The sequence below is a fragment of the Marmota marmota genome, unplaced genomic scaffold (genome assembly GCF_001458135.2).
Source record: "Marmota marmota marmota unplaced genomic scaffold, marMar, whole genome shotgun sequence".
NCBI lineage: Eukaryota > Metazoa > Chordata > Mammalia > Rodentia > Sciuridae > Marmota > Marmota marmota.
This window is the reverse complement of record NW_026000205.1, coordinates 11,358,406-11,417,925: the sequence shown is the minus strand read 5'-3', so window position 1 is coordinate 11,417,925 and position 59,520 is coordinate 11,358,406. Positions and strand designations below refer to the sequence as shown.

At 48.4% G+C, this 59,520-nt stretch overlaps 4 protein-coding genes across 5 annotated transcripts; 3 read left to right on the top strand and 1 right to left on the bottom strand.

The window, feature by feature from the left end:
• The first annotated feature begins 4,141 nt into the window (after window positions 1-4,141).
• Window positions 4,142-13,485, top strand: Gapdhs (glyceraldehyde-3-phosphate dehydrogenase, spermatogenic). The gene is made up of 11 exons (XM_015497259.2): window positions 4,142-4,208; window positions 6,294-6,471; window positions 7,710-7,806; window positions 7,970-8,076; window positions 10,820-10,910; window positions 10,989-11,107; window positions 11,515-11,596; window positions 11,888-12,039; window positions 12,209-12,371; window positions 13,213-13,310; window positions 13,413-13,485. The coding sequence occupies exons 1-11, from the start codon at window positions 4,142-4,144 to the stop codon at window positions 13,483-13,485; spliced, it is 1,227 nt and encodes a 408-aa protein (XP_015352745.1).
• Window positions 13,486-13,840: 355 nt separating this feature from the next.
• On the top strand, window positions 13,841-15,744 carry Tmem147 (transmembrane protein 147). Of its 2 annotated transcripts, XM_015497224.2 has the most exons (7): window positions 13,841-14,073; window positions 14,146-14,215; window positions 14,749-14,808; window positions 14,893-15,029; window positions 15,169-15,253; window positions 15,350-15,471; window positions 15,555-15,744. In XM_015497224.2, exons 1-7 carry the CDS (start codon window positions 13,997-13,999, stop codon window positions 15,676-15,678), a joined length of 675 nt encoding a protein of 224 aa, XP_015352710.1. In that variant the 5' UTR covers window positions 13,841-13,996; the 3' UTR covers window positions 15,679-15,744. The 2 variants fall into 2 exon arrangements, with proteins under 2 accessions (XP_015352710.1, XP_015352711.1); XM_015497225.2 differs by lacking the exon at window positions 14,146-14,215 and having other exon boundaries at window positions 13,854-14,073.
• Window positions 15,745-18,692: 2,948 nt separating this feature from the next.
• On the bottom strand, window positions 18,693-31,386 carry Atp4a (ATPase H+/K+ transporting subunit alpha). The gene is made up of 22 exons (XM_015497121.2): window positions 31,375-31,386; window positions 31,147-31,287; window positions 30,973-31,032; window positions 30,462-30,665; window positions 29,295-29,408; window positions 28,817-29,069; window positions 28,277-28,545; window positions 27,490-27,688; window positions 27,091-27,200; window positions 26,876-27,010; window positions 26,196-26,388; window positions 24,864-25,039; window positions 23,743-23,879; window positions 23,521-23,671; window positions 23,258-23,426; window positions 23,015-23,169; window positions 21,798-21,921; window positions 21,306-21,451; window positions 19,932-20,065; window positions 19,446-19,547; window positions 19,270-19,361; window positions 18,693-19,080 (listed from the first exon to the last, which is right to left on the bottom strand). Exons 1-22 carry the CDS (start codon window positions 31,384-31,386, stop codon window positions 19,052-19,054), a joined length of 3,105 nt encoding a protein of 1,034 aa, XP_015352607.1. The 3' UTR covers window positions 18,693-19,051.
• Window positions 31,387-51,655: 20,269 nt separating this feature from the next.
• On the top strand, window positions 51,656-52,122 carry Pmis2 (PMIS2 transmembrane protein). The gene is made up of 2 exons (XM_048791263.1): window positions 51,656-51,817; window positions 51,949-52,122. The coding sequence occupies exons 1-2, from the start codon at window positions 51,656-51,658 to the stop codon at window positions 52,120-52,122; spliced, it is 336 nt and encodes a 111-aa protein (XP_048647220.1).
• The last annotated feature ends 7,398 nt before the right edge of the window (window positions 52,123-59,520 follow it).

Below are 59,520 nucleotides of genomic sequence, written 5' to 3'. Positions count from 1 at the left end.
TAAGCACCTGGCTTAGTGAGAGTCTGGAAAGGTGGAGTTTGCAATTGGGGGCGGTGGGGTCAGGGAGAACTCCAGGACAGTTGAAGCTGTCCCTGCTCCTACTCTCAGCTACTCCTCTGCAGCCACAAGGGCCTTGTCCCAAACACACCACTGTCCTGAGGCCCCTCTTCTTTGCACTTGATCTTTTCTCTGCGTAGAACTCAGAACCCAGAGCCTCGGGTGGCCAACTCCTCCTCATTCTGTACTTGGCTCAAATGTCACCTTCCTGACCATCCCTGCCCACTCCTGAGAGTAACATGAGGTTACAATTACACCCTGTAAAATCACCCTTGTGTTCCTAAAGGACTTGGCACCATCTGAAATCACCTTTATTTTTTATCAAGTGACCCACCTACCAGATTGTAAACTTCCAGAAAAGAGGGTCCTCGTCTGTGTTGGGCATCACTATATCCCTGTCTTCTAGGACAGTGTCTGGGGTTCAGTAAATATTTATAGATAGAACACACAGGTGGGTTTGAAAAAGCCCAGGGAAGAGAATCCAAGCCTGAGCCTGAGTCTCACAGGGGGCTGGAAGGATGGGTGTCTGCCTGGGTCCCCAGGACAACATAGGGTCCCCTGGGGAGGGTTGTGCATTTGAAGCCAGGATGACATTCTCATCATGGAACCCAGGCCAATCACCTCCCAGCCCTTAGGCCAGGGCAGGGGTCTGATTGCCATGAGCTGAGCTAGGACAGGACGCAGTGTCTCCTGAAAAGCCGGTTGAGGCAGCCATGGGGAGGGGCTGAAGACCTTGGGCAGCAGGAGCTGTCAGCCAGAAAGTCGGCTGGGGGCCAGGAGTTCTTCCTCCCTGCCCTCCTCCCCTGGGGCCTCTGAAGCCCTGACCCAAAGCCCTGAGTGTTGACATATGGACTCGGGTTGGAGAGGGAGAGAGCTGGGAGTTGGGCTGAGGGCTGAAGAGGAACACTGGAAGCCAGATCAGGCAGAGGCTGGTGGGTCTGCGGCAGCCTATCTACCCCGGAGCTAGTTTGAGGGGAGTGCTCTCGAGAGCCAGTGGGTGGGTACAGTTGGGTGCAGGGGCGTAAGATATTTGGGTTTTGATGCCAAGGATGACACTGAGGAGGGGGGATTGCTAGTGGGAAGGCCAGGCACACAGGAATGTGTAGGGCGTGAGCAGGTGCGGGTGGCAGAATATGTGTGTGGGTGCCCAGGTGTGGTGAGAATCCACACGTGTTTTCGAGCTTTGTTCAAATCAGGGCACAAGGCCCACTCCCCTCAGAGGACCTAGGGTTCCACCCCAGATCCTGGACCTTGACTCCACCCAGAGCCAGCCATCCCAGACCAGAGACTCGGAAGTTTCTGCCCTTTTCCAGGCTCTGCCAACAGAGGCGATTAACCCAGCCACCTGTACAAACCTGAGCTTCTGTTTCCTAGTTTCATGCTGCAGGGACAAAGGCAAATCCCCGGGAAACCTCAGGTGTGGATTATCACCCTCGTCTAGTCTCTGTGAGGGAACGTCCCACGCACTGCTAGTGCCCTACCCAGACCCTCTCCACACAGGGGCTGCCACTGGGCTGCCCAGCACTACTCAGGCTCTGCAACAGTTAGTACAGAATGACAAATGTTTGTTCCCTCAGGTTTAGGTAGAACTGCTCAAAAATTTTCTGGATCTTCTTCAGACTTTGAGAAGATATATGTTATTGGCCTAGTTGGATTTGCCATCTCCTCTTCCACCAGTTTTGATCCTTTATATTTTCTAAGAAAAATTTCAATTGCACCTACATTTTCAAATCTACTACTACGACGTTGTACAAAAAAAATCAGTCCCGTTTCAGCCTTGGTTCTGTTTGTGTTGGGTTGTTCCCCCTCCTGGATGGTGCATGTTAAAAGTTTGACCCTCTTTGTTTGATTAGCCAACTGCATTTTGGCCTTCACTCATTCAAACTGCCTCATCTTTTCTCCAATTTATTTTGAGTTCCACTTCTCCTAGGTCATCCAAGCAAGAGAGCTTCACCAGTTCCTGACACATGGAGGTCACTCTGGCAACCTGAGTTCCTGTGGACATTGAGGAAGAAGATTATGTCATTCGGTGACTTTTTGCTCCCACTTCTTTCTCTGGGATGGTGACTCCTAACTGACACAAACCCTCACACCCCTTAAATCTTGATCACAGCTGCATGTCAACTGGGCCTGCAGGTGAAGGTGTCTGCCTATGAGTCACTGATGTGCAAGCAAGCCCCCACCCCTGGGGCTTTGGGGAAGAAGCCATTTGTCTACCTGTTCTTCTCCAAAACATTCATTGAAAGCCTGCTTTGTTCCAGGCACTGTTCTAGGTGCTGAAGCACAATGGTGAACAAAACAGATCAGAATACATTCCCCACGGGGAGCTTAGAGCCAATGGGGGAGATATGGAACCAGTACCCCATGAGGAACTACAAGAAAACCTACAAGGAAAAGCCTGGATGCTATGAGAAGATATGACTCGGAGGCTGCTTTAAGACTGGGAATCAGAAGCAACCTGAAGGCCACATTTGTTTATTCATTCAAGTGCAGGCCTACATTGTTTTATTTGTTCTTAACTTTATTGTACTTTGGAGATATTACATGTTTACAAATCAAAGGTTTGTGGTGAACCTGCATGGAGCAAGCCTAACAGTGCTACTTTCCAACAAATTAGCATTTTTTTTTTTTGTATACCAGGAATTGAGCCCAGGAGCACTTAACCTCAGAGCCACATCCTCAGCCTTATTTATTTATTTATTTGACACAGGGTCTTGTTAAGTTACTAAGGCTGGCTTTGAACTTGCGATCTTCCTGCTTCAGCCTCTGGAACTGTTGGGACTACAGGTGTGTGCCACTGTGCCCGGCAGCGTTTTTTAATAATAATATATTTTAAAGTTAAGATATGCAGGGCTGGGAGTATAGATCCATCCTAACAGCATATGCTTGGCATGTGTGAGAACCTGGGTTCAATTCCCAGCACCTCAAAAATTAGGATATATACATTGTTTTGTTCAGACATCATACTCTTGCACACTAATTGAAAACAGTAACAGAATTTTTTATTTTTGATTTTTAGACAGACACAATGCCTTTATTTTATTTATTTTTATGTGGTGCTGAGGATGGAACCCACACAGGTGAGGCAGGTGCTGTACTGCTGAGCCTCAACCCCAGCCCCACAGAAGTTTTATACACACTGGGAAACCAAAAAATCTATGACTCACTTTATTGCTATATTTGCTTTATTGCAGTGGTCTGGAACTGAACCTACAATATCACCAAGGTAGGCCTAAATTATGCTGAGCAAACACCTTTCAAGTGCCCAACACTCTTGTAGTCAATAAGCTGTAGAAGTGACAAAGATGACAAGGCCCTTGCCCTTCTAGAGTTTAGAGTCTAGTGGCAGAGAAAATTGGCATGGAAATAAATGAATAAAAAGATGATATTTAGCCATATGCCATGAGGGAAATAAAATTATAGAAAGCACAGCTCTAAAGTACTTAGGGCTTTTTGTATGCTGCCAGGCTGGTCTGGACTCTGGGCTCCAGCGAGTCTCCCACCTCAGCTTCTCAGGCTGCTCCACGGTAGTTTTGCATATTAGAGCATCGGAGCTGGGATGGGGAGTCACACGCAGGGATTCCTGGAAGATGGGCAGAGACTGTGGCGGGTCGGGTGGGGACGGATAGTCACTGGGAAAAGAGGGCATTTTAGATGGGGAGTCCCAAAGGGCCTGGGGCATGCCAGAAAAAACGGCATCTGAGGGAGGCCATAGAACAGCCACGAAAGGACCTGGGTGGGGCTCTCCAGGCATCTCCAGGCTTAAGGAAACCGCTAGGGAACTCTCCAAAGGTCGGGGAGAGGGGGCCACCAGGTCAAGGGAGAAAAGAGCTATGAGTGCCCGTGTGAAAAGGTGGGTTCCAGTCCAGATCCCACGGGTGCCCTTGGAATGGTGGCGCACAGGGAGGTCGTCCCGCAGCTCCATGCGGGTGGGGCGGCGGTAGGCCCAAGTGCTGCGGCCTGCGCACTGCCTCCTCTGTGACGTCACTGGGCACCGTGACATCTTGCTTAGAAGCTCTAGACCCGGTGCCCCGCAGCTCAGTAACATCACCGCAGGTCCCGGGGCGGCTAGGCCTAGGACACCATGTCGAAACGCGACATCGTCCTCACCAATGTCACCGTTGTCCAGCTGCTGCGACAGCCGTGCCAGGGTGAGAGAAGCTGCGGGGAGATCCCCGTACGCCCCGTTACCCGGCGCTCGCGGCCCATCCTCCTGGGGTCGGCGAGGGGGGGGGCCGCCACGCATCCGCGAGTCCCCCTCCTCCAGGAGCCGCTTTCCTCCCGGCCTGCGGTGACCGCAGAGGGGAAGGGTTCTTTGCCCGCTGAGTTGGCAGAATTTTGCGCCACGAGCAGTGGGTGGGAAGGGCAGGGACAGGGACAAAGGTGATGAAAAGAGGGTAGGTGTATGAGGGGCAGTTGAGGGAAGGACCGGGCGGGTGGGCTTCTGACAGTACACTGATGCTCCCTTGCATCAACCAGCCAGAAAGGGGCCGTTGCAAGCGCTGGTGGATTTGTTCTCCTTGTCCTGCACAAAGGACCGACATTTCAACCCTCTGGGGCCGCAGGAATCACTTTACAGGCACACCTTCACCCAGACCAGTGTGCTCACCGTCCTCATTTCAGAAGGACAACCAGAGGTTAAGAGAGGGCAAACCATTTCCCAATCTCTAACCAAGAGGCAGAGATGTTGGTATTGCACCCAGAGCCTGGGGACTCCAGACTCCTGCTACCAGCCACCAGGCAGTCCTGCCTCACCCAGCCAGAGGTGTGTGCACACATGAGTGCATTCACACACACACACACACACTCTCAAGCCAGATAACCCCATTCCCTCCCCTTCCTCACTTCCCCCAGGTGGAGGCTAAGGGAAGCCAGGGCATGGTCGGGTAGATGGGCTGGGGCAGCCAAGTTTCCCCAGGGCTCCAGGATCCGGGAGCCCCAGTGAGACACAGCACCAGGGGGCAGTTTTCTTCTGAAAGTTTGCTGGTTGGGCACAGACGACCACTTTTAAACCAGGACACATCTCCCCTTTGATGACAGCCGAAGAACCTCCAGGAGTGCAAACATCCCCAGTGAGCAGAGGACCCCTGCTCCCCATAAGCACTGACTAGTTCCTTATGAACCCGCACTGTTGCTGGAAACACCCAGAGTGCAGCCTCAGGCCACAGGTCTGAGGCAGCAGGGAGAGGTCAGGGGGACAAGTAAGCCCACTGGCCCCCAGCTCCGGTCCCACCACTGCCTGGGGTACTTTTGATTCCAGTTGCCCAAAGCAGCTCCCACCAACACCCTCCACCCCTTTCCGGCCTCCTCTCTTTCCCTTCACAAATCCTCACAGAGTCTGACTTCCCGCCCTCCTCTATTAAAGTCAGTGCTACTCTGCTCTTGATCTCACTGAACTCTCCCAGCAGCCTGCAGAGGGTGGGACATGACACCCAGGAAATATTAACTTGCCCAAGACCACACAGCGGTGTGACTGAGCCAGAGCTGGCATCCAGGTCTGATTTCCAGCTTGAAACCCTCTACCATCCAGGTCCCCTGAATGCACCTTAATTCTTCCTCCTTCTTCTTACCTGTAGCTCAGGTGGATGCTCATCTCCAGGCACAGGTGTTTAAGCTCAGTCTAGGAGTGGGAGTGAGGAGGTAGGAGCCAATAAGAGTTTCCACTTGGTTTGTATAATACAGTTTATCTCCTACACTTCCACGACGGTAATATCCACCTTGAGTTCTTGTTAAAAATGGGATTCCTGGGCCTCAGTACAGACCCTCTGAATTAAGATTTTTGTAGGAAGAGGCCTCTCCCAGTAAGTTTTATCATCAGAACAGTTTGGGGACAAGTGGACTAGATCAATTACAAGTTTAGGAAACAATCTTTGAAATACTAACATGTGGAATGTTTTCTAGGCTGTCTCCTCAACACTACACATATTACCTCATTTAATCTTCACAGTGATGGCTGAAAGAAAGTATTATTTTATCTTCATTTCACAGAAATACATCTCCAACCAACTGCTAAAAATACAGAATCTCCAGAGAAGGGGCCCTGCCGTTGATATTTTAAAACCACCACACCTCTTGCTCATTTTCGTGGGTCAAATGGGTCAGGAAACATGGGCTACATAAGTGGCCACCAGGGGCCAGGAGCCAGCAACCAGTTCTGGGTGACAAAGAAGGTTCATTCTCTTTTACAAGGTGCGAAGCTCATGACCTTCCCCCCCTACTGTCCCCCTTCCCCACAGTGCCCAGACCACCACCACCCGCATGTGAGCCAGAACCAGAGCCTGAACCTGAGCCTAAACCACTGCCTACAGTGAAGGAAGAGGGAAAGCCACCCCCCCCGCCTCCGCCTCCACCGCCACCACCGCCACCGCCCCCCAAGAACCCTCCACCTCAGGAGTTGAAAGTAGCCATCAATGGGTGAGTCCACCCTGGCACCTGAGTTATTGCAGAAGTCACAGGCCTGGGAATCTCCCCATTTCTCACCACCATGGCTCATTCTGCCAGCCCAGAAAAACAGCAGGGAGTAGAGGAGACAGGGCCTGGGAGAGCCCACACTCTGGGTGAAGACAGTAATCAAAGAAACAGGAGAGTTCACTGCTGTGTTCTATCAACATACAGACCTCAGTGGTGTAAGGACAGAGAGGGCAGTCAGGGAAGGTCTCTGGCCTGCAAACCCAAGGTGACATGAAAGGGAGGCCTGGTGACAAAAAGCAGCCAGGGGGTTGGGGTTGTGGCTCCGTGGTAGAGGGCTCACCTAGCATGCATGTGGCACTGGGTTCTACCCCTGGCACCACCTAAAAATAAATAAATAAATAAATTATTGTGTCCATTTACAACTAAAAAAAGGCAGCCAGCTGGGTACCTTGCTGGGGAAAAAGTCTTCCCAGAAGAGGGACAGCAAGGGCTCTGGGATGGAAGAGGCAGGCTCAGGGTGTTTAAGGACAGCCTCACAGTGTAGCAGGTTTAAAGCCAGCAAGCGGGAGGGGAAGGGAGAAGGTATACCAAGCGGGGGTTTTACTGATAGACAGTTGTGGAGGTTCTCAGGCCAAGAGACAAAATCTAACTTGAATTTTTAAGAGATCCACCCAGCTAAGATTAGAGGGCAGGGTACAGAGAGGGAGAGGACGCAGAACATGCAGGTAAAAAGCTGGTGAGCTCACATGCACAAGAGATGACTGTGGCCTGCAAAGAGGTGACTGCCTTCTTCCCTAAAGTGGGTACTGTCACCCAGTTCCCTTGAGTGGGCCCCCTCCCCTTAGTTGGTTTTCTGTTGCTATAACTGGGTAATTTATAAAGAAAACAAAATTTATTTTTTCCAGTTCTTAAGGGTGGGAAGTCCAAGGTCAAGGGGTCACATAGAGAAGGACCCTTCTTGATGGTAGGGAAGAGCTCACATGATGAGACAGAGGAAGCATGCTAGCTTCAACCTTTCTTCCTCATCTTATAAAGCCACTAATGCCATCATGGGGGTCCCACCTTCACAACTTCATCTAACCTTAATTACTTCCCAAAGTCTCACCTCCAAAAGCCACCACCACCTCTTAGTACCTGATAGTGGAATTACATTTCAACTTGAGTTTGGTGGGAATACTGAAACCACAGCATCCTCATGACCCTTTTCTTTCCCTCCCCCTCCTCTGCCTGTTCCTGGACAGATTTGGCCGCATTGGTCGCCTGGTGTTGCGAGCTTGCGTGGAAAAGGGAGTTAAGGTGGTGGCAGTGAACGACCCATTCATTGACCCAGAATACATGGTAAGCAGCAGGTACAGGAGAGGGCCAGAAAGGGTGGGACTGGGGTGGGGAGGGGGTTCCAGTATGGAAGGCTCCCTGCTCCAATGTGGAACCTTCACCCAGGTTCACTCCAGGGCTGTTCACTTTGCCCCTCCAAGACTAGAGTCCATTCTGTCTCCTGCAGGTGTACATGTTTAAGTATGACTCCACTCACGGCAGATACAAGGGGAATGTGGAATGCAAGAATGGAAAGCTGTTTGTGAACAACCAGGAGATCGCTGTCTTCCAGTGGTAAGGGCAACAGGTCTGATACATGTCTGCAGCACAGTAAGGCAGAGGATTCTAGCCTCACATGGGTTCATAATTCCCCAAATTGTGTGTGTATGCTTCTGGTACTAGTCTGGAGAAAGGGTTTCAGAAAGGTCCTTGACCTCAAAAATGGTTCAGAAACACTAATATTTAAGATGCCCCACTGAGCTCCAGAACTGTATTTAACACACATTTGCACATCTTGCCACAGGCCTATCAACTCACCTTGTCTACAACTCAACTTTAACCCCCAGACCACTCTCTCTGAAGAGCATGGCTGTTTCCTTCCACTAGGGTTCTACTCAGGAGCCTGAGGCCTTTGTAAAACATCCAACGAGCCTGGTAAATCTCACAGTAGCTTCTCATCATCCACAAATTAGGTCCCAGCTCCTGATGGGCCTCACACACACTGCGCACCCCACCTGCAGCCTTTTCATCCCCTTGGCCATACTAGCCACCCACCTCTTGGGATCCTGAGCCTGCACCTCTCACACCCAAACAATGCTAACTTCCGAGTTCCCACTTTACAGAGTTCCTGCTCATAGTAAATTTCACTCTTCTTTAAAAGATAGGTTCTATAAGGCAAAAGCAGTAACATTACCTTAGTATGCTTCAAATATAAACATTCTCAAATATCAAAAGAATCAAAATCTATAAAATGGGAAATATTACACCTACTTAACTTTCTAATATAATGAGCCACTGCTGATCCTGTGGTTGCTTCAGCCTCTTACATATGTACACGTGAGCACGCACACAGGCGCCATCAACCCTCACAGCCTCCTGCAAGGCCTTCAGCCTAGTTCTCCTCCACGCCCCTCTCCAACGCCCTGCTGGTCTTCTCCAGCACTTAGCACAAGCTGTTTGCACGTGCATTCTGCCCCTCCCTACCCTTCCCAGTTGGGTGACCTTGGGCAAGGGATCAAACTTGCCCAAGCCTCAGTTCTCTCATGTATCCAATGGGGATAATGATCATGTCCTCCACAGCAGTAGCTGAGAGCTCCAGTGGAGTTAACAGGCATTTGTGAAACACTTGGAAGGGTGTTTTCCCACAAGTCTGCACCTACTTGCAGGGAGAGCCCTATTGGTTTGCGCTTACTGTTGTTGCTTTGGCACTAGCAGGTACAGGTCCTGGCCCATGTGGTCACTCGTTACTTCCTTGAAGAATGAATGGAGGGGCTGTAGCTCATTGGTAGAGCGCCTGCCTCGCATGTGAGGCACTGGGTTCGATCCTCAGCATCACATAAAAATAAAAATATTGTGTCCAACTACAATTTAAAAAAATATTTTAAGAAAACAGAATGAATGAAATTCTCACAATAATCCTGTAGGCAGGAGGGAGGGCCTGTGATGGGCTGGGGTCTTTTGAAGGCTGACTCTGTCCCATGCCAGTTCAGCAATTGCTATAGAAGAAATTGTTTAAGTGCCCCCAACTTGGAAGGTAGAAAATGTGGGACATCAGAGAAGAGTGAGTTGGGCCAGATAATGAAAAGTGTGGACTGAGAGAGCAGATGACTGAGCAGGGAGAGAATAATCATGTGCCATAGCCAGGGAGAAGAGGAGAGGCTATTTATTCATTTATTCAGGCAGCAAAACTAGGAGTGCTGACCTGCACCCTCCACTGGCTCTTCTACTTACTCCCTTCCTCTCTGACCTGACTCTGGCCCCTGCAAAAAAAAAAAAAAGAAAGAAAAAGAAAAAAAAAATTACAATAGTACTTACTTCTCAGGTCTTGAAGGTTAAATGCAGGTAAAAGCTCAGAACACAGGCATATGACAGGCATTCAAGTAAGTGTGTGCAGAATGGCTAAAACAAAACTACACTACCAACATTGATTGACTGAAGGCCATGGCAAGAAGCAGGCTCAACAGCAAAGGAAATAGATCCTGCCCTATGCTATGGAATGGTCTAGACGACAAATTATAGAATGGTCTAGATGCAATTACAGAAGCCAATATCCCTGATATTTATGTAAAGGATGAGACTAGCATACAGTTGATTCATTCACTGCTTGCTGCAGCCAAGAAGAATATTGTAATGGTAGATATCCAATGTTTAAGATACAAACATTTGTCAAAATGTCATGTTATAGTAGATTTATATAACAGGGAACAGAAATCCTCCTTCACTATTCTACTATAAACCACTTGCCACTGCTAGTCACAGGGCTGTCTCGGCCACAATGCTCCAGGGCCACTCTCGGGATGCAGGTGTCTGTCTTCAAGGACTTCTTGGTCTCTGACAGCAGACTCCCTATTGCAGGAGCTAGGTGGCCAAGACAAAAGGGGCTATGAGGGCTCCTGGTGAGGAGGTCAGGGCTGGGGACCAGAAGGCCTGTCACAAGGTACACAGTCCCGGCAGCATTATGCTGAGCAGGTCTGAGCCCACGGGGCAAAGCCAGGTATAGTCCCCCTAAGGAAGTCAGGCCTGAGTTGGGGAAGTAGCAGCCTATACCTAGGCACAGCAGGGTTGGTGCAGGCAAGAAAGGAAAAGTGGTCTGCAAGGGGACAATGATGAAAAGGCCAGCAAGATGGCGTCCGTTTGGGGTAGCTAGGTGTGTTTTGGGTGTAGCTAGGGGTGAGTTGCATGGGACAGGGCAACAGGTGACTGCAGACCAGGCAGGAGGTCTTTCAAATGGTGAAAGCTGTGTACACTCTGAAGGCGAGGCCACGCAGGGGACACTGACTCGGGGACACTGACTCGTAGACCTTCCACCCCTCTGCAGCAAGGAACCCAAAGAAATCCCCTGGAATTCTGTCGGGAGCCCCTACGTGGTGGAATCCACAGGCGTGTACCTGTCCTTAGATGCAGCTTCAGTAAGTGGGGGACATGTGCCCAGGGCTGGCTGGGGGGCACTGCACATAAAACACCTGACCCCTGGGCTCAATCCCTAGGCACACATCACATCAGGGGCCCAACGTGTCGTCATCACCGCACCCTCACCGGATGCACCAATATTCGTCATGGGTGTGAATGAGAAGAACTATGCCCCTGGCTCCATGAACATTGTCAGGTAACAGAGGCAGCAACATTCTGAAGTGTGACAAGTGCCTGCAGGACATGCCAGCCTGTGAAAAGGAGGGACTCACACTCCCTGCCCCCACTCCCACCTTTGATCCCTGGTGTTTCTTTCACATCAACCTATTCCTGCTTCTTTATTCCTAAGTCTCACCAGCCACAATGTTAATGTCACCCTGAAACTACCTATTAGAAATGCACAACTTCTGGAAAACATGCTTAGGGAGCTTCCCCTAGGCACCAGCGGTGCCTCCTTAATCAGACAGCACCCCTACTGAGCCCTTTTGTCCCCATCCTGACTTTTCACAAAACCAGACCTGGGTGCAAACCCAATAGGGTCAGGATGAAGGGGTGGCTCTGCAAGTCAGCTTACAGTGCCCTTGTACACCTGGGTCATTGCAGCAATGCATCCTGCACCACCAACTGCCTGGCCCCCCTTGCCAAGGTCATCCATGAACGATTTGGAATCTTGGAAGGACTGATGGTGAGTTGGAGCTAAGGGGTGAGTTGGAGCTGAGGCGGGAGGGACGACAAGGAAACCCCCCTTCTTCTTCCCAGACCTTGCTTACAATATGTATGGAATTAGCAGGGAGAGTGGTTTCAGAAAGAGGCCCAACAATGGAGAAGCCTTTTAACAATGTTAGTCCTCTGGCCTGTACATGCCTCTCCTGTGGTCTGTGGTGGTGGCCCCACTGGCCTCCACCCCAATCCTAAGAGAAGGAGGCATGGGAGCTTAGGAGTAGGAAGGCCTCACCTCAGCCCTTTCTTCCCCAAGACCACAGTCCACTCCTACACGGCCACCCAAAAGACAGTGGATGGACCATCAAAGAAGGCCTGGCGAGATGGACGGGGTGCCCACCAGAACATCATCCCAGCCTCCACTGGGGCTGCCAGTGCTGTGGGCAAAGTCATCCCAGAGCTCAAAGGGTATGAGGACAGGATGCTGCAACCAGGGGGTGGGGACACACCATGGGAGGACTGAACTAGCCCTAATTCTTGAGGGAAGAATAGGGATTGGCCATGCCCCAAGGCAATGGGCAATGGAGGCAGAAGTGCTTGGGCTCTGACTCCCACCCCCCAATGTGGGATTCTCCAGGAAGCTAACAGGAATGGCGTTCAGAGTGCCAACCCCAAACGTATCTGTTGTGGACCTGACTTGCCGCCTGGCCAAGGGTGCCCCCTACTCAGCCATCAAGGAAGCCGTAAAAGCAGCAGCCAATGGGCCCTTGGCTGGCATCCTTGCCTACACGGAAGATCAGGTAGGCAGGGGCTGAAGAGACTTGGGGGGCACCCTCTGTGGAGGGGTTGTGATTTCCACTTGCTCAAAAGCTGCTTTCATTGTACCAAGGTAGGAAATGCAGGGCTGAGAAAACAAGACTTCCCTGCCTCAGGATTTTTGCACTAGTTGCTCCTTTGATCTGTAACACTTTTCCCCCGTTTGGCTACAGGTCTGCCCTCACTTCCTCCAGGTCTCTACTTCAATCCCCCTCCTCTGCAAGGCTCCCTCTCAGGATGTTTTCTGTGGCTCTTTTCGTCACCAGAAACTTTATTTCATTGTCACTATTGGCACCAATAGCATGTACACTCCAAGAAAACAGAAATTTAAGAACTATCGTTTCACTTCTGTAGCTCCAGATGTATCCCTGTGCACAATACATGTTTAGTGAACCAAGGACAACTATTACTCCCATTTTTCAACACTTCTTTAGAGCCAGGTATGCCAGATGCCTTTCTTGAGTTGATGTCACATGCCTTTTCTATGCATCAGCCTTGGTGTTGGGCCTTACTTGGTGCTGTGCCTGGTTTAGATCCTGCAGGTCACCCTCACACAAAAGCCAGGTTCTCGTTTTAATGGCATCAAAGCACCCCCACTGTTGAAAACCTTTCTGTGGCCTTCCACCACTATAAGCTCAGGCCTATGTGTTTGCAGTTCCTTCCACTTAAGACACTGTTCTGAGGGCCCAAGTCGACGAGATCTTGGTAATCAAGACACAAGCTCATGGTCCCCTCTTAGATGAATGTATGGGCAATGTGTCTAAGAGCCTGAGCTCTGGGTCCTTCTCTATTACCCACCCTTATCTTTGAAATTCTGACGCACAGGTCGTCTCTACGGATTTCATCGGAGACTCCCACTCGTCCATCTTCGACGCCAACGCTGGCATATCCCTCAATGACAACTTCGTGAAGCTCATTGCCTGGTAAGGAGGAAGAGGTCAGAGTACTGGAAGGAGAGAGGGGGGTAGGCTGACAGGTGGTCGAGAGAGCAACTCCCTTGACCGCCTCTTTCCTTTCCTCTGCAGGTATGACAACGAATATGGCTACAGTCATCGGGTGGTGGACCTGATCCGCTACATGTTCAGCCGAGAGCAATGAAAGGAAGGCCCCTCCTTTGCTGCGCCAAGCTCGGAAGTCGGAATCCCCCCCGGGAAGGACGGCGCGCGGCGTGAGGGCTTAGCGCTGCTCGGTCAGCGGTGAAATAAAAACCAAAGTGCTCATAGCTGCGCCCCTCTCTCTGCGTGGGTCACGGCGGGTTCTAGGCCGGGTTTCAGGTCCGCCCATGGACGAGGGTTGCAGCTGGGCTCTGAGCCGGATTCCACTTATGGGAAACGGGGACCCACGCGCAGCGTGGCCAAAAAGGTGTTTCAACAGCGTTCCACTCTGGAACCCTGGGAAGCGAGATCCGGACGCGGGCGCTCTGACGTCACGGCGCGCGACGCCTGGGTCCGGACTACCGCTCCCAGAAGGCCGCGCGCGGGCCGCGGCCAGTCCAGTCAGGTGGGCGCCAGGCCCCTAGCCCGGCGAGAGCGCCGGTGGAGGCGGGAGACCCGTGTCGGAAGAGGTCGCCTGGCGACTCCCGCGCGGGCGGGACCGGGCGGCAGGCGACATGACCTTGTTCCACTTCGGGAACTGCTTCGCCCTCGCCTATTTCCCCTACTTCATCACGTACAAGTGCAGCGGCCTGTGAGTGCGGGGCGGGCGCGGGGCGGAGAGGGCGCGGGGCCCAGGCCGACCCCTCACCGCCCGCTTCTCCAGGTCTGAGTACAACGCCTTCTGGAAATGCGTCCAGGCCGGGGTCACCTACCTCTTTGTGCAGCTATGCAAGGTGAGGGCCGCCCGGACCCCACGTGTCTGGCCCCCACGCTCTCCAGACCCAGGGACCCGGCTCTGCCGCTGTCCCCCCACCGTGGGATCGCTTTCAGGACTCCGCATAGGTCCCTTGGAGTATGGACCCCAGAAGGGGTGGAACCGGAGATGAGGTCTTGAAGCAACTTTTTCTTAGCGCTTTTCGGTAAAAATTGAGAAAACCTCGGTTGTAGGATTGGCACAGAGGTTTTTTTGGTATGGTTAAGAGCGATAACTAACCCCGCCGCGTGTCACACGGGGCTGGTAGCACTTCCCGAGTTGCCACCCCAGCACCTCTATACCTTATACCCCCTGTGAATTTCCAGCCCCCACAGACACCAGACATTTACCTTGTATCTCCCGTAGCCCTGTGATCTTGCCACTCTCTCCCAGAAAGACCCCTGGAATCTATAGTGTCCCGCTTTTCACAGGAACATTAACTTCCCACAAAACACATAGGTGTTTTTTTTTCCCCCCTCACCTTGAGGTGACCTTTCTGCTTTCTGTTCTCAGATGCTGTTCTTGGCCACTTTCTTCCCCACCTGGGAAGGTGGCATCTATGACTTCATTGGGGTGAGTAGGGTGAGGGTGGGACAGGAAGTGCACAAGCGGGGCTACTTGGCCCTGTGCTTACTCATGCCTCAACCTGACCCACAGGAGTTCATGAAGGCCAGCGTGGATGTGGCAGACCTAATAGGCCTAAACCTTGTCATGTCCCGGAATGCCGGCAAGGGGGAGTACAAGATCATGGTTGCTGCCCTGGGCTGGGCCACCGCCGAGCTCATTATGTCCCGGTGTGTGTAGCAGCCTGGACCCCATACTATCCTAAGAAAGGACACTTGGGTGGACAGGGATGCTGGGGGAGGGGGTGGCCTCAGTCTGGGTATCAAGGATGTCTGGGTACCAGAAAATCCCTCCCTTTGCCTTCTTCAGCTGCATCCCCCTCTGGGTTGGAGCCCGGGGCATTGAGTTTGACTGGAAATACATCCAGATGAGCATTGACTCCAACATCAGTCTGGTATGCAGTCCTGCTCTCTGTGCCACATATACCTTTTTTCAGTGGCCATATCTCTCCCCAAGGCCTGGCCCCAACTTCTTGCTTGCCTCCTGTCAGGTCCATTACATCGTTGCCTCTGCCCAAGTCTGGATGATAACACGATATGACCTGTACCATACCTTCCGGCCAGCTGTCCTCCTGCTGATGTTCCTTAGTGTCTACAAAGCCTTTGTCATGGAGTGAGCTCAGAGGGCTTTGAGGCTGGGTCCAAATGAGGGTGGGTTTTCTGGTCTCCTTTCCTCATTGTGATGTTTCCCCACAGGACCTTCGTCCACCTCTGCTCCCTGGGCAGCTGGACAGCACTACTGGCCCGAGCAGTGGTAACAGGGCTGCTGGCCCTCAGCACTTTGGCCCTGTATGTCGCCGTTGTCAATGTGCACTCCTAGGACTGGTGACCTTTTCCCTGCCTCTCTCCAGGTTGTTTTAGTGAAGTAAACAGTATTTGGAAAGTTGTTTCTGCCTCTATTTCTCTCAAGAACTGTCTCCCTATACTATGTCCGCCTAGGTCCTAGAGACCCTTATTCTGGCTTTGGAACCAGGTAGACAAGCTGGGATGCTAGTCAGTCCTCTGACATTTCCTCTGTCCTCACAGTTCCTAGACTCCTGGTTTTCAAGGGTAGATGAAGAGCTTAAAATAGATGACCTTTGAATAGCCACAGAGGCCTGGGAACAGTTAATAGAGGGGAGCTAGAATCCAAGAGAGGGCTCTTGAGGGCTCCTCTTCCTCTCCTCACACCTTCAACTGGTCCCTCTCCCACCTGGACTCTTCCCTGGCTAGTTACCTCAAAGGTTCCCAGCCCCAGTCTCATCCTCCGATCCATCCTCTAAGTGACAGCCTGTGGTGGGGGGGGGGGGGTTTCAGTCTGTAACCTGTTTTGCTAGGTCACTCTTCACTGCTTACAACAATTTGTGGCTTCTCATTGTGCCATAAAGAGTGACCTTTGGTTTTGACCTTTGATCTCTCTGGAGTTTCTCCCTGGGTTGATTTCTACAGTCAAATTCTTAACATCATTTAATCCAAGTGGGCGCATGGCACACACTTATAATCCTAGCAACTTGGGAGGCTGAGGCAGTAGTATTGCAAGTTCAAAGCCAACCTCAGCAACTTAGCAAGACCCTGTCTCTAAATAAAATATAGAAAGGGCTGGGGATATTGCTCAATGGTTAAGCACCCCTGCATTCAATCCCCAGTATCAAAAAAAAAAGGCCCTCCATGGGTGGGCATAAGTGGGTTTGATTCTGATTTCTTGGTGCTTTGACTCAGTCCTATGCCCCTCAGGTCAAATCCTAGACTGAGTCTTCAGGGTGGAGTGTAGGGTTAGCAACAGCAAAATAGCACAGCAGTGGAACTCACCAGCTTGGACATTGTCTTAGATTCCACCCTCCACCACCAACACTCCCTGCCTTGGTCCACTGGACCAGCTCTTTGCCCTACCTCCTCTCCGTCCCTGAGGGACATATACCAGAAGTGGACCTTTGAATGTCAAGCTCAAGCTTGATGCAAATCCTGCCCCCTCAGAAAATATTCCCCAGCCCTAGTGTTCCCACTGGGCTGAGACAGTTGCCTTCACCCTCCACCAAGCCTACAGCGCCTTCGTGTTCCTTGACTTCAGTCCTAGGAAAGGACTGCTATGGCAGTTGGTGTTTTCAGAGTGTGCATTTACCCTCAGATGAGGAAGCCACCCTGTAGCCCCACCCTTCTTCAGGGCCTAAGATAGTTCTCAGGTTTCTTGGGGGCTGGGAGTGATTGATCACCTCAGTTTTAATGAGGAAAGAAAATGGGGTACACCCACAGCCCATCTGGGTAGATTTTTTTGTGGTAGTGTTACTTTCTCCCACACCTCCCTCTCATGACCTGTCCAGCCCTTTACACTAACTGAGATAGGTGAAGATTGTAGAAATAACCAACTGTCTGAAATAATCCCTTCTTATGTAGGATGAAGGAGAGTAGAGTGGTTAGGGCTGAGGTCAGGGGAGCACAGGTTAGAAAGGTCAGATGTGATGGAGAAGCCTGGGCAGTGGTAGCTCGCCATGAGCCTGGCTGCAGTGATGAGAACTGTGAAGGGAAAACAGGGTTTTTGGAGACCAAGAGGAGTTGTCTGACCCACCCTGGAGGTAGGCTGGGCTCTGTGGAGAGGATGTGGGTAGGGCAGAGTAGATGTTCTGAGAACCCAAGAACTAGCTGGAACAAGTTCAAGGGGGCTTGTGACACTAAAGGTTGGCAGATACCAGATCACTGGAGGCTGACTGGAGAATTGAATGGGGAAATGGGGAGCTCTGGGAAGGGGAAGGACAGGGTTAAATTTTGCTTAGAAAGCTGTGCTTGGTTGTTATATGGAGGGAGATACATGCCACGAGGCCAGAGTTGGACCAGCACAGAATTGGCAAGGGCAGGAGGATTGAGGCTAGAAGCCAGCTAGAGAGATGGCGGTGACCAATGGACCGTGTTTCTGCTTATCAGTAGAAGACACAGTGGGGAGATGAGAGATGAGGAAAGGTGCAGAGAAGTCTGAAATAGCCCAAGTTTGGGACTTATTCCCCCAGAGGTTCCTAACACTCCCAGGGAGGATTCACACTGATGAGACAGTGGTGCTGTCAGTGAGATTGAACAGTAAACGGAGACAGGCTTGGGAAACAGGCCCTGGTCATCACCCCATATGTGGGCATCATTTCAGAGACAGAACTGAAGACATCAGGGTCTGTGGTGAAGAGGAAGAAGCCCAGGACCCAGCCAGAGAAACTCATAATAAAAAGGGAAGAGAGATAAGCAAAGAGCAGTGGCCAGCAGGGGAGGTGGAGACGGGTGCTTCCAGCAGTTGGAGGTGTTAACTTCAGATGAGGAGCTGGCTGGGGGACTGACCTTTGCAGGGGCAAAGAGAGTGAGCAGGAAGAATGAGGGCAGAACCCTGTTAAGGGCAGGGGACAGTAGTGCTTAATGCAGGGAAAATTTGGGTCCTCTCATCAGGAGCTCCCAGGAGGGAGAAGTGGTGCTGAGAACAGAAAGCCCAGACACAGTGTACTGGAGTGGCTAAAGGCAATCTCTAGAGGGCGCCTGCAGCCACATCCCAACTTACCTATAAATTTTGCAGACTTAGGCAAGGAAATTAGAATTGATTTTCCCAAGGAAGATTTGGGGGATGAGGTGGTTCTTCTGTTTTGGTTTCTGTGTTGTGTTTTTCAGTGCTGGTGATTGAACCCAGGGCCTGGTGCATGCTAGGCAAGTGCTCTTCCACTGAGCTACCCCACCTCTGGCCTCCAAGGAAGGTTTATTGAATGCCTACTATCTGCCAGGCTGTGTCCAAGGCCCAGGAGACTGCAACCCTGAATAAATAGTCCCTGTACCGTAGTACTGTGAGAGGTCAGTGGCGCTGATGAAAAACACTTAAGACAGCACTTGGCACCAATTAAAAGCATAGCCAATGTGGGGATTGTTTTATTACTATTAAACATTAATATGTGTTTTTAACGAAGAGTCCCAGGCAGCCCTCTTGCCCAGCCTGGTGTCCCAAGGACAAGCACATCTCACCAGGAGCAGCCAGCGCCTAGGGACTGCTTCCCCAGGAGGAAGGGAGCTTGGGGTGGGGAAGAGCAGTGAATAGAGCCCCTTCAAGGTTGGGGTGCCATAGCTCAGAAGCAGACATGGGTAGGGCTGGGACTCTTGATTATACAGATGATTTGGTGGTCTTCCAGAAGGTCCTGTGAGCCCCATGCTCACTGGCCTGTGCTGGATGCAGGGATGGCCTGAAGGCAGCCTGCCCTCTAATAGTAAAGCTCCTGGTCCCACCAGCCTGGAGGAGAGAGGGAGAAAGGAGTCTCAGAGCTGGGGGTGCCTGTCAGAGGGAACAGTGGCCTCAGAGGTTATGAAATTCCAATTTGATACGGAAGGCTTGGAGGTCAAGTGTCGAAGATCAAAGTCAGGGCAGCACCTCTGAGAATGTTTCAGCCCCCTGCCTCCATCCCCCCAGTTCCACACTCACTCCCTGGGCAACAGCGAACTCCAAGTTTCCGGATCTCATCGTAGACGAAGATGAGGAGACCAAAGGGCATGGGGACCAGCCACCACTGAAACCTGAAGCACAGGCAAGATGGCAAGGTGAAGGCCATCCCAAGGTCTGTGTCCCCATCCCTCTGCTTACACCTCACCACCCCTCACCGAATGGGCATGAAGTTGAAGATGTTGGGCATTCCGGGGCAGTAGCACAGGAAGCAACCAATGCAGACCTGGAACACAATGGCAATCACCAGGATCCTGTTCCTGCAGGTGGGGCAGAATGAAACAGGCTCAGATTGGCAGACTTGGGATGAAGATAGATCAACAGGACTCAGGGACCAGATGGAAATCAGGGTGCTGGGTCAAGGCAGGTCAACTGTCAGAGGCAACAGGGGATGTTTACACATCTGACACTGGAGCAGCCCAGGCCTCTCCAATAGTGGGAGCTGGCCCTATTAGCATCAGCCCTTTAGGAAACACGGAAGGGCCAGCTGAGAGGCACATGGGAGAGCAACTGGTCAACTGATAGGAAGGTTTGGGTATCCAATGGTACTGGCATTTGCTGGCTTAGTGAGCCCTCATCTGGGTCTGATGGGACTTGTGACCAGGGATGGGGATGGGATGGGGGCTGGGGTCAGCTAGGGACACCTGAAAAAGCCCTGCTGAAAAGCAGAGAGGCGGCGTGTCTTGCGGATGAGGACATCAGCGATCTGGCACATCTCAATGCTGATGAAGAACACAGTATAGCAGGTGTACTGCTGGTACAGGCGCTGTCCAAATGTCTGGACAAGAAGGAGACAAATTAGCCTGAGCCCATCACAGAGCCTCCGCAGGGCACCAAGGTCCTGAGCCACGAGCCCCTAAATGCACCTTTCCCCTCACATCAGGGACTGGGCTTAGGGGAAGGGAAAGATGCAGCATCTTAGAGGTTTGAGAGTCTAGCAAACTTGGACAACTTGACACAGTAGGCCAGGCTAGATTGCTTCAAAGTGAACCGAGAAGACAGATTTCTCAGGCAACCAAAAGAAGGGGAAAAGAAAATGGGAACCTCGAGGCAGGATTTGCAAAGTCCAGTGACTCCAGGGGCGGGCAGATGGCAAAATTAGGGAAGTGGCCAGGAGGGCTGTTAGGGAACACAGGGCATATGCCCCACTTCCAGTACAGCCACCATGCAGTCCCTTTCCTCAACACAGCTCATTTTAATAGCAGCTAATTGTGTAGGGAGCAGCTACTGTGCTCCAGGCAGCCAGTGTTCCTGTGTGTCATTTTCATTCCATCCTCCCAGCAACCCTATGCGGTAGGTAGATGGGTGGTACTCAGTCTGCAGGATGCATCAGACTCTGGGAAGGGCTGCTTAAAACAGGCTCCCAGGCCCCACCCCCAGAGTTTCTGACACCAGAGGGGTCATTGGCATTTCTCAGATAATACTGTTGCTGCTGTTCCAGTAACAAATTGAAAATCACTGAGGTAGACATTAGTATTATGCCCACTTTATAGGTAAGAAAGATGAGACCAGAGGCAAAGCTACTTGCCCAGTGTCACACAGCTCGTGGAGTGTGTGCCAGATCATGAATCCAGGCAATCTGACTCCAAGATCTTCATTCTTAACCATGACAGTATTATCCTGATCTGTATTCTGTTATTCTTTAGAGCAAACTAAACACATCTGGTAGCCACATCTAGCCTCACTGTGCTCCAGACCTTCATTGAAATGGGACACTCACACCAGTACTGAGTGTGAGGGACACTGCAAGGAAAATGACAAGACAAGAACTTCCACACCTAAGATGCTGTGCTGCTATTAGGGAAGGGAGAGGCCCCTCTGCAGCTGTGGGCATCAGGAGCAGGGCATAGAGCCACAGATGGTTTGGGAAAGGGCCCTTCCCCCAGAATTGGAAGAGAGTTTGGGTGCCTGGGATGCTGTGGCTGAACTCAGTTCTGTGTGGGCAGTGAGTATGGACCACACAGGTGGATGTCACTGGGAAAGAGGGAGCAATGGAATAGGACGGAAAAGGGGCTCACCCACTCCTGGCCATAGCTGTCCTGCAGATCTTGTAGGTGATGGTCCTCCCACTGTGGCCGCAGCCCCACACACAGCAGAGGGAACCAGCCCTCCTGGGCCATGGCTGTGAAGTAGTCAGCGAAGCCAGCAAATGATTGGATGGCACCTGGAAGACAGGCAAGGAGACACAAGGAGGGACAGGAACAGAGATGGAGACAGGTACACAAAGAAGGTCCAGAACACACAGCCAGTGATGTCGAAACAGTCCATATGGACAGAAACACAGACGTGGAGTCAGAGGCAGGGACACAGGAAGAGCAAAGACCCCAAGAGAGATCATTAGGAACACAGGAGACAGAGGCACAGAGAGACAGGAACAGAGGAAAGAAAGATATACCAAAAGAACCCACGACAGAGTTGACACGAGAGAAGGGGACCAGAGAGACACAGAAAACAAGCACTGCGAGCCAGAGCAAGTTGGGGAGCCCCGTCCTGGCCCCATGGGCACTCACCAATCTGGAAGTAGGAGTAGGCAGCCAGGGGCTCATTGACCAGTCGGTCTCGCTTTGGGTTCCGTGGTCGCAGATGCATGATATCACTCTCAGCCTTCTCATATGCCAAGGACACAGATGGGAACTAGCCAGGAGCAGAAGAAACAAGGGCTGAGGATTTGCCTGGGCTCCTGTCCCCCATACTCTAAAGTTGCCCCACTACAGCCCCTTGGAAAGAACAAGACTGAGGTTAGGCGGCAGGACCTGCAGTGACCACATGACCACACCTGCCTGGACATCGAGGGTCCAGCTGCCCCCATGGGAGTTCTGGCATGTCTGGCCACGTGTTCCTGGAGTCCATCTCCATAAGAATGTCCGCTTTTGTCCTTTGGTCACATGCATTCTCTCCCCTCCTCTTCCCCCCTCCCTCGCTCATCTCCTTTTCCTTCTCTGTCATCTAGTTTGTTCTCTGGTCTCTGGGGGCATCCAGTCTGGGCCTCTCTGCTTCCTTGTAGTTCTTTTTCACTTCCTGTCTCTTCATCTGTTTCTTTGTCTCTAGCCTCTTTCTCTATAACTGTCTCCCTACTTTTGTGTGTCCCTGCTCCAATGCTATTTTGTCACTCTGTATCTCTTCAGTTCCTCAGTGTCCCTGTGTCTCCTGCCCCACACCCTCACTGACGGTCCTGTGACACAGTTGCAGCAGAGTATACTGATCAAGTGCACAGGCCTGGGGCACCTGCCTGCCCAGACTCATATCCCGGATATGCCACTTACTAGTTGTGTGACCTGCGGCAAGCCCAGTCTATGCCTCAATGACCTCATCAGCAAAATGGGAACAATAGAATCATCTCACAGGGTGCTCATAAGGACAACATTGAGTAAATTACCATGGGCAGGGCCAGAGTAGAGACTAAACTAATAAGCGTGTCAACATGGCCATGTACCTGGCTACATTTGGGGCTGTATCTGTGGATGGTCTATTTTAAGGGGTTTGTCTGTCCATATCTATTTTGGGATGTCTGTCTGTGATCCATGTTTGGCCAGATATCTGTTAACATCTCTGTCCGGATTTCCATGAGTCCCTTATGTCCATGGTCTCTGCATGCCTCCTGAGTGTCCACCTGTGTGTCTGACCAGGCCTGGCCACCTATTGATATGTGCCTATGTCCTGTCATTCTGTGTCCAAGAGTGTATGTGGTGACCATGGGTAGGGTGGGGCGTTGGGACTGTAGACTCACAATGTCGGTGCAGAGCTCTATGAACAGGATGGTGATGCACCCGAGGGGTAGCGGCACACTGACAGTGATGTAAATGAGGTAGGGGGTCAGTTCCGGGATGTTCTTGGTCAGGGTGTAGGCAATGGACTTTTTCAGATTGTCGAAGATCAGTCGGCCTGTGGGGGTACAGCAGGCACCTCAGCTTCCTGGCAGCCCACTGCCACCTGCACCTACACAGCCTTCCCTTCCCTAGCCAGACCAGACCTTGTTCCACACCCGTCACAATGGAGGCAAAGTTGTCATCCAGCAGGATCATGTCAGCTGCGTTTTTAGCAGCATCTGAGCCAGCAATGCCCATGGCTACGCCAATGTCTGCCTTCTTCAGGGCCGGGGAGTCGTTCACACCATCCCCTGTTACGGCCACAATTGCTCCCTGCAAGTCATGGGTACAGGTGGGTGGAGAGTCAGAGAGACGCCAGCCCAAGGCCTGCCCCGCCATCTGCCCAGCCTCGTCAGCAGGGTCTCACCAGTCTCTGGCAACTCTCCACAATCACCAGCTTCTGCTGGGGACTGGTGCGAGCAAACACCATCTCAGGGTGTGTGCGCAGGGCCTCGACCAGCTCTGATGGGTCCATGTCCTTCAGCTGCATGCCATTGATCACACAGGCGCGGGCATCCCTGGAGAGGGGGTGGGAGGCTCTCAGCTGGAGCCTGTGGGAGAACCATGGCGAGGGCTGAGGGGGACTTACTTCCGATTAACCTGGTCCACAGGCACACGGAGGCGGGCAGCAATGTCCTCCACTGTCTCACTGCCTTCCGAGATGATGCCCACACTGGCTGCGATGGCCTTGGCTGTGATGGGATGGTCACCTGTCACCATGATCACCTGTGGGGGGACCAGCGGATCCTTGACACCTTTCGATCAACCCAGTCTCCCTGTCCTCCCCATAGGCATCTGCTGATACACTCATTTATTCAACCAAGTGTGAGGAAAGTACTCCTGTACTTTGTGGAGCTGACATTCTGGTGGGATAGACAGTAAACAGGCAAAATAAATAAGTGATATGGCATGTTTAGAAGGAGGGAGGAAAACAACCTCAGTGAAGGAAGTGGTGGCTCAGGTTAATTGTGCCTAGGGAAGTCCCCACTGAGTAGGTAACATCTGAGCAGAGATCAGAAGGAGGTGAGAAAAATCTTTAAGAAGAGCATTTCTGGCAGAGAGTAAATCCAAAGCCAGGAGGTGAGAATATGCCTGAACTGTTGGAGGAAAAGCAAGAACAGCACAACTGGTGTGAATGAGGGAAAAGGGCTAAGGAATGAGCCCAGAGTGGGAGCAAGGCCCAGAGCTTATAGGGCCTTGGAGACCTGAGGAAGGGCTTGGGGATGATTTGCTCAGCAATGGCTCTTCCACCCTTGATTTGTCATTGAGGAACCATCTCTGTCCCCCAGACCATTAGTTGAAATGAGGTTTCTAGATTGGGCAGGTATGCTATCCTCCAACCATGATGACTGGTTCAGGAATGAACATGTGACCCAATCTGGCAGGACAGGTGGGAACTCCCTGTTAAAGTTAAAGCTGTTGGGGGTGAGAAGGCAGGTTGTCATCTTTACCCATCCAAATTGAGCAACTTCTTGGGAATAAAGCCAGCAGAGAGAAACATAGACCTGAGACATGAGCAAATTCCTAATAATATGGAGCACCTGGATTCAGCTGTACCTGAAGATACATTCCTAGGAACCTTTCAGCATCATGAACGAATATATTCTATTCAAGCCAGTTTCAGGAGGGTTCTGCCACTGGGTTTCCACATTCCCAAATACTGCTACCCTCTGTCCTCATCACTGCCTGGTCCTCTCCCCAGTGGCATACCCGGATGCCTGCTGTGCGGCACTTGAGCACAGCATCAGGAACAGTGGCCCGGGGTGGGTCAATCATGGATACGAGTCCCGCAAAACAGAGGCCACTACTTGGAAAGTTCATGGCCTCCACGTCGAAGGCATAGCCAGGTGGGTAGTCCTTCTCATTCAAGTAGAGCTGGCAGAAACCTACCAGAAAATAGGGAAATGAAAGAGGAGTCCTGGGCAGACCTACTCTAGCAAGCCCCGGAGATGAGCAAAATAACCAGGCACCTTGCACCAAGCACCTGTGGATGCCCAGCATGTTATCTGAATCCATTCCTGCAACCACTCTGTGAGGCACACCCTCATCTTGCAGATAAGGAAACTGAGGGTTGGGGAAGGAAACTTTTTTTTTTTTTTTTTGGTACCATGGATTGAACCCAGGGGGGCTTAACCACTGAGCTACATCCCCAGCCTTTTTTTGTTTGTTTGTTTGTTTTGTTTTGTTTTTTGTTTTGTTTTGTTTTTAAATTTTATTTTGGGACAAGATCTGCTAAATTGCTGAGGCTGACTTTGAAATTGCAATCCTGCCTTAGCCTGCCAAGCTGCTGGGATTACAAGCATGCACCACAGGCCCAACACGAGGGAAGATTTCTTGCCAGAGGTCACACAGCAAGGGAAGGAAGGATGGAAGGAAGGAAGGAAGGAAGGAAGGAAGGAAGGAAGGAAGGAGGGAGGGAGGGAGGGAGGGAGGGAGGGAGGGAAGGAAGGAAGGAAGGAAGGAAGGAAGGAANAAAGAAAGAAAGAAAGAAAGAAAGAAAGAAAGAAAGAAAGAAAGAAAGAAAGAAAGAAAGAAAGAAAGAAAGAAAGAAAGAAAGAAAGAAAGAAAGAAAGAAAGAAAGAATTGGACCACAAGTCTGTACCTTCCAGGGTCAAGGCAGGGGTTAGGGAAGTATAAGGGGTCAAGACAAAAATTGAAGGAGGCTAAAGGTTGGGACAAGGATTTGGGATGGGGGAGTCCTGAGTTGAGACAGGGCCTGGGGAAGGTCAAAGGGTCAATAGGGGGACCTGGAAAGTGGAAGTAGGGGCAAGGGCTGGAAAAAAAATCATGGGGTCACGGGTTAGGTAAGGAGGAGGATGGTCAGGGTGAGGACCAGAGTGGAGAGACTGGGTCAGAAATTGAAGCTAGACAGAGGTCAGGACTGAGACAGAGAAAGTTAAAGGTGAATGTGTGGACTGGGGCAGATCAGATGAGAAAGGGCAGGCTCAGCGCTGGGCCGGGAAGGCTGGACAGGGACGGCTGGACAGGGTCTGTGCTAGCTCCTCCTCGCACACCGGGTAACCCACCCAAGGCGAGTCTCACCGAGCACGCGTTCGCCCAGGCCCCCCAGGCTGAGGTAGGCAGTCTGGAAAGCCTCCCGCCATTGCTCGTCCAGCGGCAGCTCCTGGCCCTTGATAAGGATAGAACTGCAGCGCTCCAGCACGCGCTCGGGGGCGCCCTTCATCACCAGCAAGTGCCGCGGGTCGCGCGGGTCCTCCAGTGTGTGGATGGACAGCTGTGGGCAGGGAAGGGCGGGGCTGTGGGCGGCCACGGAGGATGGGGGCGGAGTTGGGGGCGAGGGGCGCGGCCTGAAGGGTCTTGGGGAGAGAGAAGGTGAAGGCCTTGAGTGCTGGGCCGGTCTTAGGTAGAGGCTGAGGGCTAGGCGGGGCCAGGCTCAGAGCAGGGTCCGGAGCACAAGGAATGGGCAGAATTAGGATGTGGAGTTGGGCTGGAAACAGGATTTGATGGCTTACTACTCACGGGTAACCTGATACCAAGATTCTCTCGGAGAGGGGATGTCCCTGCTGCGAGGGACCAGAGAGGAGGCTTAGATGTAGGCGGGACCTAACCATAGGGGGGTCGGGGCTGTGGGCAGGGCGAGGGATGGTTAGGACCCTGCAGAAAAGCCATACTGACAGCGGCGTAGGCCCGCCCTAACTGTGGGTGGGGCCAGAAGTGGGCGGGCCAGGACCCTGGCGGGGCGGGGCGCTCAGGCTGCACACCTGGAACTTGTTGGTGGAGTTGAAGGGGATCTCACAGACTTTGGGGAAGCGATCGCGGTAGCCCATGGCGTTGCCCAGCGTCAGCTCGGAGAACTTGAGCAGCGCAGTCTCCGACGCGTCTCCAATCACGATGCGCTGGGATGGGGACCGATCGTCAGGATCGAACCTGGCTTCACCAAGTTCCCAGCATGCCCCCGCGTCCCCCAGTATCTCACCTTGGGCACCGGCACGGCGTCCTGGCCGGACTTGAAGGCGGCGCGGTTGCACAGGGTGAGCACGCGGCACAACGCCCGCCACGTCTCCGAGGACTGGTCGAAAGTCTGTCCTGAAGACCAGACACCCGGGCTGGCAGCGCCAGGGAGAGAATCTCCCAGACCAGAACCGAGCCCCTCCCCCTGCGTTCAAGTTGAAGTGCCTCCCCAGGCCTAGTGGGACCCTAGTTCAGAGCCCTGTCTCTAGACCCAATATTCAGCCTTCTGTGAGACATAGTGCTCCTTCACAAACCTGCTGAGTCCCACCCCCTTCCCATTAAGGCAAAGCCTTCCCAGGCTCCCTTCAGATCTCCACCATCCACTGGATCCTGTCCCAGTACTCGTCCCCTCCCATCTTCAGACCTGACTGGTCTTCCGTGGTGTCAGCTGTGTGAATGTGGTTGTCAAACCACAGATGGGACACAGTCATGCGGTTCTGAGTGAGGGTCCCAGTCTTGTCAGAGCAGATCACCGATGTAGAGCCCAGGGTCTCCACTGCTTCCAGGTTTTTGACTACACAGTTCTTACTGGCCAGCCGTTTGGCTGTCAGGGACAGACAGACCTGGGGAGAGGTGAAAAACTCAGGCACAGGGACAAATTCCTGCTTGCAGTCCCATTTTCCTCCACTCAGAGCGCTGGGGAGTCCTTCACACCAGCCACAGTGTTTCAAGTTCGAGATTCTTCTGCCAAACACAAAACAAAACAAAGACCAAGCTTTTGTCCAATCTGTGCTTCCTACTTGGGTTGCCTTTCCTAACCACCCAGATACACCCCGAGCTGTCCCAGCTGAGATTCTGCATGTTCTATTATGAGCACAATCAAATGAGAAAATGAACCCCCTGAGCCTCCTCTGGGTGACTCTTGGACTACATGTGACTATGTAAGGCCTGGTTACAGGGCAGCTGCCAACAGGGGACCTCAGCCTCCTCCAGTCAAGGACCCTGTCCATCTCGGAGCCCTCATATGGGGCCCAGGACATGGCCTGAAGCAGGCGAATGCTGAGTGAACAGATAATGGGTAAGTGGAGGGTGGATGGGGAGGTGCATGGATGGATGGACAGATAGGAAGGTAGGAGATGGAAGCCTGGATGAATAAATAAACAGATGGACAGACTCTCAGCTCCCTGTACCCCCTTGGCCTCCTCACTCACTGTGACAGTAGCCAGCAGTCCCTCAGGCACATAGGCCACCACAATGGCCATGAAGAAGACCATGGCCCGCAGGAAGGTGTAGCCTATGCACATGGCCACCACAAAAAACGTGGCGCCAAAGAGGATGGCGAGGCCTGCGATGATGTCCACAAAATGTTCAATCTCGATAGCAATGGGCGTCTTCTCGTTTTCCACTCCTGAGGCCAGGGATGCAATGCGCCCAATGATGGTGCGGTCACCCGTGTTCACCACCAGGCCCTGCGCTGTGCCTGCAGTGGGCCAAGAGGGGCTCAGGGTGGGGTTGGCAGCAGTGGGGGTGGGCTTCACAGCGGGCACTGAGTGTGGGGCAGTGTGGAGACAACAGAGGCAGCAGGAATGGGGTAGTTATAGAAGGTGATAGAGTCAGTGTGCCCTGGAGAGGTGGCAGTCATGTGGGGTGGGAGGAACATGCCACAGAACACAGTAGAAGAGCCAGCGGGGCCGTAAGGGAAGCATGGAGGCCGTGTGGCTACTGAACGGGTGGGAAGGGGCTCCACAGACCCTCAAGACACATGGTAGAGAAGAAGGCGATGTTGCGGGTCTCCAGTGGGCTCTCGTGGGTACACTCCGGTGAGCGGGTCTGTGGCTCAGACTCTCCGGTGAGTGAGGAGTTGTCCACCTTGCAACCCTGGGCTGCCAGGATGCGGATGTCAGCTGGCACGCGGTCCCCACCTTTCATCTCCACCAGGTCACCCACCACCAGCTGATCTGCGTTGATCTGGAACTTGTCCCCATCTCGTATCACAGTGGCTTGCTGTGGGGCAGGGGCACCAGAATAGAACAGGCAGGGGTAGAGGTGAAGGTTGCTGAGTGTAAAAGGATGTGGGGAGGTGAACATGGGGACAGTTGAGGCCCTAGTGGAGATATGGAGGTCAGAGTTAAGGGCAGGGTGGGCCTGATGGAAGAGGATCCTGCCAGGATCCTGCCTGAGTGGGTCTGGAGCTTCTGGAATCTGAAGAGGCAGGGCCTGGGGACCCACCTGGGGCACAAGGTTCTTAAAGCTGGCGATGATGTTGGTGCTCTTGAACTCCTGATAGTAGCCGAAGCAGCCAGTGACCACGACCACAGCAATGAGGGCGATGGCCAGGTAGAGCTGCAGGAGGAGTAAAGGGGCTGGGGTTACATGTTAGGCCTTAGACGCTTCTTGCCCAAGACCACGCCCCATTCCCTGGCCCCTGGAATCCTTGGGGTCACCTCTGTGGTTTCCCACTACTAGGAAACCTCAGTACTGTTCCCTTGGTCTGAGACCCACCAGCAGGTTGTGCACGTCACGCTCACCTATGCTGTATTCCAGTCCCTCCTGCCCCGGGTCCTTGGGCTCCTGAATTCTGGGTCTTCCCATGGTCCCATCTCCTGTGGCTTGTGACCCGTGTCTGTGTTCCTTCGTCATATGTGTTCCCTTTTCTTGTGTCTCCCAAGTCTGTTATGGCCATGTCCATGTCCTATATCTCCTCATGTTTCTGTCTCTTCTACAATCTGGGTGCCACCCTCTGCATCTCCTACACCCAATAGTCCCTGTGTCCCCATGTCCCCATATCCGTGTGCTTGTGTATCACAGACCTTATGCTAAATTCTCAGTCCCCACATCTATGTACCTCTTAGTCCCCATTCCTTGTCACCTGTCCTATGACTTTTCAAGCCTCTGCCCAATGTCATAAATGTCCCCGAGTCCCCATGTCCTTTTTCTGACCCTGTTGTGTATCAAACATCCCTTTGTCCTGCATCTCCATTTCCTCTGTCTGCTTCTATGTCTGGTGTCTTATATCTCTCCATGTGCTTTGTCCTATGGCTCATGTGCCTTATGTCCCTGGTGTCTCATATGAAGTCCTAATGTCCCTGTGTCCTGTGGCCTTAGTTTGTCTTATATCTTCTGTTTCCCAAGTCCCATATTCTTACATATTGCATTCCTATGTCTTCACATTCCATCAAGATGGGTTCACCCAAGACTCATCCCCAACGTCCCTGTGACCTATGTTCCTGGGTGTGTCTCACATCCCAGTGTCTCCTCAGGGTCCACGACACAGAACGGCATCTCTATGCTCTGAATCCCCATCCTATGTTCCCTTTGTCCTGAGTCCCAGGCTCAATGTTCTCTGTCCCGAAGATCCCTGTATCCTGTGTCTGGCCTGCAGGGCCCACCACTCACGTTGTCGTCAGTGGTGAGGTCACCCTCGCTGGCCTGGATGGCAAAGGCGATGAGGCAGATGGCAGCAGCCACCCACATGAGGCATTGCAGGCCTCCTGCCAGCTGCCGGGCAAACTTGACATACTCTGGTGTGCCCCGCGGTGGCCTCAGTGCGTTGGGCCCATCCCGCAGCAGCAGCTCAGCTGCCAGGCTCGCAGACAGGCCCTGGGGACAGAGGGGTGGACTGTGGTGGAGGTCACAGGGCCTTCCTGTCACCATGCACCCTCTGCCTCCGTCTCCTTCCCCCTTCCCCTCTCCCCCATCTCTCTCTGTCTTGTCCCTCTTCCTCTTCCTCTCCCCCCTCCTTCCTCCCTCCCTCCTGTCTCTCTTCCTGTTCTCTCTCCCCACTCCTCTCTCCATGTCTCTGCCCCTCCCTGTCTCTGTCTCTCTTTGAGATTAACCCCTAACGCTCTCCTGTCCTCTCTCCCCCTCTTGCCCTTGCGGTGCCTTCTCCTCCGCAGCCCCGGCTCACCTTGGTGGCACTGGTCTTGTACTTCTGTTCCAGCTCTGCCACTGACAGCTGATGATCGTTCTGGGAGGTGGGCGACAGGACACTGCTGTCTGGCTCTTGCCAGCGCCCACCCCTGCCCACTGCCTAGTTCCCAGCCCAGTCCCCAGCCCCGCAGCCGCCTGGCCCGATGCTCACAATCTCCATCTCCTTCTTCATATTCTCCAGTTTCTCTTTCCTCTTGCCTCCCCCACCGCCGGCCTTCTTCTTGCTCATCTTGGCGGCCATGTCCCCACCAGGGCCAGGCCCCAGCTCCACTGAGTAGAGCTCGTAATTCTCCTGGGAGATGAGGTGGGACAAGGGAGGCATTAGATGTCACTGGGACCCTGCCCCCACCCCAAGCCCCCAGCCCAGGACCCCACTCACTGCCTTCCCCATGGTGCCTAGAGCTCGGCCTCCCTTGGCCTCAACAGAGCCTGGGGCCAGACCAGCTCTGATATACCCAGGGAGGGTGGGGGTGGGGCAGAACTGGCTGATTACAGCTGATTACAGGGCTCCTTGGGGTGACCTCCAGGCCTGGACAGTACCGGCATTTCCCAGTGGACTGCCCCAACCTGCCCAAATCTCAATGCAGCCTCACGCAGATCAGGAATCACCGGGAAAACCACAGCAATGACAATAAAGAGAACAAACATGCAGTGACGTGTGACAGGCACTGTGGGGCAAGCTTTCATGTGAGGACTTATTTAACCTTCCAACAACTCTAAGAGGGGGACACCCTGAAGCACAGAGGGGTCAAGCCACTTGCCCACAGTCCCCAAGAGAGGGCATGATAAAGTCAAGGCTCAGAACCAGATAGGTCAGGTGCAGAGTGTCCTCTTGTAGGCCTGGTCACCTGCAGGAAGGATGCCCATAATAGTCTCTATAATGGCTGTCACTTACTGAGGACTTATTATGGGCTGGCCCTGCCCTGTGTGGTTTACTCAAATGGTCTCCTTAGCTTCTCACAACAGCCCTGTAAAGTTCTGTTCTCGCATGAGCTCGTTGTACAGATGAGGAAACCGAGGCCTAGACAGGTAGGATTTTGTATAAGGTTGACATGCCTAAGGATTCCAGCTCACTTCTGACCCCAGAGCCTCTTACCAACACCAACAAGACACCAAACATCACACAAGTAGCCCCAAGAATGTGCTAGGTTCTGCACACGTGTGACCTCACAGGTTCTTGCAACAAACCCCTGCGAAGGGACTCTATCATTCCCATTGTGCAGAGGGGGAAACTGAGTCTTGAGGAGGTTCAAAGAGGGTCTCCAAGGCACTCTACACCACCAGCTATAGCAATCAGGGATCTTAACCATTCCCCTGTCTCCACCCCACCCTGCCAGAAGGAGGAACCAAGGTGAAAAATGGGGAGAGGATGTGTCCAAGCATCCTGACCTAAACTCGGAGTTTGGTGCCCAGTTCCAGGTACCAAAAAGTCCAAATCCCCCAGGTAGGGACCTCTGGGGGCAGCAGTGAGGGGCTGGGCTGGTAGAATGCTGGGGTCTCTGTATGGTCATGTTTGGCGCAGGGAGTGGGCATGTCCCTGGGGCAGGTGAGAGTGGAGCTGATTAGATAATTGCCTTGGCGATGTCCTTCTCATCTGGAGCAGGTCACCTGGGAAAGTCGAAGCTGTTGGGCAGCCTGAGCTCCTCCCCACACCCACCTCACTGCTCATGCCCAGCCTGCTATAGAAAACCCCAAGAGAGGAGTAGCATGGGGTGCAGTCCCCAACTGCCACTGCGGTGAGACCATGGGTGCCCTGAGCTTTATCTCTGAGCCATGTGTGTCAAATAGCTGGTGTCGCTCCTCTGCTTACAACCCTTAACGGCGTCCCTTCTTGCTCAGAGTCAAGTCCACAATCATTCCTGTAAGATTTAACTTTTGTATAACTTTATATTATTTACTTGTTTGTTTGTTTGTTGTTGTATGGTGCCAGGATCAAACCCAGGGCCTCACACATGCTAAGCAGGAGCTCTACCACTGAGCCCCACCCCCAGCCCAATTCCTGCAAGATCTGACCCCACATCAGTTCTCGGCCTCAGTCTCCACAACAGTCACACTGGCACTAGCCTCTTTGCTGTGCCTTGTACAGACAGACCAAGGACGTTCCTGCTTCCGGACCTTGGCACTCGCAGCTCCATCTGCTGGGTACCCTCTTCCTGAGATATCTGCAAGGCTCTTTCCCACCTTCTTCAGGCCTCCATGCAAGTGTCACCTGGGCCAAGGGTCCACCCTGTAACACCTTCACCCCTTTCACCTTCCATCCCTTACCCTGACCTTATCCACACCCCTTGTTCTATTGTATTTTATTTTTACTTGCTTGGCATTCGCCTGGCCCACTAGAAAGAAGACTATGACTTGGTTGTATTGCTGTATACCCAGTCCCAGAACATTTTCCCCTCAGATATACAGTAGGTGCTCAATAAACATTGTTCAGAGCTGAACAGGATCAAGCTCACTGATGCCTAGGAATATCCGCTAGCCAATCTGCAGTGCTGGGAAGGTCCTCAGGAATTCTCAGTCTTTGGGAACTCCTCAGGTGCTCCATACTGTCTCTGGTCCCTCTATCTTTGGCCTACCAGCTGCTGTCCCCAAAATTCCCAGGACCTGGGGCAGCTGCACAGATCCTATCTGCATAAATCAGGGAATCTCACAAAGTTCTAATTGGTGAGACTGAGGAGCCATCACTAGGCACAGACAGCTTCTGCCAAACCCGGGCTGTCCCTCAGGATCTTTGCTTCATCTGTTTTCTCTTCTTTCTCACTTCTTATTTTTATTTTGTTGTGGTAAATTTCAATTTTTTACTTTATTTCAATCCACAAGTTACAAAGATAGTAAATAAACACATTCTGACCCTTCACCCAAATTTAATGATTTGCTATATTTGTGCCAGATAGATGGATGAATGGATAGATGGATAGATTTAAAGGTGGTTTTTTTTTTGGGGGGGGGACTGAATAATTTGTGAGACAGAGACAGGATGTTTTTTCCATACATGTGTATGTGTCTCCTGTGAATAAGGACATTCTCTTACATAATCACACTCTAATGAACAAATTCAGGAAACTAACATTGATAAGACACTATTAACTAGATGAGAGAATTTGAGTTTTCCCATTAATGTTCTTTACCTAGCCCAGGATACAAGCCAGGATCACTGCTTGTAGTTAATGATCATGTTCCCTTGGGCTCCTCTGCTCTGTGACATTCCTCAGGCTCCTTGCTTTCGTGACCTTGGCATTTTGGAACCCTGTTAGTTATTTTGTAGATTTTTCCTTCAGTTTGAGTTTGCTGATGGATTTTCCTGATGACATTCAGGTCGTTCACTTTGGGCAGGAACACACAAATGATCTATACCCTACTGAGAGCATCGTGTCAGGACGTGCCTCATCTTTGAGTCTTTAAACCGTCTAGAGCAAGGAAGACATCTGGATTCCTGGGCCTGAATCCACACAGCCACTGTCTGAGCCTGATTCCACAAGCCACTGCCCCAGCCCTCACAACCTCCCCCAGCACCCCGGCCTTCCCACACCCAACCACCTAATGGCAAGGCCTGGCTCAGTCTGACCCTGTACCAGCGCCATGGCCTTGTCAATTCTGTCTGCAGTTCCCAGCCATGAGAATGGTTAAATCTTCCCAGTGCTTCCCTGATTGCCTTCAGATGGGACTTAAGTTGTCTTTGGGGTGGGGTATTTTGCTTGTGCATTTTATTCTTCTAGCCTGTGTCCAGGAAATACTGATCCCCATCTCAGGGAGGCGGGCACAGAGGCTCCGCCCCAGGTGGAATCTGGGAATGGTCCCGGTAACCTTGGCACCCTGATGGACTTTATCGTAGCCCAGGTGGACTGAGCACTGCCATTTCAGGCTGGTGGGCAACTCCAAGGGCAAAGTCTTGTCACAAGAATGTGGCAAGGGAGACATGATCCAAGTAGCTCAATAGTGCAAGATTTCTCTGAGCCTGGGTGCAGAGATCAATTGGAGGCTTTTTTGAGAATAAGTAATGGTCAGAATTGAAAAAATAATTTTTTTTCTTTAGAAAGAAGGGTCAGAGGATGGACTATTAATCAGATGGGGATCATTAAGTGTTTTTTTTTTTTAAGGGGAATTGGAATAATACTTTCCTGGAACCCCATCCATATACACTCTCCAGGACTCAGTGTCCTCCAGGGCCTGATGGGCTCAGACACCCCCCCTCCTGCTGTCCCTCCTTCTTCCAAGGAGCCATTTTTCCTTTCAGGCTTGAGGACTCAGCCTGCTCAGACCTTCTGTTTTTCAAACTGATCATTTCAGGATCACAGGCAGTTTCCTCTGCTAGAAGCCACCCTGCACCTCTTCCCCATGTTCAACCACTGCTCATCTTTTGGGTCAGGCACAGAGGCTCCTTCCTCCAAGAAACCATCTTGGTCCAAGCACCAGGATGGGTCCAGCACTTCCCTGGCTTCCTCTCACAGCCTTGTCCTCTCTGTCTGACTTTCCTCCATCCTAGCCCTGACCGCCCTGTGCTGTCACAATCTGCTGCTCTTTCTTCTCCTCTCTGGGCCCCATGAGGATAGGATCCAGAATTCCACAGTCACCACTGTATGCATTTCCCGGCCTGGCCCCAGGGACTGTTTGCCAAGTAAAGGACCTCACTGTGACCGTGACTTTTGGTACCTGTTTGCGTCTCCCTGATAAGATAGTGGACTCTGCAATCTCCTTCACCTCCTGGGCAGATCACCCTCCCTCTACCTCCAGACCCTAGGAAGGTTGAGCTAGGGACTGGGAAGGAAGGGACCTTGCTTCTCCCTCATCTTCAGGCCAGGCCCTGGGGAAAGCTATGGGTCCCAGTCTGACTGCGGGGGCAGCCAGGTCCTCTGCACCTCTCCCTTCTCCCTCCTTTGTCCAGATTGGAAAGTCAACTGTCCCCGGCCTGGGTGCCAAGTCCTTTACTCACTCAGGAAATTGCCAGGTTCCTTGTTCTGGGACCTTAAGGTCATATCCAGAATCCAATTCTCTCTCTCTCCCTTCTTCTCTGCTCCCACCTTGGCCCAGCCTCTCCCTCTGCCCAACCACCTGCACATCCCAGCAGCCTCCACCCACCTCCACAATCTGCACCTCAAACTCAGTCAGAAGGAGCCTGGGAACCCCCAAGCCAGATCAGAGCCCTCTGGGCTCAGCCAGCTGCACCTCACTCCAGCTACAAGTGAAGTCCTCACCTGGCTCTGTGGCATCACCTCCCTGAGCTCAGCCCCACCCACTGCCCCTGGTTCCTTTCATTCCAGCCACACAGTTCTCCCTGCTGTTCCTCAGAAGCCGCAGATATGCCCACACCTCACCCCTCTCCACTTAGGCCTGGATTTTTATCCCCTAGAATTTAGCTCCTTCTGACTTCCTTGCATCCATAGTTTTTTGTTGTCTTTAAACAACACGAATTCCTTAGTTTATCTTTTCCCCCTAGCTACTATTTAGAAAAAGACTACATCTAATTTGAACCTTGAACTCACTGAGCACAGTGATGCACACCTATAATACCAGCAGTTCTGGAGGCTAAGGCAGGAGGATTGTGAGCTCAAAGCCAGCCTCAGCAACTTAATGAGATGCTGTCTCAAAATAAAATATTAAAACGGGCAAGGGATGTGGCTCAGTGGTTAAGCATCACTAGGTTCAATTCCTAGTAACCCTCACCAAAAAAAGAATATGGAATTCAAGAAAAATCAGAACCTGTGTTTTCTCTGTTTGATGCCCCAGATAATATCCCTTCATGCTCAAAATTCAACTTTTTTACTTTGCCCTTCAAGGCTCTGGGGATCTCTCTCCTCCTGCCTCTTTGTTAATATTCTTTGTTCCGCTCCTGTCACTGATTTTCTTTCTCTTCCCAGGTTCATTCCTTCCTTGGAGTCTCACTGTTCCTCTTTGAACTTATTCTTCTGTTTGGGATTCTCTCTTCTCCCAGATGATTTTTATTAGACCATTATAGTTACACAGAGTAGTTGGGTTCATTTTGACAAAATCACACATGCATGGAATTTGATTTCAGTCCCCATTCACCACCCCCCAGTTTCACTCCCCTCCTCTTTTCTCCTCTTCCCAGATTTTTCTATGGCTGCTTTTTTTTTCACTTCAGGTCACAGTCCAGCTATTAGGTCCCCAGTGACTCGGTCCTAAGTCTTTCTTCCAACTCTCCCAAGTTCATTCTTTCCTTTCATGACATTGACCACTACCTAGAACAGGGCTGCCCAGTATGGTAGCTACTAACCACACGTGGCAAATTCAATTGAATCATAATTAAATAAAATAAAAGATTAAGCTCTTCAGTTGCCACATTACAAGCATCAAGAGTCACATTTGGCTAGTAGCTACCATGTGGGACAAAGCAGATGAAATAACAACAGTCTTATTGCTGAAGAAAGTTCTGTAAGTGTTGGATCTAGAACTATCTTCCGACTTTCCATTTTACTCCTTTTTTTCTGTGTCTTCTCAATATAATGTGAGAGGTTTTGTTTTGTTTTGTTTTGTTTTGCATTTCTGAGGATTGAACCCAGGACTGTATGCATGCTAGGCAAGTACTCTACCATTAAGCTTCACCCTTGTATCATAAGTTTCTTTCTATTGATTTATAATAGCTATACATAACATTAGGATTTATGTTGACAGAGTTATAAATACATGGAGTATAATTTGCTCCAATTAAGTACCCAGTACTTACCCTTATTCTCACCCTCCCTCTCCCTGTTCCCTTTCCTCTATTCTACTGATCTATTTATTTACTTTTTTTTAAAAAAATTGTGTTCTGTGGATATACATAATGGTGAGATTCATTGTATTATATTCAAACATGTACATCGGAAAGTTAGGTCAGATTCCTTCCACTGTTTTCACCTCATCCCATCTCTCCTTCCTCCCCCTCAACCCCCTTCTTCTACTTCCCTGATCTTTCTTTTATTTTTATGGACTCCCCCACCTCCACTTATTTTCTCTTTCTCTCTCTTTCCCCTCCCCCAACTTTAAACTAGCTTCCACATATCACAGAAAACATTCAGCCTGTGACCTTCTGAGTCTGGCTTATTTCACTTAGCATCGTAGTCCCCAGTTCTATCCATTTCCCAGCAAGCGACATAATTGGGCATATCTACTTATTTATAAAATAATTTATCCATTAATCTACTGAATTCTGTTTGGAATGAGATGAAACCTCAATGTGGTTTTGATTTTCATTTCCCTAATTGCCAGAGGTGTTGAACATTTTTTCATGTAGCTGTTGGCCATTGTATTCCTTTTGAGAAGTATCTGTTTAGTACTTTTGCCTATTTTTGAATTGGGTTATTTGCTTTTATGGTGCTAAGTTTTTTGAGTTTTTTATATGTTCTGGATGTTAATGCCCCAGGAGCAGAAGGCAAAGATGTTCTCCTGTTCAGTAGGCTTTCTCTTCACACTCATTCCTTGGCTGTGGAGAAGCTTTTCAGTTTGATGGAATCCCACCTGTTGTTTTTAGTTTCATTTTTTGAGATTTAGGGGTTTTGTTAAGGGGTCCTGTGTCAGAATGATGGAATGTTAGGCCTACATTTTCTTCAAGTAGTTACAGAGTCTCTATTTCCTAGGTCTTTAATGCACTTTGACTTTTGTGCAGGGTCAGAGGTAGGGGTTCACCTTCATTCTTTTCCATTTGGATATCCAGTTTTCACAGCATCACTTGTTTAAAAGACTACCCTTTCTCCAATGTATGTTTTTGGCACCTTTGTGTGGTATCATGTTGGGGATGCAAAACAAGTCAAGATGGCGCCTGGCAGCTTGCCAGGAGGAGTGGTTTGTGAAGCAACGTCATAGAGCCATTAAGATGGTGAGGATTCCTTATTGGCCGACTGCTGTATCTAGATGATGTTAACTGACTCAAGCTGTGTGTAATCAGTTGGGTATATATACCTCTGCTGTCCCACAATAAAGCGGTTCCTGCTATCTCGGGTGCCTGCTACTTTGAGTTCTCCCTCAGTTCCTGCTGAGTTCACTCGCAATAAAGTAGTTCCCGCTTCAACCTTCAAGTTGCTTGTCACCTCTCGGTTATTTAGCCCAGCTGGACTACGGCAGTATCAGATAACTATTTATGTGGATTTGCTCAGTGTCTTCTATTCTATTCCATTGGAATTCTATTCATGGATCTGACTATAATGTAAGTTTTAAGGAGACAAATACCTCACCTGTCTGACTCAGCACTGAACCACTGAGACTTAAAACAGTGCCTGGCACAGTTACCCAATAAGTGTGAATTGAATACGTGGGTGAACCCTGTGGTTCTTGGCAAAGTGGAACTACAGGGCTGCGTGAACTTGTGTGCGCAAACCTAGAGCAAATTAGTGGGAAAGCAGAAACCTCCTCATAAACTTTATTGCTCTTAAAAATGCTGAACAGATTTCCTTCAGCACAGGTAGCATCCAAGGTCAAAGGATCCAGGAGGAGCAGTCCCTACACCTCACTGATGGAAAGCAGACTTTCAGGATGATCTCATACTTTACGTTTCATAACTTCAATTGTAGTAGTGCAAATCAACAAAGTGGTGCCCATCACAATGCTTGAGATGCCGAAGCCCAAGGCCAGTCTGGAATTTCTCTTTGCTTTTCTGTGATTCCCAAGGTGGTTGGCATCCCGGGTCTGTAGGGGTGAAGGCAAGCTGGTGGGAGTGTTTCCAAGAGGAAAAGAGATGAGGGAATGGCATTCCTGGGTATAGGGCGCAAGTTCAAGATCAGGAATGGTGGTGTGAGGGAGATAAGGGCGGGGTTTAGTCCCCCAGGGGGGAAAACAAGTTTTTAGTCAAGGGGGCAGGAGGAGAGAGTGGATTTGGGAAGGAGTTGGAGCAGCTTGGGAGCATCCTGGGGATCAGTAAGGGCACCCACATGGTGAAGAGGGAAGGACAAGTCCCTAGGAACATGGTGAGTGAAGAAAGCGGTGAACGAGGATGTCGGTATGGGGACAAAGAAATTTGACGGGCGCTGGGTAGTGCCCACCTTAATGGAGAAAAACAGGGCTGGGACTGCCAGCAAGATGAAGAAAAAGAAGGATATGATAGAGAGACACAAATAATCGTTTTGTGGGGGAGGCACAGATGACATGACAGATGGCTGGGATGGCTGGGATGGCTCTATCTGCCTGGTCTTCTTCGAGATAATCTGGGCTTCGGGGTCCCTGGGTCTAGTTACAGTGGCCATGGACCCGGTCTGAGGAGATGTTGGATGAGTGGAATCTGCAGACAGGGGTAATGGAGTCAGGAGAGGAGTCACCCGAGTTTCCCAAGAAATGAAGACCTGCCAAATCAGCCCCTGAGGCTAGTAAGGTACTAAAAATAAACAGTGCCCCAAGCCAAGAAGGCAGGGTCCCAAGCCAAAGCCAACCATACCTCCGAGTTCCCATAAAACAGTCTTGCGAGCCCCACAGCCTTCCTCTAGCCTCTCCTAACCAGTGCCTGCCTCACCCCATAACCCCCTGCCCTCCCTCTAACTGCTGCACTTTGCCACCCGAGACGGACACACACTCAAATTCTCCTGCTCCACTGATAACCCATCACCAACCTATCCAATGACCCTAGGACTTCCCTGGCTCCTCAGTTCAGGAGGCGCCTTGGAGAGTGGAGTCCTAGGGTGTGGCCTCACCACTGACCTCTACTTCATTGTGATTGGCTACTCTGTGATGGGCGTGCCTCCGGTGCTTAAATATGACTTCTGATTGGTTCAATGTACAGAAGGGGCATTTCCCAGTCTAACGTCTTTCTTGATGCCCCAGTGATTGATTCAGTGAATAAGGGAACTGGGTGACAGTGAATTGCCCTTCTTGTTGCCATTGTCCCCAGTTTAAACAGATGATTGGTTCAATATGTAGTGTGTGGGTCTCGCTTCCAGACTACTAAGTGTAGTGGGCAGATGTATTGCTCTCTTCTTTGGAGTTTATTGTATTTTTGGTGTGGGATGTACTCTGAGGGCCACGTGGTCTGGCAAACAGGACCTTGATTCTGCTGAATTCATAACCCAGAAAGAAAGAGAAAAAGCACTCATATATATAAAAAAATGAAAATATTTGATTGTGAACTAAGTGTAATGAAGGGACATGAGGAGGGCTGTGGAGGACTCCAGAGTACTACAAGTGGCTGGGAGTGGGGTAGGATGTGCAAGAAAGGCCTCAGAGAGAGGAACATTTGAGTTGAGACTGGAAGTACAAGAGGGGCCCGCCCACAGGAGATCCTGGGAGAGGGTTCTAGGCCTGGGGAATAGCGAGGGCAAAGGTCGAGGTGGGATACAGGAGGTTGGTGAGAACAGGAACAGAAACCGAGGCGTTGTAGCTGGATGTCGCAGTGGTACTGATCGGGCACACCCCGCACACAAAGACACACACGACCCACGAACCAGCAAGTCTTCCTTAGATTTTTTCATTTGGAATGATTTCAATATTTCCTTTTCATTAACCCCTGTGTGGGACTGAAGGAGACCCAGCACAAGTGAGCAAAGTGTCCATGTTCATCTCCTTGAAGAATTAGATTAAATGGCTGAAGATTCTCTCTGCTGGTGGTTCCGGGCTAAAAAAGTTTTGTGGTAGAATGTTTCCTTGGTTTTGTCAGATCAACAAGCAAAAAAAAAAAAAACAGATGGAAATACGTAAGATGAGAGGGAAGCAACCACAATTTGAGACATAGTCAGCCAAGTGGCCCATACTGAAAATCTCCCAACTGTGCCCATTTGTTTGTTTTTTTATTATTTTTAAAGATGTTGATGGACCTTTGTTTGATTCATTTATTTTTATGTGGTGCTGAGAATCAAACCCAGTGCCTCACTATGCTAGGATAGCGCTCTGCCACCGAGCCACAACCGCAGCCCCCCATTTGTTCTTCCTGATAACACTCCTGGCCTATGGAGATGGAAGGGAAGTGTGTCTGTGTCCATATGACATTGGCTCTGGGAGACTACTGGTGGTGAGAAAGAGCCATGGCTAAGACCTACAACATTCCAGCTCTGATCCGTAAAAATCTGTGGATGGAAGAGATGCAGAGGTAAGACATTGGTAAGGCACTGAGGAATGACCGGACTTGATAGAGAAAGCCATGAGCTAGGATCCCCAGGGGAAGAATCCTCATCAACAGTGGTTTTCTAAGTATGGTCTTTGGACCAGGAATCTGTTAGAGATATGAATTCTTGGGCCCTACCCCAGACCCTACCCCAGACCTACTGAATATGAAATTCTGGTGGTGATGCCCATCCATCACAGCCCTTCACATATCCTGGTACAAACTGAAATTTGAAAACAACTGGACTAGAGGAATGAACGAGAGAGGATGGAAGGACCAAGGCCCCTCTAAGAGCTTCACGCTGACCACTGGGCTTGGTCTTGGTGTTCGTAGATGTTCACTGAATGAATCAATGAGCCCTGGGGGAACTCACACGTGGAAAATAAAAGATCACTCAGAAGGCAGAAATCTCCTTCTATGATTATTGTTCTCTGAAATCCAGTAGAGAGGAGTCTGTCTCAGGGGCAGAGTCAGAGCATGATCATCTGCAGTCCCAAGGGCCTTAGGGGAACAAGGAGGTCCCACCACCCCTAACACTCTGAGGGAGAGGAGGCCAGGTCGTTGTTAGGGTCTTCAGAAGTGTGGAGGCATGTGTCACCAGGTAACATGGATAGAGAAAGTGAAGAACATAAACAGCAATCCCAGGATGACACTTACGATGCCCGTGGCCAAGGTCAGGTTGAAATCCCTTTCTCCATCAGCATCCTAGGTCTGCAGTATGGGGAGGCAAGTTAGTAGGAGTATCCTCAGGAAGGAATACAGATGAAGGAGTTGAGCCAGGGCAGAGAGGGGTCCTTGGTTGGGGTTGAGCTGAAGGGAAGGCATAAGGAGCTTCCCTGGGGAGAAACCTAAGGTCAGGGTAGGGATAAGGATTGGAGCAGGACCCAGGGAAAAGGAGGAACAAGGAGGGAGGAGGAATGCCTCTGGGAGATGGAGACAAAGGGCACAGTGATGTAAAAATGGAGTTCCAAGGAAGAAAAATGATGGTGAATTGTGGGAGATGCTGGGGAGGTCCCTGGAGGGAAGGGGAAAAAAATGGGGAGGTGCCCCTCTGAGAAACTGGTAAGGTGATGGATGGAGGGCCAAGGGGGATCTCGGGGAGAAGGCTGGGGCCCTGGAAAGGAAAGGCAGAAGGAGAAAGGGAATGGGTTAGAGGATAAAGGGGAATCCCTGGGGTGGACAACAAGTAGAGGATCCATTTTTGGAAAGGGAGGTGAGTGCAGGGACAAGGCTTCACCGTGTCAGAGAAGCCATAGCTGGGATCCCAAGGGAGAACTGGGGAGGGATATGACAGACAGAGGCAGGAGGCCTTCTATGGGAGTGTCCATTGGGAGCTGCACAGACGACATCTGATAGGCTAACAAGGCCTACAGAGGCTAGGGAGCTGCAGTTAGACACTTCAGACGGGCAGTGGACAGACCAGCAAAGAGAAGGTCTCCAGCAGCCTGTGGGGAGGGGGACAGCTGAGGCCCTGAGGAATGGGGATGGCCTTACTTAAAGTCCACTCTACTTTTTTTTTGGGGGGGGGGTAGGTAGGGCAGGTGCCAGGGATTGAACTCAGGGGCACTTAACCACTGAGCCACATCCCCAGCCCTATTTTGTATTTTATTTAGAGACAGGGTCTCACTGTGTTGCATAGAGTCTCACCTTTGCTGAGGCTGGCTTTGAACTCACGATCCTCCTCTCTCAGCCTCCTGAGCTGCTGGGATTACAGGCTTGAGCCACCCACCAGCTTTCCACTCTGCTGTTGATGGGGCATTCCCATCAGCATTATAAATGGTTCCTCATATATATGGGGGAGGAGTTCCAAAATTTTTCTTTCAGTACGTGCTTCTGATTGGTTCAAAGAATGTAGAGGGTGTTTCCTGGGCTCTCCCCACCTTCTGATTGACTTGGGGGGTAAAGGAGGTAAATATTCAGATATTTGCTTTTCCTTTCTCAAATTGAACTCAAGATTATCCTCATGAATACAAACTGGGTGGGCCTCTGAAACTGGCTGCTAGTTCCCAATGTGACCTCCAGATGGGCTCCATAATTGTCAACAGTGGAATTTACTTATTCATCCCATTTATCCTTATTTTGCACCTATTTTGTGCCTGGTTTTGTGCTGCACTCTGGGAACCAAGAGGTGACCAAGAACAAAGTCATGGATTTTATGGAGTTCACAATTCATGGAGAAGACAGAAAATAAAACATCCATATGAATAAATATGTGGCATAATTTTTCAGATGATATCAAGTTCTCTGGAAGGAAAGAAATCACGTGATGTGGTACAGAGCGATGTAGGAAGACAACTGGACATTGGCAGAGAGGAGGGATGAGGGGTCATCCGAGCTGAGCCCTGAAGGCTGAGAAGGATCCAACCATGAAAAGATTTAGTGGAAATGGTTCTACGCAGGGAAAGAGCAAGTTCCAAGGTCCTACAATGAGATGGAGGTTGGTGTGGTTGAAACAGACAGGAACAGGGGCAAATGGGGCCAGCACGTGGTAAAGGAGGAACAAGAGGTAGGAGAGGGGAAGAGGAGATGGCCTGGTCCACATCCCTGAGTGAAGACTTGGGACTGATTCTTGTGGGAGCATTTTGAAGGATTTAATCCAGGAGGTCTGTGATATGACGTAGGCATCAGGTGTGCTCTGAGCTGAGGCATGACCAAGGGAGAGTGGAGAGTCATAGGTTCTGACTTTTTTTGTGGGTCTGACCTAGGACTGACTACCAAGCTCCTCCCTCATGGATTCCTGGTTGGCTCCAGTGCCAGCAGCCCTCCCAGTTTGATTATTCTGACTGGCTCCCATCCCTTTCCTCGAATGCCATCTTCTAATTGGCACATTATGGTCTCCTGGAGCTATCTATCCACATTACCTATGGGACTGGTTGTTTTCCTAGGAGGTAGGACTTCAGTGTGTCCTTCCTTAAAGTATATCAGAACCCTGGCTGATTCTTTCAGGGTAGACTCAAGATTGGGTGATGCTATAGAAGTAGGGGAGGGGGCAGTTCAGGTGGAAAAACAATGAAAAAGTGAGTCACCAACAGTGGGGCCAAGACACCTGGAGAGTTCAAAAGAGAATATCTTCAAGTAAGAAGGCCTGATCAGCAGTGCCTGTTGGATTGGATTTTTTTTCATGGTGACATTAGGAGGACTTTCATGGCCTTGTTCTGGACAGTCACAGGACAGCAGTGTGATGACACCAGATTCTAGGGGCTTAGGGGATAGATACCTCTTTCAACAGGCTAGCTGAAAAAGGGACAAAAGAAGCTGTGGTTTGGATGTTGAGAATGTCCCCAACGGGGTTATGTGCTAGAAGCTTGGTTCCCAGTGGGGCAGTGTGGAGATAATCTAGGAAGGAAGTGGGGCTTTCACTTTTGGAAAGGATTAATATAGTTCTCACAGGAACCTGGTTAGAGAAAATTGTAATGAAAAGAGAAGACCTGAACCCTAAAATTTCTCTTGCTTCCCATCTTTCCATATGATCTCCTCCATGATATCATCTGCCATGAGACCCTCATCAGTAGTGAGTTTCCAGAGTGAAATGGAAGTTCATTCTGGATTTCAACCTCTAAAACTTGGAGATAAATAAGACTCTTTCCTTTATAAAAGACCCAGCCTTAGGTATTTTGTTATAGCATCAAAAAAAGGACTAAGTCACCTCCCCTAGAGAAGATGGGTCACAGACCCAAAGCAAATCAGGAACTGGGAAGCTCTGTTACCCTCACAGAATTTCAACTGTATGGAATGCACTCACATTCCAATTTATACACAAGTTTGTTTTGTTTTGCTGCAAAGAATTTGAAATAATTTTTGAAATGTTCAACATCTCTAGCAATTAGAGAAATGCAAATCAAAACTACTCTAAGTTTTCATCTCACTGTAGTCAGAATGGCAGCTATCAAGAATACAAACAACAATAAGTGTTGGTGAGGATGTGGGGGAAAAGGCACACTCAAAGATTGCCGGTGGGAATGCAAATTGGTGCAACCAATTTGGAAAGCAGTATGGAGATTGCTTAGAAAACGTGTAATGGAACCACCAGTTGACCCAGTTATCCCACTCCTCAGTTTATACCCAAAGGACTTAAAAACAACATACTACAGTGACACAGCCACATTAATGTTTATAGAAGCACAATTCACAATAGCTAAACTGTGAAACCAACCCAGATGCCCTTCAATAGATGAATGGATAAAGAAACTGTGGTATATATACACAATGAAATATTACTCAGCAATAAAAGAGAATAAAAATATGGTATTTGCAGGTAAATGGATGAAGTTGGAGAATATCATGCTAAGTGAAGTAAGCCAATCCCAAATAAACCAAAGGCTGAATGTTTTCTCTGATAAGTGGATGCTAATCCATAATGGGGGAGGGGGATAACTAGAGGAACTTTGGAACGGATAAAGGGGAGGGAATGGAGGGGAGGGGGATAAGGATAGGAAAGATGGTGAAATGAGATGGACATCATTACCCTAGGTACATGTACTATTTATTGCACAAATAGTGTACTTCGTATACAACCAGAGAAGTGAAAAATCTGCTCCATTTGTGTACAATGTATCAAAGAGCATTCTGCTGTCATGTATAATTGATTAGAACAAATTTTAAAAAAAGAAAACCAAAAAAGAATTTGAAATGTTTAATAACTTTGAATTTGAATGTTTTTTTCTATAATTAACACCCAACTGACTGAAAGGCATGTGAAATTTTTGTAGCATGAGAAAATCTGACCTCCAAAGGGTTTGCAAGAACTTTTTTTTTCTTTTTTAACATTTGTAAGAACCAAATTTAACAATTCAAAAAATGAACATTTTTGTTGAAATATGTTCATATTGCTTCTGACTTTCTAGTGCTTTGAAGATGATAACTTGTTTTCAGGGAGAAAACATTGTCCTAGTTCTGGCAGAGTTCCCAGACTAAGCACTGCATCCAGAAGAGAAAGAAAGGTTTGAACTACTGTGTTGTGTTTTTCCAATGCCTGGTGATTTGCCAGCGCTCCAGGATTTTAGAACAGATGAAGATGAGATCGTTAACAAAAATAAAAGGAGACTTCTCCAAAATGTGGGAATATAGTAGGAAAACGAAAACCCAGAGCTACAATGTATCTTCAATTTCTGTTGATTTTACTTTGGAACCATTTAAGTATTTTAGTAGTTATTTTTTAAGCTGGAAATTAAAAGGGAATTCCTAAAACTGAAAATAAATAAGTGGTCCTAACTGGGTATCTATTGTTAGCATAACCAGACAGAAAAGGATTATTTCAAGAGACATTAAACACTATAATTTAACCATACATCCCCCTAATAGATAAGTTGTAAAAGGAAAAGGAACAGCAAGAAAAATCTTTAAAGTTTTCAGGAAACGTAATTTCCTGAAATTATGTGGTAACAAGACCAATGTAGCTTTGGTATTGTTATTCTGAGACTGCTGGAATAAATTTGGATAAAATAAATAATTAGAAGATATTCTAATTCTATCATTCCTGGTGTCATTGTAAACTTAGATATTAGGCATGAGAACAGCTGAAAGGAAACCAAACAAATTCTAGAATTGAGAAATCCAGTAAATGATAATAAGAATCTAATAGATGGGATTAATAGGAAATTAGAGATAAAGAGAAATAGTAAATGAAAGATGGATCAGAAAAAAATAAAACAGACTTCAGAATAGAAGTGTGAAAAAGGAATACAGAAGAAGTTCTGTCACATGTGTGACTAGACTCCAAACAAAAGAGAAAAGAATGGTGTAGAGGAAGCATTTGGAAAAATAGTGCCAAAGAATTTTCCAGAACAGATGACTGAGATTAATCCATGAACTAATTTAAGAAGCCCAGTGAAGCTCAAATAGGATCCATACAATTTACTCTAAATATATTTTAGAGGCCGTATGTAGCTCAGGGGTAGAAGGCTGGCCCACCTGTGCAAGGCCCAGGTTTGATCTTTGGCACTGCCAATAAATACACAGGAAATTTCTAAAAACAAACAAAAAGAGAGAGAGAGAAATATTTAAAAGAAGCCCCTTCAATAGAGTGACAAGTCGACTGATGGCTGACTTCTAAACAGCAACAAAATGAAGCTCAGAAGAGGGCAAAATGATTATATTCAATGTCTGGAAAAAAATCAAATTAACTGCCAATCTAAAGTTACATGCCCAGCAAAAATCCTCAGGAAGGAAGGGAAGGGCCCACCACCCACCTAACTGAAGGAGGGCACCATGGAGGCCTGTGAACATGTCCATGAGGGACCCTGGAAGCTGAAGCTGAAAGGTGTCTCAGAGCTTGCCATGACCAAGCAGAAGGGAGAAAAGGACAAAGAAAAGATGAAACTCCCGAAAGCAATGGGAACCAACAAAACAAGGACGAGACGCAGCACTGCCTGGGTTGGCCGACCCTAGGCAGGAGGGAAGCAGGAGGGAAGCAGGAGGTTCTCCCTGATATGTGGATGCTGACCCATAACAAGGGAGGGAGGGGGAGAACAGCAGTTCACTGGATTAGACAAAGGGAACAAGGAAAGGGGGTGGGAATAGGAAGTCAGCAGAATGAATCAGATACGAGGCTCCTACACTCCTCATGAATACGTGACCAGGGTAACTCCACATCATGTTCAACCATAAGAATGAGATCAAAATTGCAACGGGTTGCACCCCATGTATGTACAGTATGTCAAAATACATCCTACTGTCATGTGTAACTAAAATCAAACAAACAAAAAAGGAATAAAGCAACTCCAAACCTGGTGGGTAAAAAAAGAAGAAGAAATGGGATATTGAGTTTCCCCAACACCTTAAAAAAAAAAGAGAAAAGTAGCAAATAAAAAGAATCCTGAGGAGAGCTTTCAAAACCCACAAGCAGAGAGTGGAAGACTTTGACAGGCACCTGGATACGCTCTCAGAGCTCTATGACGGTCCCAAAGTAGCTGGACCAAGAAGCCTCCTGACTGTGGCTTTAGAGCAGCATCAAGATGAAGCAGAAGGGTCAGCTGCAGCTGTGTTGGATCCCTTTGATATTTTCTGACAACACTCTATTGCACATGCCCATGCATCTTCTGCTGAAATGGTGCTTTTCAAAGCTGTGTCCCCCTCATTCTGGAACTTGATTATTAAGACTCTTCTTTTACTAAATTTTGATTTTTCAGTAGCACATAGAACATAACCCTTTTTTAGTTTGGACTGGAAAGTTCTGGATTTACTCAGAGGCTAACATCATTTCTGGGAGTGCTGTGAAGAAGGCTTTTACCCCAAATTGCCTGTAACAATCTCAGGCCAGTCAGTTATCCTCACCTGGATGAGATGGACTCTAGAGCTTAAGAAGCTAATATCCCCCACTTAGACCCCCACCAGACCCTGGGAGTTCTGCCCTACCAAGTTCTCTCTGGCTTGGGTTTTGCTGGTTTATCCAGTTTTTCTTTAGCATTACTATAACAAAATACCTGAGACTGAGTAACTTATAAATAATAGAAATTTATTTCTCATGGTTCTGGAGAGTGGAAAGATCAAGGTCAAGGCACCAGCAGGTTCAATGTTTGATGAGAAACTGTCTTTGCAGGGTTTGACTATATCAAATATGAAAAAGTTGGTGATGCTGTCAGAATTATACACAGACGGTCAGTCAGAAGGAGGCATCCTTGTTCTTTTATGCTTAAAGACACTGGCCAAATCCTTTACTTTCTGGAAATCAAAACCCAACTGTCCAAGCCAAGAAAGTTACTACACAGAGAAAGAAGGTCAAAAGGTGGGGGTAGGGAGCAAAACAGAAAGTAGGAGAAGCCAAAGTTCAGGAAGCAAGAAATGCAGAGTTGAAAGTATTCATCCGATCCCTCCTGTAGCTATAGCCATCATAATTTCCCCTTGATAATCTTGTCTATGATGAAGATTGGGCACTGTCTCTACTGCTCAGTTCCTGACATCCAGCATATCCATACCCACCCCTGTATCTACTTCTACCCAGAACTGAGCATTTGAGGTGGAAGATATCTTGGCTCTGTAACCTTCGTAAAGACTGAAATTAATTCCTTCAATTCACTCTAGGAAGCCATTTCTTCTAACTCTACTCCCAATAGTTAAGGAAAGACAACTGAGAAGCAGTGACATAGCAAGGAGTCACTCTTGACAAATGCTACACCTGAGTTTGCCTGCTGTGACACTGCACATATATGGAATTTCCACATTGTTTTACGTAAACAAAGCAGCCCTTCAGCCAAGGAACACACCAGTCATGAAATTCACCTGAAAAGTGATACATGAGCCCAGATAATTTACCATCCCCAAGCCACCCCAAATAAGGGACTCTAGTCAAGAGATGCCACACACAATCTTTTATTACAAGGTTGTCACCACCCAAGGGAACTGCCAGAAACCTATCCACATTCAATCTTGACTTCTGTCCTCTCCCACCACAGGCCCCATATTTTTTATTCTGGAATACGCACTTAGCCCCTGAAATATTCTGAATCAATTCATTCCACGAAGCATGTCCTGACTTCTGGATATGTGTATTGCCACTTGTTATTACTGTTTCTAGGTCCTTGACTGGGCTTAAATACAAACTGTGACAACACTTTATAAACCATACTGGGGTCTACATTTGTGAACTTCACCATGGGCACCTGCCACCCACTTCCAACTCCCTGCAAACTGGCACCTCATACCCTCCACTCCCTAACTCCACCAGCTAAAACCCAGTGGTACTATATGAGCATCCACCCATGGTTGACCTGAATAATTAATTACTGTGGTGTTTGAAAATTGCAGTTAATTTTCTACTGATACACATCCCATGAACTCAGGTATTAACTCACAATTTTGAATGGCCTTTTCTCTGCTCAGGACCTCACAAGGCTAAAATTAAGGTGTCAGCTAGGCTGGTTCTCACATGAAGCTCAGAGTTCTGTTTCAAATGCAGATGGGTAGCAGAATTCAGATCCTTACTATTGTTGGACTCGAGGACCTGTTCCCTAGCTGACTGGGAAACTGCCCTCAGCTAAAGGCTGCCTGCATTCCTTTCCACAGGGGTGCTACTCCCCACACCGGGGATGTTTATATCAGGGAGGGAATTCCGAGGCCATCTCTGAAGTCTACCTACCACAGTGCGGATTTCCTATTCTGTCATCCCATGTATATTTATTAGGTGGTCCTCTTAAGAAAGGCCTTCTCATTTTTCATCTTCTCTGTTCTTTCTTCCTGTCAGTTTGGACAAAACAGTACAAAGTATTTTATTTTAATTCAATGCTTCATCATCCATTACTGACATCATTCACTTTCCCTCCTGTTTCTTCCTGGGCTCATTTACTCTGCTCTCTCCCGCAGCTCTCAGGAGGCCTTCCTGGTCCTGCCTACTTGCTCCATCTGCAGACGCAGGGGATGCAGGAGGGAGGAAGAGCCACGAGGCAAACTTCCAACCAATCCCTACCCGAGTGGGCGGGGCCAATGCCTGAAAGGGGTAGAGCTTCCTGCGGAGGCCTCCGGAGTCCCAGTGAGACCACGCCTCCTCATGAGGACAGCCAATCAGGATCTGAGGCGCTGCTTTCTCCATTGTGAAGAACTAGCCTTTGACGGGTCTGGGTCCTGGGAGTCCCAGTAAAGCAAGAGGAGTTGGCGTGGGTCAAGGTCTGTTCCTAAGAAATTCAGCGTCTGCCTTTACCTGAGCGGAAAGATCATGGTCCCCAAACCTAAGCCCCCACCACCACCAGCCGAAAATGCTAAACCACAGTCGCCGGAAGAACTGGCATTTTATGCTCCGAACCACCTATGTTTGGTCGTTTTGGGTATATTGCTTTGCCCTCCCTTGGGAATTCTAGCTTTCAAGGAGAGAAAAAAGGTAAAATAAAGACATGGCCATCCTATCCTCTTCCTGACCCCTACATCTGCTCCAGTCCTGAGACCTGGGAGGTGGTTTTCCCTCAATGGTGGGAGGGCTTCAACCCTTCTACCAAAGGTTTCTGAGCTCAGAGTTTCTTGGTTCAGAAACTGACCACTATGCTGTCGCCCTTACAGATCATGCTGGCTAACCACAACAGCGAATGGGAACAGGCTTACAAAAGCTCACGCAAAACTGGTTGGCTATCTGTGTTCTCCATACTCGGTGGTTTGGCCATCATTTATCTACTTTTTCTATATATATGAGGACCAGGAGCAGCATCCGCCGACGTCTACTCCCCAACAGACCAACCCACAAAGAGACTGAACAGCTATCAGGCAAGAAAATCAATAGCCGAGACATCCCCTAGCCAAGAAACCCACCAGCCAAGGAACTCAACATCCAAGCATCCCAGCAGCCCGGCAACATCTAGGTCACCTGTCTGTACTACTTAAGCAGACCTGGCTTCCAGAGCTGTCTTCATCCACCTTAGGGCTCCACACTTCATGTCCTAGATCTTCTTCCTTGACTCTGGGATATGCTTACAGAAAAAAATTTTATTTAAACCAATAAAATTAAAGGGAATGTTCTATCTTCATGTGTATTTGTGTGGGTTTGCGGGGTCCAGATCTATGTTTTGCTGGGGTATGTATTTCCTAGACCATGTGAAAAGCAGAATGCCCTAATGGTGAAGTCCAGGGACATGAAAATAGGGCAGATGGAAGTTCATAACCCCCCCTGACATTTAAAAACTGTATATACTTGGAAAAAATACTTTTCTTGGGCCTGGCTCCTTTGTCTGTAAAACAGCCATAATATTGCCAAAGTAAGATGATATTTAGAGATGTGAATAAATATTTATTCTCATTAAGTGTTTTTCCATTCAACCTGGGATGGTAGGTTTTTAGTGTCTCAAAGCAGGGATAAGAAAACCATCTTATTCTGGCCTTTGAGATCCAAAAGTCAAACTCTTAGAAAAAAAAAATAGAAGGCCCTCGAGGAATCAAAATAGATTTTACAGATTAGCTGATGAAGATGACCTCTCTCCCAATCTGGAAAGGTAACTGGTTCCTCATTCATAGAAGAGGAGGAGTAGAGAGATATTAAAATCAGCATACCCATAAAAAGTTCTCTGCAGACTGTGTCGCATGAAGAAGGATGTCAAAGACCTAAGATGCTACCTTCATCTCAGATAAGGCCTAGAGAGGCTGCAAGATCTCAAGGAAGATATATGCAATATGGAGGTCTAGGAAGAAATGGCCTCAGACAAGTGGGGTATCCTGAACCCCAACCTGATAAAGAGAAGGTGGATTCATAGGAATTTCAAGTGGCAGGAATTTCAAGTGGCAGGACAGGAGATGATTATCAAAGAGGAACTGGGGATAGCAGAAGAGCCATCTCCAGCAAATACAATCAGGGATCTAGACTGACACCAAGGACAAGAGATGCTCAGGGGCTGCTTTTGGTGCCCTAGCTTCATGGGTAAGCCCAAATTTAGACACAGCAACCCTAGATTCAGCAGAAAGAAGTTTCTATCACCACAGAAATGAGGACCATAAGTAAAAACTGAGTTGCTGTGGAAGAGACAGTCAACTCTTCTCCAAATCCCAAAAGCTTTTTCTAAATGGGAGCCCTCAGCCACACCTCATAGGTTCCCATGTGTGGCCATGAGGGCTGTCTACGGTCCTGTGGAATGTGAGCAGAAGCAACTAGTTTGTTCCATAAATGAGACTGGCCTTTAAATACCTCCCATAGACACTCCTCCATTCTCTTCCTCCCCTTGCCATCTGGGCAAATAAAACCTAGGGTGATTTTAAATTTTTATTATTTAATTATTTATTTGGTACTGGGATTGAACTCATGGACACTCAGCCACTGAGCCACATCCCCAGCCCTATTTTGTATTTTACTTAGAGATAGAGTCTCACTGAGTTGTTTAATGCCTCATCATTGCTGAGGCTGGGTTTCAACTCATGATCCTCCTGCTTCAGCCTCCCAAGCCACTAGCATGTGCCACCACGCCCAGCCACCTAAGGTGACTTAAAGGCCACATGTTATAGAGGTGGCAGAGACCTCACTGGCTTGAGTTCCTGATTTATTTTAGGAATAGTTGCTCTTCTTCCAGCCACCTTGAGCCAGTTAAGCAGAAAATAAACTATCCTGGGGAGCCATGACATGTTTGGCATGTTTCTACATCCCCATTCACCCTAATTAGTGCAGATGCAGAAAAATAGTTAAAATGTTTCTTGCACTTTTGTGGTTACAGCCTGAAACTTGGACCAGACAAAAGATACTTATCTTGTTGGGAAGTTTATAGGAAATACAACAAGAAAGAAGCAACAAAGATCCGAGTCCACCTTTAAATGTGGATGTTATATGCTGCATCTATTTCTTCTGTGGTCCCAGGTGTCTCCAAGGATTTGTGGAACAATGCTCTGTATGAGGGATATGTCTGGAGAGGGTATTACTGTGTTAATGTGTCTAGAGGGTCAACCATTCCTATCCTTCCCCAGATCAGTCAAGTTGGGCCCATCAACATCACCTGAAAAGATACAGAGTCAGGGTGGCCCATGTTAGCATAAACAGTAAAAAAAAAAAAAAAAAGTCTCATGGTGTTACAACACTTGAAAAGCCAGCCAGTCTTCTTGGCTTCATCTCCTGGACTCTCTCCAACCTATATGCCAATCTAAAACATTCACCTGTTACTTAGCATCATGTAAATACAAAACCAAAAGTTTTGCTCTTGTCTCTTGAGACATGATCAATGGAATTGCTAAATTGCTATAAAGCAACAGGCAGGTTTAGCACTCTTCCTTACCATCTCTCTCACCATTACTTCTCACAGAATAATATCACATGGTTTTTGTTTTGTTTTGTTTTTGGTACTGGGGATTGAACTCAGGGGTGCTTAACCACTGAGCAACATTTCCTGCCCTTTTTAAAAAATATACATATTTTATTTAGAGACAGGGTCTTGCTGAGTTGCTAAATGCCTCAGTAAGTTTCTGAGACTGGCTTTGAACTTGCAATCCTCCTGCCTCAGCCTCCCAAGCCACTGGGATTACAGGCCTGCACAACTGCACTCAGCAAGATCAGTTTTTAATATATATTTTTTTAGTTGTAGATGGTCACAATACCTTTATTTTACTTACTTATTTTTACATGATGCTGAGGATCAAACTCAGCACCTCATTATGTGCTGGGCAAGTGCTATACCACTGAGCCACAACGCCAGCCCAAGATCAGTTTTTAACTCAATTTGTAGAATTTCCATTTCATTATAGCTGTATAAGTATGTTCCATGACTGAGCACAGTGATTTACAGTGGTCACATGCTCTTTCTGATTTTTGAACTCAGCACACAAACAACCCATCTACCTGCACTTTCAGATTTTTTTTCTTTTTTTCTCTCCTTTTTATCCTTTTTCTCCTCCTCTTCCTCCTCCCCCTCCCCCTCCCCCCCCCTCGTTCTTCCTCTTCTTCTGTTTGTTCCATTATCAGTGTGTCCCTTTGACAGTCGTTCTGAAGCCCTCCAGAAGAACTGTAGGTGGCTCTTAACAGAATTTCCCACATGGCCAAAGAGGTCAGGTAATTTTTCTGTCTTTCCTTTGGGTCTTTAAATCCTGTTTAAATTATGGTTTTTGACTTGCACAACTTTCAAACCAACATACTTATAAAGATTCATGAAATACAAGGGTATGGAAGAGGAGAGGTGCTCACTTCATGGCTTGCTCCTGGTACTACTATCTCCTCTCAAAAGTAATTGTTGTTATTTATTGTTTGTTTGTTTTTGCAGTATGGGAGATAGAAACCAAGACCTCCAGCACACTAGGCAAGCACTCTACTATTCAGCCACATTCCCAGTCCTTTTTATTTTGAGACAAAGCCTCAATAAGTTGCCTGCACTGGCCTTGAGTTTGTGATCCTCTTGCCTCAGCCTCCTGAGTAGCTGAGATTACAGGTACCACCACACCGAGCTACGGTCAATATTTTGTTGTGCCTCTTTCTAGTTACCTGCCCGTGCATATCCATGTGCATAAATGTTCGTTCATGTTGTTAATACACTTTTTTTCCCTGCTTACAACTAAACCTTGGAGATCTTTTCCCTTTAGATCTTTAACCCAAATGTCCTGTGTTCCACTTCTGAATAATCTTCTGTTTTTTTCTGATCCACAGGGTAGATTCCTAGTTTCTCAGACCCACCTTTTCTCCCTCAGTGATGACTCAAGGGACTCCAACACCTGGCCATGAATATAAGAAATCTGAGTAGGATAAGGGGAAGACTTGAACAGTTTAAGCAGGCACAAAACAGCAGATTCTGTCCCACACCATAAACTGCTCTAGTGAGTTTTATTTCTAACTCCAGAAATCTTACGCTTTAAAACATGCATTGTTACTCCCAAACTCTTAGAAGTCTTCAATTCTGATGCGATATCTTACTTTCAATGTGTCAACCTTATTTTTAAAAACTTAGATTGACATTCTTGTTTTCTGGAAGGTATACATGGTTTTAATTTTTTTTTTTTTGTTCGAAGAAAATTATTGGTATTTTTCCTCTTTCTCCCAAAGGTGTGTGGGTTAAAAAAAAATACCCTATCTAAGAAATATTCTCCAAGAACCCAGGAGAGTATTAGACTTCTTATTTAAATGAAGAGCTTGAAAATCAGAATCTCATTTAAATAAATAGTACACAGTCTCCTTAATTTTTTTTACTGAAGTGCATAAAAATGCATAAATGATACACTCATTTATGTAATCAGCACCTTAAATAAGGCAGAGATTGTGTCTGGTACCCCCAAAGACTCCTGAGCCCCCTTCCAGTCACTTCTCCATGAAGGATAAACTCTGCGATGACTTTCTCTCTTTTTAATAACTGCCTGGTTGTGTCACATCAGAGATTAGAGATTTTACTACTGGGATTCTCCCGTTGATGGATTTAGATTATTCCTATTTGTTGGTTTCCACATCCATGATCATGCTACTCTGCACACAAGCACAAGTATTGCTCTAGAATAAAATCCAAGAAATAGGATTGCAAGATTAAAGGTTTAAGGGCTTTGTGTATTTTCATGGTAATCCCTTGATGACTTCTGCAAAAACATCACAAAGTCACATTCCCAACCCCCTTGTTAGAAAGGATCATTCCTTGTTATCTTGCCAGGACAATGAATATCATCAATTCTCATGAGATATTGTCAATTTGATGGTAGAGAAACAATAATTTCTTATTGCTTTTAATTGGCATTTCCCTGATGAGTGGCGAGTTTGATCATTGCTATGGACTAAATTATGTCCCTCCTCTCCTGAATTCATATGTTTAAGTCTTACTCCCAATGAACTTGTAAATAGGGTTTTTAGGAAATATTTAGGGTTAGATGAGGCCAGGAGAGTGGGCCCCTCATTCCAGGATTGGTGCTCTTATTAAAAAAAAAGACCAGCATAATGGTGCACACCTGTAATCCCAGCTACTTTTGGAGGCTGAAGCAGGAGGATCACAAGTTCAATGCCAGCCTCAGCAATTTAGCAAGACCCTGCCTCAAAATAAAAATGAAAAGGGTTTGGGAATGTAGCTCAGTGGTAGAGCACCCTTAGGTTCGATCCTGGAGGGGGTGGGGGGTTATCTGAAAGTTTGTGCTTTCTGCCATGTGAGGACACAGTGAGAAAGCAAGTAAGGAAGAGACCCCAGGACTAGACCATGATGGCACCAGGATCTCAGACTTCCAGCCTCCAGAACTGTGAAGAAAGAATTTCTGTTGTTCGAGCCTCCCAGTCTATAGTATTTTGTTATGGTAGATCAAGTTGACTAATACAAGTATTTTTTCCAAATGTTTACTAATCCTTTGCATTTCTTTCATAAATCATTTGTGACATCCTTTGCCCAGTTTAATATAGCTGTTTATCTATTTATTATGTATTTGTAGGGTTTTTTATGTTATGGAAATTAATCCTTTTTCAGTTAAATGTTACAAATATTTTTTTCATGTATTTTAATATAGTTTATGCTGTCCTTTCAAAGACAGATTTTTAACTCTTATCAAGTAAAATTTATCAAAATTCATCTTTTATGTTTAGTTTCATGTTTTATGTTGGAAAACGTTAAAATATGTTCCTATATTTCTTCCGACATTTTATAAATTATTTAAAGATTAGTTTTTCAATCAAATCAAGATTCTATCCATTTATTAATTTTTGTACTTTAGGCAATTATCATCAGATTTTATTCCTCCAATTAGATACCTACTTCGAACAACATTAATTTGTGTATCCTTTCTCCCAACTTTAAATGTCACCTTTATACAAGGTTTTCTCTTTTTTTTTTTAAGAGAGAGTGAATTTTTTTTTTAATATTTATTTTTTAGTTTTCGGCGGACACAACATCTTTGTTTGTATGTGGTGCTGAGTATCGAACCCCGGCCGCACGCATGCCAGGCGGGCGCGCTACCGCTTGAGCCACCTCCCCAGCCCTATACAAGGTTTTCTTAACAATGTGTGACTGCTCGTGTTGTAGGGTTAGATGAGGCAAGACACCAAAGACAGCAGGAAACAGTTTTATTTGACTGCAGCCAGGTTCCGAGGGCATAGCTTTTGCTGTAATCTATCAATCCTCTGAACCCTGAGTTCAGGTAGTTCCAGAATTTCATACCCAGCATGTAAGGGGAGGGGCTCAGAAGTTCCCAGTCTGCAGAAGTTCACAGAAAAGCAGCTTTTTCTCTCACTATTCTGGCCAAGTTAACCCTTCAAGGACAATACCTGAGAAGGGGAGAGCTTCTTCTCCATTTCTTGCCTCTCCCTGCCAGCTGTTACCATGGAGCCCAATTGTAACTTCTCTCATCTTAGAAATGTAGACATCTCTGTGAAGCCCAGCTCAAGGCAAGAGGCCTTGTTTACACATTTCTACAAACTGCTATGCTGGATACATGTTTGTGAAAAACTAGTAAAGGAGTGTCCAGCTGATTTCTTCCCAGCCAGTGGCCAAGTAAGACAGAGCAACACGAAAATAGGAAGTTTATCTACATTGAACTCTTTTATAGAGACTCTTTTGCTGACAGTCCTAAAATCAGCCATGGTGGAGATTTCTGGAGAAGCCCAGTTAGGACTTTTCTGTGGAGAAAGGGGGTACCACTACACTCCTAGATGGTATTTTGGATACAAAATCAATTTTAAATTTCTACAGCTTTATCACTTTATTTGCTAGCTGATTAGTCAAGTTATTCTCTGATTGTCATTTTTCAACAATTTCTTAGGAATTTTCAAGTGTTTTATTTTCTAGATGAGCTCTAGAATCTGCTTACCAAATTCCATTTTTAAAAAATCTTATCTGAATTTGATTGTATTACAATTAATTTGTTATCTATTTGGGAAGAATTAACATATTTATGGTAAGTCTTCCTGTTCATAAACATGGTATATCAAGTTGGGCTTATACATGTTTGGCTTTATTTATTATAAATAAACCTTTGTTATATCTCATAATCTAAGTCATTATTGGGATAATCTAAGTAATTATTATTGGGACAATTTTCTAATATTGATATTTTATTTGGCCATCTTACTGAAATTTTTGGTGTAGTAATCCATTATTTTATGTATATGGATTATCTATGTGAAATTTGAATTTCTAGTACAATTTTAATATCTCATTTTATATTATTCTTTTAGTTCCA

Excerpts from the sequence above, each read along its gene's own strand:
- Gapdhs (XM_015497259.2), top strand. The coding sequence starts at position 4,142 with ATGTCGAAACGCGACATCGTCCTCACCAATGTCACCGTTGTCCAGCTG. Across the intron at positions 11,597-11,887 it reads GAATCTTGGAAGGACTGATG|ACCACAGTCCACTCCTACAC; the intron begins GTGAGTTGGAGC and ends TTCTTCCCCAAG. Across the intron at positions 12,040-12,208 it reads GTCATCCCAGAGCTCAAAGG|GAAGCTAACAGGAATGGCGT; the intron begins GTATGAGGACAG and ends GGGATTCTCCAG.
- Atp4a (XM_015497121.2), bottom strand. Across the intron at positions 29,070-29,294 it reads TTAAGAACCTTGTGCCCCAG|CAAGCCACTGTGATACGAGA; the intron begins GTGGGTCCCCAG and ends CCTGCCCCACAG. Across the intron at positions 21,452-21,797 it reads CTACTCCTACTTCCAGATTG|GTGCCATCCAATCATTTGCT; the intron begins GTGAGTGCCCAT and ends CCTGTCTTCCAG.
- Tmem147 (XM_015497224.2), top strand. The coding sequence starts at position 13,997 with ATGACCTTGTTCCACTTCGGGAACTGCTTCGCCCTCGCCTATTTCCCC. Across the intron at positions 14,074-14,145 it reads ACGTACAAGTGCAGCGGCCT|GTCTGAGTACAACGCCTTCT; the intron begins GTGAGTGCGGGG and ends CCGCTTCTCCAG. Across the intron at positions 14,216-14,748 it reads TCTTTGTGCAGCTATGCAAG|ATGCTGTTCTTGGCCACTTT; the intron begins GTGAGGGCCGCC and ends TTCTGTTCTCAG.
- Pmis2 (XM_048791263.1), top strand. The coding sequence starts at position 51,656 with ATGGTCCCCAAACCTAAGCCCCCACCACCACCAGCCGAAAATGCTAAA. Across the intron at positions 51,818-51,948 it reads CTTTCAAGGAGAGAAAAAAG|AGTTTCTTGGTTCAGAAACT; the intron begins GTAAAATAAAGA and ends TTCTGAGCTCAG.